Raw genomic sequence first — 72,089 nt, 5'->3', positions numbered from 1 at the left:
CCTCTCACTTCCTGTTATCTCCCTCCGTTTGTAACTAGAGGTCCGCCTGTACTGTATTTTACTATATAAGCTGAGTCTACTGGTAAAAATAAGTGTGAAATGCAAGACTTCGGTGGGTGTAAAAAGATGTCCGCTTGGCGACTTCAGACTGCAGGCTTACTGCGGACGAGTGCAGGTGTACGAAGATGGCCGTGATGGAACATCACTTAGGTTGCATTTTCTGATGGGTAGCGGCTTTCTGACAGGACACCTGCCTTCTGAATTACAGAGGTACTAAGAGGAGGAGTCAGTACAGGAGTCACTGCTTGCAAGCATCAAGGTACCATGGGATATGTAGTTCTTAGAAATGGAAACCAAAAGAGTGAACAGGGAATTCAGGAAGTTGTTGGAAGAGATTTTTTTAAGTAAGCTTATATTGTATTGTCAAAAAATAACTATTGTTTGTAGTATTATTACAACGCCAGTGTTCTAAAACTGAAAGTGTATGCTGTGACTTACGTGAGATATATGCTGAGATCTAGTTTAATTTCCCTTTAATTTAAACAATCCAGGACATTGCCAAGAACAAAGATTTTCCAAAGGCAAATCTCCAAACCCTGGGATAGTTCTGGGAAATCCAAGACATTACACAATGAAATGATAATTCCCAAACCAATTATCAAGATTTCTGAAGACAGTCCTTGCATTAATATTCTCTTAGGGCTCATTCAAACCAGCTGCATTGGGCAGCGTTGCCCACAGTACAGTCCCACTGCAATAACGAGGCAATGTGCTTTATGCTCTATAGCAGTGATGGCGAACCATGGCACCCCAGATGTTTTGGAACTACATTTCTCATGATGCTCATGCACTTTACAGTGTAGTTGAGCCTTATGGCAAATGTAGTTCCAAAAGATCTGGGGTGCCATGGTTCGCCATCACTGCCCTATGGCTTCAGTTTACACCGACATGCTGCATTTATGTGTGCTGAAAGAAGATGGGACATGTTGAATTTCTTGACAAAGCAGTACATTGCGCCTCACTGTAAAGAACTGCAACATGCTGCAGTGCATAGAATTACATTAAAGATTTAAAAAAAAAGGAAAAAATGCAAGCAATGCATTGGGTTTTAGCAAGGCATTGCAGCACAGGACAGTGCACATTTATACTGGCACATATGAGTTATGCACACAGCAATGCACTCTGTATGGCGAGGACAAGCTTTTACTGGATTACGTCATTATTATTTTTTAAATACAAATTTACAAGGCAAGGGAAAAAAGGAAAAGAAGACACTGTGGGATCCTCTGTTCAATTATCCCTTCTGAGGCCAGTTTATATGTTTTTGTCATGATCATTTCCTTTGAAATGTTTGTTCTTCCTGTTCTCTTCCTGCCCTGATTGGGCCGAGAGCGGTTATCTCACATCCAAACCGTTTCCACAGCGCTTTTTACTGACTCGTGATATTTGTTTAGCTGTTGCACATGAAAATGGGTGTAAAATTAGAAACAAAACAACACATTCATTTTTTGCTGTCAAGCAATAAAGACAGTTCTGTCTCTAAATAAAGGGGCTAAGGAGCTTTTGACTTCTAACTGGAAGTATCTGATAAAACAAAGGTGTTCCTCATGGCGAAAGCGGCCAGATCTGGTTCAGGTTTTGGTTGTATACATCATTGGAAAACCATCCTGGGTACTGTGACAAGGTGACAATGGAGAAGCACAAATTAGGAAACAGTTGTCCCCCCATAACAGGAAGCACCTAAACAATGCCCCTCATGGCAGGATCACCAGTGTTGTTTTAGACCCTTTTCACACTGGGGCGCTTTGCAGGCGCTACAGTGCTAAAAATAGCATCTAAAAAGCACCCTGAAAGCCATGAGGGCTTTCACACTGGAGTGGTGCGCTGGCAGGATGGTCAAAAAAGTCCTCTTTGGAGCGGTGAAGGAGCAGTGTGTATATCGCTTCTCCACCGCTCCTGCCCATTGAAATCAATGGGGCAGCGGCTATACCTCCGGCAAAGCGCTGCTGCAGCAGTGCTTTGCAGGTGGTTTTAACCCTTTTTTGGCCACTAGCGGGTGTTAAAAGTGCCCCGCTAGTGGCTGAATACCTCCATAAATATGACGATAAAGCGCCGCTCAAAATAGTGGCGCTTTAACTCTGACGCCGCCCTTGCCCCAGTGTGAAAGGGGCCTTAGAGAAAGCTAAAGATAAAAGAGCGGCAACAGTTGTGACCGAGCTACTACCTCCTGACAGAAATTATCCACTTCAAGTGCAGGACAATATGCCTCAAAAGGTCTCCACAACTTCCATATGCAATCAAAAAAGGGTAAAGCTGAGCGCCACTGAATCGGCTAAAAAGGCATGCAAATATACAGGTGAAAAATAGACAAGAAGTGCTGACGTATTGCAGCCGTTAGGCCTTAACACTTTCACGCCTAAGCCTATTTCTGACATTTGTTTCTTGCAAGTTAAAATCCGTATTTGTTTGCTAGCAAATGACTTAAAACCCACAAATTATATATATTTTTTTAGCATAGACCCAACAGAATAAAATGGCGATCGTTGCAATATTTTATGTCACACAGTATTTGCGCAGCGGCCTTTCAAATGCAATTTTTTGGGAAAAAATATACTTTCATGAATTTAAAAAAACTGAACAGTAAAGTTAGCCCATTTTTTGTTAATAAAAGGCTGTTATGGCCATTTAAATCTATTCTACAATGGTCGTGTCTTATTCGTATAAGGTGGGCAAGGTGGGAGTCAAGTGTGGTCAGGGCAGCCGGTAAGACAGCAATAGTCATGTAACTGTAATGTCTGCCTTCATTTTGTAAAGCGCTGCACAAACTGTCAGCACTATAGAAATCCTGTATAATAATAATAATATAACATAAATATAATAATCTCCCAGTGATCAGACTGTAACATTGTAACTTGTGAACACAGCCACGAACTGCACAGACACCCATATTTACATGATTGTGTCATCTCTGAGCCAGCATCTCAGTCCTGGAATTAGATAGTGATCCTAGATGACGCCTGGACAAAATGGTGCTGTTCTTCTGGGGAGAAGAGCAGTCAAAAGCACTGTCAGGGGGTAGTATTGTGATCTCTGTGTGAGGTAATAAATACGTGGAAATGTTACTTTTACACATTAGAAACAGACATGAACCCAACTAAACACTACAATTCATTATAATAATGTACAATAGATTTTCCTATGGTGAAGCCAAGTAGATATTTTTAAAAGGCAAATTCAAGGTAAACATAACTTCACCTTGCGTGACTTGTCAGCCAGGTTCAAACTCTGAATTCCTGTCAACTTCAGGAAATCGGCGTATTTACCGTTATTTCTATACAGCCTTTCCAGCTGGCCAATAGGAAGTCACCTTTCTGAACCTGGTGAAGTCACTGCGTTGGGGCAGTTATGTTTGCTTTTAATTAGCACGGAAAGTTTAGTAACACATGAAAATCTCCAGTTACGGGGAATCAGATGTGGTTCTGCTTTTCATTACGTAATATGCTTCCTTGTCGGAGGTGATTATTCAAAGAGGCAGGCATGTGGAAGGCTGCGAAAAGGGAGGAATGTAAAGTTTGTGCTCCCCTGACTACACATTAAAGAGACCCTGTCTAGTAACGAATCAGAATTCCAGAGAGAAGGAGTAATATACTGAACTGTACGGCGGCCTGCGACTCCTAACTCCCCATATTTTCAGCAACTTCCTTCATGGCTGGTTCACATTGCATGGCAATGTATAGCACATAACATATTTGCGCTGTCGTGCAGTGTGAAGGTGCTCTGCAATGCATTTTACCTCTGTGTTAATGCTATATGCTGCAGTGTGTTTATTTATTTCAGGTACTTATATTGTATATAGGGGCGTCAAAATGCACAACAGTTTACATATATTATGTCATCAGCCCCTGCCCTCAAGGAGCTTACAGTCTAAGGTCCCTAAATCACATTCATACATACAGTACACATACTTGGGTCAATTTAGACAGGAGCTAATTAACCTATGTCTTTGGAGTGTGGGAGGAAATCCACACAGGAAATACATGTAAACTCCAGGCAGATAGAGTCTTGGGTGGGATTTGAACCAGTGCCCCTTTTGCTGCTAGGTGAAGGCGCTAACCACTACATCACTGTGCTGCTGCATCATGCAATAATTATAAGGTGTGACAACCCTGGAATGTGAGAAAATCCTCTTGATTTTCTGTAATTAGTAGAAGAAGACGGTCCACAACTCCATACATGCTTTTAAAGTGGTTGTAATGGCTCAAGATTCTTTACCTTCATGCATTCTATGCATGAAGGTAAAAAAACCTTCTGCGTGCAGCAGCCCCCCCCCCCCTTCCCCAAAAAAAACAAAACCTACATAATACCCTTCGCAATCCAGCGATGTGCACAAGAGCCTCAGCACTCCTGGGTCTCTCCTCCCTCATTGGTTGAGACAACAGCGGTAACCATTAGCTCCCGCTACTGTTAATCACAGCCTGGTAGCCAATGGAAGAGAGCGGGGGTGAGGCTGAGGCATGCTTTGTATGTGAATGGACACACAAAGCAGCGGCTCGGGAGTGAGTCTGCTTGGGTGCCCCCATAGCAAGCTGCTTGCTATAGAGGCACTAGGCAGGAGGGAGAGGCCTGGAGTACAGGTGAGGGATTCGAGAAGAGGAGGATCGGGGTTGCTATGTGCAAAACCACTGCACAAAGCAGGTACCGTAAGTATAACATGCCTGTTATTAAAAAAAAAAAAAAAAAAAAAAAAACGGAACCTTTAATGTCACTTTAAGAGCATGTATGGAGTTGCATATCGTATTCTTCTACTAAGTGTGTTGCATCATGTCTGTATCATTTTATAGTAGTGCACCCCAATGCAGAGCGATGGTGTGATTGGGCCAATACAAAGAAAGGCTTTTTGCCTTGTCTTTGCACTGGAACTGCATTAGGTAACACTGCTCAATGCAATTCAACTGGGCTGGGGTGTGTCAGATTCCTGTGTCCCCAACCCCACACAATGACTCCTTCCTCCAACCTCTACATCACTGCTAATGTAGTAGTGACATAGGGGGTCGAAGAAAGAGATCATGACACACGTCGGACAGTGCAGGCATGTGACACTCCCGGAAGTCAAATAGACTAACAGAAGCTGCAGTGCTGGAGCCACTGAGTATAATACCTCTTTCCTTGCAGGCCTGACACATTATTTCTAACTTCCTCCATACCACTGTATTGTAGATGTAGCACCCTGATGTTTAGGCAGGGTTTCTCCTAAATTTACCTGCCAGGTGTAGTTACCTTGGCTCATGTTAAGGATCAATTGAGTTCACCCTAAGTCTGGAATTTCTGCACTTCTCTCTACTGCCCCTAGGTGGCTGGGTATCTGGTGACATTATATAAGATAAGGGCAAAGCAAGGACAGATTAGGTGTATATGGGGCATCTCAGCCAATGGGCAGAGGTCTTCTTAAAACCCTTGGCATGCTGGGAGAACCTATATATTTGGGTGGTGTCAGGTGATCAGTGTTCTATGCCACCTGGATGGCTGTCTGGGTGGATGTGTGTTGTATTGCCTGGGCTGCTAGGCCGGAGTTTTGGCCTATCCAGAAGCAAGAGAGCAGCATAGGGTTGGGATTGGGGCTTGCAGTCCAACCCGAAGCGACGGTTCTGCTGGCTGGAGAACCTGTCGTGGTCAGAGGTAGAGGGGAAGCTGTCACTACTAAGGGACCAACCACCTTATTACCAGAGACTACAGTGAGTAGCTGAAGCAAGTACCAGAGCAGTATTCTCACCAACCAGGGACAATGAAGAATTGGGAAACTTCAGCAGGTGTCAAGCCAGGGACCCAGCCAGTGGAGGTGATGCTTGCAGAGCAGCCTTGTATGTCAAGCCAGGGACCAAGTAGGCCAGTGGGGTGAAGCTTGAGAAGTATCTGGAGTGCCAAGCTAGGGACCCAGCAGAGAAGCGGGGGTGATGCTTGAGGAAGATACTAAAGTGAAGATTGGAAGAGCTCAAAGTATTCGGTGGCAGTGAATCAGTAAGTCTAGTGTAGCACTAACCCCCGAAGGAACTGCTGGTTAGATTGGGCTTACCATTACCTTCTTTCTCCTCACTTCACGTCTAGGGGTATCCCGTGGTAGATGGCCCAGTAACTTGAGAGACTGACGACAGATCCACTTAAATGGATTTTATTTGCAAAAACGTAGACCAAGAACAGTCTCTTAAAATGGGATCAGAGGGTTGGAAAGGAAGTTCAGGTACTCTTAGTGTCAAGGTCAATATTGAAGAACTTGCTTACTTTGACTGCATCCAGAGAATAGCCATTCGCAACTGGATGTTCACTCAAGTTGGACAGTCCCTCTTTCACAAGGCCTAGCAGCCAGCAAAGTGCTTACTCAGGAACAAGTCTCTGCCACAGACATTGTTGTAGAACATACAAGGATAAGTCTCTGCCACAGACGTTGTTGTAGAACACGTAGGAAAACTAAACTTGCAGAACACTCGTGTGATATCTGGATCTTTCAGCCAGCTTGGAGATATCCACGAGACCGGATTCTCTTGGGTACTTCAGCTCCTCCAGGCTCTTGCTAAGAAACCAACCCGTAGGTGGCTTTCTTCTGAAGAGTCCTCTTCTGGATAGCACAAAGTTACTGGGTCTCTCCCAAACCGGAGACGGCACCCAAACACCTCAGAATGCTCCTTTAGTTTCCTTGCCTCGGGCTAGCCAGCCCCAAGACAACAAGATCAGGTGGATCCGCACCCCAGGCCATAGCCTTCCTGGGGGCTGGTCAGGAGGACCAGGACCATGAAGTCAGTACATCCTTCTAGACCGGAACTCCAAACCACCTGACATCCGCATCTTAAATACCCTCTCCCAGAAAGCACAGCAAGAGCGCCACTCCCACTGGGCGGGCTCCGAGAGAGAGTAACTTAAGCACCCGACCAGACCATAGTTCCATGCCTGCCAGAAGAGACAGTGCCCCCTGTGGTCAGGCTGAACATCTCATAGCCGTCAGACTGATGCTGAAGTCCAAATTTAGACAATTGTACCTAAACCAAACTGCAGTTCAGGTGTAACCTTAAATTTGAAAAACACATAGCGCGTGCTCTTCAGGAGCCGGCGCTACACTTGTGAGAGAGACTGGGAGTTCAGTAGGTTGAGAACCTACAATAAGTGACTGTAAAGGAAGTAAAGGAGTTTGTTATAACTTGTGTTAGGAACTGTTGTAAGACTGTTGCCATAGGATATAACATTCCTGCACATGCATGGTGTCTTGCTGGATGTTTTTCCCTGCATGGCAGTCTACCTGTAGAAGTCTCGAAGTCTGCCAAATTAACATTGCAACTACCTTAAGGATGTCCTGGCCCTAAACCCTCTCTCCCAAAGTTCTGTTCAAGAGAAATAAAATATCTTTGCATTCAAGAAGTGTCTGACGCCCATTAATATACCTTGCCCTATACCCACTATGCCTTACAACCCACTCTATATGGAAATATGTCAGCAGCTCTTGGCTCTGGAGGTTCTCATTAGGCTAAAGGAGGCCTGGGACCTTGCTACATAAAAACACATGGTAGTGAGATAGATGTATACTTTTTGAGTGAAATTTATAAACGGTGCTTCGGAAAACACACTCAGCGACCAGTTTACCTGTGAATGGCTCAGTTCACAGTCACGATATACAGAGCCAACCAGAGTGGCTCTGTACCAGGTGTTTGCTATAAACCAATCATAGCCATCACAGGTGTAAACACTAGTAGTGTTTGCAAACATTTAGTCCATTTAAAATTTCCCCTTCACCCACTGATGCTGGGTGCAATGCTTTCCAGGCTCCTGTTTAAAAACTAATACATTCACATTTTTGTTTTAAAATTAATATGTGTACATTTACTATTTTTTTTTCCCACAAAAGGTGGACTTTCCAAAAAAAAATCAGAAAGGAGAATCTCCTGACTAATGACATAAGATGCTGATGTCAAAAGATTACAACCACTTTGTCACATGTGGCAAGATAGCCAAGTGACAAAATGTAACAAGACAACTAACAATACTACAAAACAGTTCTGTTGAAGTGAGGAACACTTCCTGTACATTGTTTTCCTCTCGTCAATAACAGGAAGTCAGGCGTGTGCAGGAAAAAGACATCCCCCTGGTAAAAGAGACAACCAGTCTATTTTCAAAGCAGAGCATTATTTTGAAACAAGCAATATTCTTATTAAATGACTACCATGATATATGATATACCAATGGATATATCATACTTGTTCACAGAAAGGCTCTAAGCTAGCCTAGGCTTGACCACTTTGCAGAGTTCTGCCAGGCTAATACTACGTAAAAGTTTACAAAACTGGAAAAAGTCATCAATGTGCTATTGCTACTGTGTTGTCCAATCAGCGGGTTGGGGGTGGATCCTTGACCAGGCAGTACTGCTTAACTGTGCTGGAGGTCAGGGACCTGGCTATGCTGGCTGGTAGGGGAGCCTGGTTCACAAAACTAGTTGGACAGAATTACAAACCTTCTGGGAGGCAAAAGATTGTTCACACATACAGTATATATTTCATTATGTATTTAGCTGTTTGCCTGAAGTGCAACTTTAAAGCTGAACTCCTGCCAAAGCAAATATTAAATATATGAAATATTATATTATAATATATTAAATATTAAGTAAATATTATCTGAGTACCAGAGCAATGGGCGTACTTGAATATATTGGTGTGCTTTGTGTATTTCTTCTAGATCTGACCAGTAATTCAGCAAATAACTTTTCCTCTGTGCCAAAGTTTCCTGTAAAGAAGACCAGTCACTGCTGCTCTCTTTTCTTGTGCAGAGTGACTGGTCTTGTCTCCGCCCCTCCTGTAGTTTTCTGTAGGCATCCTGTAGTGGGTGGAGCCTGCTGGACCTATCCCACAGCTGTGTTCTCTGCACAGGCTATATACAGCATGGTGATGAAGTCAATGCTACTTTTACAAGGTACGTTTGCAAAGGCACACAACGTAGATATATGTTCTTTGTGGCTGTTAAAGAGGAAGTAAACCCTGATGGGTTTACTTTTTCTTTGTCTCCCTGCAAAGGTAAAGCATAATGGGCTACTATGCATCGCATAGTAGCCCATTATGTGTCACTTACCTGACACAGGAGCCAGCGATGTCACCGCTATAACCTGTAGCACGGAGCGTCTATCTTCTTACGGGTATCGCTGTTCCGGCCGGAGCAGCGATGACGTCACTCCCGTGCGCGCGCACGGGAGCCGCCACTAACGACATGCTGCTACTGGCGATAGTGTGCCTACGTGCCGCTGTCTATGGTGCATGCGCCGTAGACAGCGGTGCCTGTCTTTTTGTACATATCTCCTAAACGTGTAGGTTTAGGAAATATTTCTTGGACCTACAGGTAAGCCTTAATCTAGGCTTACCAGTAGGTCAAAGTGGTTTGTAAGGGTTTACAGCCACTATATATATATTTAAAAAATAATGTTGTGCCTGGAGTTCAGCTTTAAAGTGGTTGTAAACCCTTACAAACCACTTTGACCTACAGGTAAGCCTAGATTAAGGCTTACCTGTAGGTCCAAGAAATATCTCCTAAACCTATACGGTTTAGGAGATATTTGCCCGAAGACGGGCACCGCTGTCCACGGGCGCATGCGCCGTAGACAGCGGCACGCAGGCGCACTGAGCGTGGCATCCTCGATAACGAAGATGCCGCGCAATGCCGCGTGTCTCGGCTCCCGTGCGCATGCGCGGGAGTGACGTCATAGCGGCTTCGCTGCGAGACCCACCGAGAAGATGGATGCGGTGGACTACAGGGGACAGCGGTGACTTCGCTGGCTCCTGGGTCAGGTAAATGACACATAATGGGCTACTATGCGATGCATAGTAGTCCATTATGCTTTGTCTTTGCAGGGAATGAAAGAGGAAGTAAACTCATCAGGGTTTACTTCCTCTTTAAGATGTTAACAGAATTGGGATTGGTTATTTGAAGTGTGTCTGTAGCCAAAGCAGTAGAAGTCTTGCCAGGTTTTCATTTACTGCCTGTGTTTTGTTGGGGAGGCTTTCCTTCACTTCTGGTCCTGGAAGAACAACAGGAAGTGAGAGAAAATCTCAAAAAAAATGTGATGACAAATCCCCTCCTAAATTGTTTTCACCAAAACAGGCGTCCATGTTTGAAGACACTCCAAAGACATGCTGGTAGGTTAATTGGATCTTGTCTAAATTGGCCCTAGTCTGTATGTATAAATGCGAGTTAGTGACCTTAGATTGTAAGCTCCTTGAGGGTAGGGATTGATGTGAACGTACAATGTATATGTAAAGCGCTGCATAAATTGACAGCGCTATATAAGTATCTGAAATAAATAAATAATAAGATTTCCCTTCTATTTCTGAAAACTGTAAAATTTTGGATTTCCCATAATTTTCTGCCCTTCTAATGGGCACACATTGAGCAGCAATTTTACTTTGGCCCATTCTGCCATTGTTCTGACATTTACCACTGTTACACATCTTTTTGTCTATTTAGATACACTTCATCTGCATCTACCCCTGATGAGCGAGCAATGATCTCGCGAAACGCGTGTCGGGTTTTCTGATGCGTGCATTGGTATATACCGTATATACTCGAGTATAAGCCGAGATTTTCAGCCTCTTTTTTGAGGCTGAAAGTGCCCCCCTCGGCTTATACTCGAGTCATCGCTGTCTGCCCGCTCAATCAGCGTGTCGAGCAGACAGACAGCGGCCATTCTATTCAAAAGCCGCGCCTCCGGCTCCGCCTTCGCCTGTGATAGGCGGAACACTGAATTTCCCAGCAGCCTGTGTTCCGCCTATCACGGACATCGTATCATCCTCGTACTACGGACGAGGATGATACGACGTCTGTGATAGGCGGAACACAGGCTGCTGGGAAATTCAGTGTTCCGCCTATCACAGGCGAAGGCGGCGGCGCAGCTTTTGAACTTTACAATGGCCGCCGACGAAGAGGGCACGGGACGGCACGGCACGGGACGGGACGGGACGGGGGCAAGGCAAGGCACGACACGGGACGGATGCAAGGAGGCAAGGCACGGCACGGGACGGAGGCAAGGAGGCAAGGCACGGGACGGAGGCTCGGGACAAAGGTAGGCTGGACACACACACACACACACACACACACACACACACACACACACACACACACACACACACACACACACACACACACACACATGGATGGAGACACACACAGGGATGGATGGATGGATGGATGGAGACACACACACACAGGGATGGATGGATGGATGGATGGAGACACACACACACAGGGATGGATGGATGGATGGATGGAGACACACACACACAGGGATGGATGGACGGACACACAGGGATGGACGGACACACAGGGATGGACGGACACACAGGGATGGACGGACACACAGGGATGGACGGACACACACACAGGGATGGACAGGCATGTCTCACCCTCGGCTTATACACGAGTCAATAAGTTTGCCAGTTTTTTTGGGGGTAAATTGGGGGCCTCGGCTTATATTCGGGTCGGCCTATACTCGAGTATATACGGTACTGCATTGTATAATGTTTGTATCAACTTGATTTATTCTTTTTACTATGTGCAAATCCATTGGCTGAGCTAGTATGCTATATTATCTATGTATGTACAATCATTTTAATAAACATTTATACTACTATTACTCATGTTACTCAGTGGCTAACTGTGACCACCTCATTTAAAGTCCCAGGGCGACTCTCCTTTTTTTGTATATGTATATAGGGATGGAAGTGTATCACTGGAGACTGCAGACTTTTCATTTTGTTTACATTGAGCAATAAAAACCTGTCAGGGGTTCCAATGTTTGCCTATGTAAAACTAGACTAAAAAAGTCACTTTAACATCCAGTCTTTAGTGCTCCTAGTTCTGGCCAGCTCTGGTACTTGTATTTTCATTTGTATAAGGGACTTTTTAAGCTCATATAAATGTGAGGACAAGAGGTGACAGAGACAGAAGCTTAAAGAACATCAAGTCTAAGTAAGGCGAAGGTTACAATGCGAGCCAAGCATCATATTCATTTGTAATACAGAGCAGGAAGTATCACAGCGCAGACCACAAAACAACAAACATGGCAACACACTGAGTCTGTCTGCCTGTGGATTATAAACCAACCCACTGAAACACAATACTCTGAATGCTCCCACAACACCAACATCACTGAATTCACTGTACATGCTCAGCACCAACGGCTCTTTGGCATGGTCGTCCACTGCCAAGATCAGCGTATTTCTGTGGAGGGTACAATCAGGTGTTTGCGGTCAGCTATGGACAGGAAGCACGTGCTGTACAAATCAATGACATGCTGATGTTGCCTGCGACTGTTGCCCCTTGAATGCCTATTCCAGTAATGGCCAACTTTCTTTATATGGGTGGGGGTGGAACTCAAGTGCAGCCCCTGACATTAACAAACGGAAGCACAAAAAATTTATTGAATATTCAGTGTCAGAAGCACACAACAGGATACAGAAAAAGACTAAGGCCGCGTACACGCGCGCGGACTGTTCGCCCAACTTTGTCCGTCCAACAGTTTCGGCAAACAGTCCGCTCAAACTTAGCATGGACGGACATGGCCACACACGACGGACGAACAGTTTGCTGAAACCGTGCGCGATGACGTGAACGGCACGTACGACGGGATGAAAAATACGACGTCCTATACACTGCATTATAGCTTTCGGCGTGAAAATCCTTTCTGAGCATGCGCGCAACTTTGTTTGACGAACAAGCCTACACACGGGCGGACTGTTCGCTCAAACAAGGTTTCAGCGGACAGTTTTTCGGAATTTCCGAAAAACCTTGTCCGTCCAACTGTCCGCTGAAACTGTCCGCTGAAAGCCCACACACGAGCGGACTGTCCGCCCAAACACTGTTCAGCGGACAAAGTTGGGCGAACAGTCCGCCCGTGTGTACGCGGCCTAATGGTATGACATAAGAGATGGTCAGAGACTGTAGACATAATACAGGAGATGGTCAGAGACTATTAACATAATACTGGAGATGGTCAGAGACTGTGAACATTAATACAGGAGATGGTCAGAGACTGTGGACAAAGTACAGGAGATGGTCAGAGACTGTGGACATAATACAAGATATGGTCAGAGACTGTGGACATAATACAAGAGATGGTCAGACACTATTAACATAACAGTGGAGATGGTCAGAAACTGTGAACATAATACAGAAGATGGTCAGAGACTGTGGACAAAGTACAGGAGATGGTCAGAGACTGTGGACATAGTACAGGAGATGGTCAGAGACTGTGGACATAATATAAGATATGGTCAGAGACTGTGGATATAATACAGCTGATGGTGGGAGACTGTGGACATAATACAGCAGATAGTCAGAGACTGTGAACAAAATACACGAGATGGTCAGAGACTGTGAACATAATACAGCTGATGGTGGGAGACTGTGGACATAATACAGCAGATAGTCAGAGACTGTCGATATTATAAAAGAGTTGGTCAGAGACTGTGGAGATATTACAAGAGATGGTCAGATACTGTGGACATGATAGAGCAGATGGTCAGAGGCTGCAGACATGATAAAGGAGATATAAAACAGGGCAAAAATGCTAGCACAAAGGATAAATATTAACAACATGTAACTAAAAAGCAATAGTCAAATATTTAAAAAATCTAAAAAAAAGTCCATCAGGGAGTCCATGGAATGAGAGAAACACCTGTCAATAAACAGGCATGGATTAAAAATCAGTCACTAAGGGCAAAGCTCTTCTCAGGAGTGAAGCCCACTCTGGAAAATGACATTAAAGGAGACAGAAGAGGCGCCTCTAAGTGTAATATTAATTTAGTACATGAGACAATCAGTCAAATAAACACTCACATGGAAGTAAAAGGTAAAAGGCTGAAGGGAAAACCCTGGTGACATCACACGCCGACAAGCATTGTGCTCCAAGCCGCCTTCCATCCAGCTATCTCCCTGTCATACCCCGGTTTTTCCACCATCTCGGATTGGAGGCGCTGAGGACTCATTTCACTGGATTGTCACCTACAGAGGAGCCTTTTATCTTTTACCTCCATGTGAGTGTTCATTTGTCTCATGTACTAAATAAATATTACACTTAGAGGCGCTCTTCTGTCTCCTTTAATGATAAAGGAGATGGTCAGAGACTGCTATCATGGTAGAAGAGATGGACAGAGACTGCAGACATGTTCAGGAGATTTTCAGAGATTGTGAACATGCTGTAGGAGTTGTGGGAGACTGGGGAAATGCTTCAGGAGACAGACCTAGACTAGTGACATTACATGAGACTGTAACAGGGCATTAGGGAAACAAAGGGGCCCCAAGGGCCAAACAAAAAGTAGAAAAGGGTGCAACCCCCAGGGTGCATTTTGAGAACAGAAGGTGAACTTAGCCTTTCCTGTTGCATTTCTAAGACAAGATGTGACGGAAAAACTCACAAGAAAAACAAAGAAGTTAAAAATACCCTGATAGGGGTTTTAACCCTTCCCTACTGTAGCCAAAAACAAGGGAAATATATTGGCTTCACATAAATTTTGAAAAGACAAGGGACATAGAGAAATGTGGTTGTATTTTTATTAAAACAGATAAATTATGGGTGTAAGTTATATGAATCTTGGGTAAATACATTGGTAATAGATCCCATAAAGTCTGATTTCTGACATTAGGGCAATGCAGAAAGTTATTTAATAAAATAAGTACCAGAAAAGCCCATCATACCTTCAAACAGCACCAGTCAGTTCCATTTTGTCGTTGGAGTGGTAATAATAAACCATAATTGGCATTATTTCAGCCACCTCCAGTATGGCAAAGTGCCCAAGCTCATATGTAGTCGTAACATCAGAGATAGGACCACATTGCAGTGTAGGGCAAATAAAAGCAGCATTTGGCATGCTGGCTATTAGAAAGCCAGATGATGGTGCCATGCTTGCCTGATGGATTCTCTATAAAGGAGAAATCAAAAACAATTTGGAGATTCAGTGTCCAGTGACATTTTCTTTATGGCATGGTTGGAGGGGGAGGAGTAAAAAACAAACAAAAAAAAAAACTCCTGGGGGGGAATCTCTGCATCGAAGTCTCAGGGAGACACGAAAAGCACATTATTCGACCCATTGGCTCTCACCAAAAAAAAAGTCTTTGTTAAATTTAGTTGGGGTTGGCCTTTAAACTGGCCCTGACTCTGGAACAGCCTTTCTCAACCTTTTCAACACAGAGGAACCCTTGAAATAGTTCTCCTGTTTTGGGGAACCCCTGCTAAAAATTAGAAGTCTACAACTCATGGTATAATAGTGTGATGGTCTTACACTTGTGGTCATTGGGAAGAATTATCTCCTTACAGATATCTAAAAAGATGAATGGTGTCAGTGGGAACTTATCTGAGAGGCAGAAATTGCCCAATGCTGAAGGAACCCCTAGCAACCTCTGGAGGAACCCTAGTTGAGAATCACTGCTATAGAAAAACAAAACCCAAACCAAGCCAACTATTAACAGGTAAACAGGACACTAAAGTGATGTAGTGGCTGGTGAGAGGAACCATGGCACTTACCAGGGGGGCATGCTATTCCCCTCATGCAGAAATGTTGGTTATCAAAGGCCCCCTTGTCTGGAGAAGACTGGACTCACCGCCCCCTGGACATGTAAGTATTCAACATGTTCTCTTATGGGTTGACTCAGTTTAGAGTTTGTTGTACTAGCGACCATATTAAAACCCATCTCTGGGAAAAAACAGACAAATGTTTCCTTTTCAACTGAGAAAAAATAAAAACGCCATACATGCTCTACATTGCTCATTTCACAAAGAGGAACTTCATCCAAAACTGATCTTTCATTGTAGTGCACTTTTTGGAAAGCTGAATCATAAGATTATAACAGACTCCAACGCGGAGGTCTGTCCACCAGAATTCCCAGTGTTGCCCAACTGTCACAGGTGATGGTGTTTTTCTCCCCGGATGGATTCTCCATTATGTAGAAAGAATGATCACTTCCTATCAAAAGACTTAGTGGAAAATCTCTTTACAAACAATAGACAATTGTTCTCTTTTGAATGGAGAACAACGAAAAAGAAAAATATTCACCAAGCACGATCTTCTCTTACTCATTAGCTGAAAAGGGGAGATATTTCACGGTGGGTTTGGGAAGAATGTGATTTGTTTAAGGGCAGACAGATATTTGCAGAATCACACTCTGTAAACCTTATTGGATAATCATGATTCACAAAGTATCTTATGTTTTTAAGGGGACTATTCACCCAGAACTGATATTTTAGTAGTTTTGTAGAACACCTGACAGATATTTCTCAGAATATCTCTTTGGGGTTCCATTGGTGAGATCTCTATGCCGAGTTCCTGGATCTGCACACATGCTTTTCCTATTATGGGGGGCTTCCACTACTACTGCTGCATATATTAAATGTTTTATAATATGGAGAATATAGCAGGTGGAGCTGGAACTCTCACGGGTGGGAGGAAGCATTCAAAACTGGGTAGAGGAATGGATTTGGGAATTTTGGAGAGGTATATAAGGAGCTATGGGCTGACTCTGCCCTCCATGCTAAACCTATAATTAAAATATCACTTTTGGGTGGACTGCTCCTTTAACCATCTCCCGAGCAGCCATTGTAGCTAAACAGCCATTAGGGCCAGCGGTTATTCTGAGAGGAAGCTTTTTAAACATCCTACTATATACAATGTAGATCACAGGCAAAAGTGGCTCTGTGCCTTGTGATCATTGTGAACCAATCACAGCCATCAAAAGTGTAAACACTGTCTGTGTTTACAAACATTAAACCCTCCCCTTCCCCACTACCTCCACATAAAACCAACCCCCCACCCCAAAAAAAAAAAGTCCTCCCCTTCCTCTCACAATGGACGTAGGAGAGAAAGGAGGATTGCAGCAGATTGTCCATAATAAGGAAGGAGAATAAGAGAAAGGGAGCAGCAGAACATGGCTTGTGATTAAAGGGAAGGCACCAGTGATTGTGGGATACATTTTTTATAAAGTCAGGTGGGTAAAAGTGCCACAATAATAAGTAGTATTAACCACTGCTACTAGGTAGTATTGCTACTAATCAGTAGGCAGGTTTCATACTTTTGTAGTGCGTTAACACAAAATGCATTAATGTGTTTTACTTTGCACACTAACATGTGTTAGGACAGCCCATTAATTTTAATTGGCTCCTTAATGCACTAAAACACAGCAGAAAGTGCATGTACTTTTTTCTTAAAAAGGAGCTCACCACAGTGTTTGGTAGTGCCTTACGGTGTGTTGTGCTAAAATGCATGTGCATTGGCAAGGTCCACTAGGATTCCATTAGGAATGCGTGGCATTGCAGCACCCTAATGCGCAACATGTGTTTCCGCATGGCCAAGGTGCAAACACATCCTAATGCTTTTGGGTGGATTCAGCACGATGTAGCCCATTATTTGCCTGAACACCTCTAATACAATGCCACCTTTTAATACAATGCCAACCTAATATTTTATCTGAGGAAGCAGCTCTAATCAATCATTATCTATTAAAAATGTAAATATACTGTAGAGGGAAATAATAGACTATATTATTTAGAAATATAACATATACACAGTATATATATTATATTTATAATAATAAAATATAATATATTAGAAATAAAAAGGTAAATGTACAGTATATCCCCCATTTTTTCCCTAATAGTATAAAAAGTAAAAAAAAAAAAAAAAAAAAAACAGTGGTTAATAAATACTAGCAAAAGTAAAATCTTTCTCAAAACAAGTATAACAAATGTACTTGTGTGCAGTTGCTTGCCTGAGTAATTGTTAGTCAAACTATCACAGAACTGAAAAATGGCCTGGAAAGGAAAGGGGTGTAACATGTTGGTACTGAGGTGGTTAAGAATGTCTGCAACTCAGTCATCCACCACAAATATTTTCAGCATAAAGAAGTCACCCTTTACCATACATGTGATAAAACTATATATGATCTGAGTTGCCAACTGTCCATGATTTTCAGGGAAAGTTCCAGGTTTTGAAATTCCTAATGTGAAAATGTATGCCCTAAAAATTTTCCTTTTCCATACTGACCAAAATGTTCCATCAATCCTCTTTCTCTACATGTACAGTTTCTACTCACTTGCTCATATATAGTACATTTATTAAAATGAAGCTTTAAAATTCTGAAAATGTATATTCCACTTAAATAACCATCATCTGATCTGTACAGTTGTGTGGTCCTCCGAGACAATTCTGAGGGCAACAGCTGCAGATACTGGGGCTCACCACATAAAAGTACCAAGCTGCAGGCTATCAAAACCCAAAGTATCAGGAAAACCAATAGAACCAACTAATGAACACAGTAACAGCCAAATTAGTAAATTAATTAGTAAATTAGTAAAATAAGATTTTTCTTCATTGAGTGGATCTTTCATGAGAAGAACCTTAGAGTTATCAGTCAGAAACATAGCTTCACTTACAGTATATCAATAACAATATATTCTGTATGCTTATATTATACAATGATGTGTCCTACTTCCGCCAACTAAATAAAACTACCACATCTATCTATCTATCTATCTATCTATCTATCTATCTATCTATCTATCTATCTATCTATCCTTTTATTATCTATATATCTATCTATCTATCTATTCATTCATCTGTCCATGTATATAGCTATCCATTCATCCATCCATGGTCTATCTATATATCAATTCATCCATCCATGGTCTATCTATCTATCCATTCATCCATCCATGGTCTATCTATCTATCTATCCATCCATTCGTTCTGGTAGCTAGCTAATCATTCATACATTCTTGGTCTATCTATATGTGTGTTTATATACTCTTCATTTCCATCTTCTTCTCTTCTATCCAACCATCTATCCATTCATTAGTCTACTCTGTCTGTCTGTCTATATGTCTATCCATTGATCTACCCATCTGCCCATGGATCCATTCACCTATTTATGGTCTATCTATCTATCTATCTATCTATCTATCTATCTATCTATCTATCTATCTATCTATCTATCTATCTATCTATCTATTTATCTGTAGATCTTCCATCTATCCATCCATCAACCTATGCATCTATGCATTTATCTTTTGGTATCTCTATATAATTATTTCATTAATATATATATATATATATATAGAAAAATAGATTGACCTTCTTTACTAAAGAGTATTATCTCCTATGTTCAGTAGCCCGTAGCATCCAATTAGAACCCACCTTTTATTAATCTGACGTGCAGCAGGAGACTTCTAATTGGTTGCTATAAGTTACCGCACACAAGTTTATGAATCTTTTCTTGATTTAAGCCAAAAACCAGAACGAATTCCATGCAACCCTTACTTCCATGTAATCCCATCTCTTTCCCGTCTCTTGAATAATGATTACTTTCCCAAACCTCCAAAACTTTTTTTTTTTCCCCCCACAGTCCATCATCAAATCCTTTTAATCCTAATTCCACCAACTTCCACATTCTATTCTTCCATCCACTCCAGCACACATTGATACATATATTAATGGACAAATAAATATATAGAAATCTACCTCTTGTAAAACCCAGGGAGCAGCTCCTTTCTCTTCTTCCCTCATCTTGTGTAACTTGAGAAGAGCGCAGGGAGAGGAATAAGCAGCATCTGGATCCATGCCCCCCTCCCTCCTCCCCTCTTTTGTTAAACTTCCAAATCCTCTTTGAAAAAAAAAAAAAAAAAAAACACACAGAAAAAGTATCTAATGCCTTCTTCTTGCAGCAAGCTCTTCTTCCTAAACTTCAATGGAAGATGTTGGCAGAGCCTGTCCTTGCAGTGGCTCCCCTCCTCCATACATCCTGTACACTTTATTTCTCTGTTGATAATGGGTATTTTTTTTTTTCAGAGTGATTGCTGGAAATGATTCCGCTCTCTCTCTGTGTCTCTCTTTGGAGTTGTGCTGCTTCCTCCTCGCTCTCTCTCCTCCTCCTCCTCCCTATTCCCACCAGTGGAGGCCTGACCCATTCTGACTTCTTCATCTGCAGCTGGCTGGGCTAAGGTTCTATCTCCATGGCAACCTGTAGCCCTGAATACAGGATGGGCCTTACAGTGGGGGATAGGGGTTAGGACAAACTTCTATTAACTCTTCTGGCTCCAGAGGCAGGGGGCCCCGGATACGACGCATTCTGGCCCCAATCTGATCCTCAAAGAGCTAATTGCAATGATTTTAACCTTTGCGGAAGAGGGAAAAGGATGCAATGGTATTTTGCAAACCCCCACGGAGTAGTTCCATGGGCAAAGCCACTGCGGATAAAATTTTTGGAGTAGCTTTTTGAACTTTGTTTTACTTTTTTCTTTTTTTCTTTTTCTTTTTTTTTTTTTAGTTGTTGTTCCTGTTTTTTGCTTGTTTTTGTTTGTTTTGGGTTTTCTGGGGCTTACCATTTTTTTGGAATACAAAAGAAAAAAAGTTTTGGGCTACATTTTTTTTTCCATGTTTTAATTGTTACAATCACCTTTTTGAACCTCTATTATAAAACGTAAACTTTTAAAACCAAATGCCTTGCCTAAATGCAGGATGCCCAATATTACCCAGAAAAGCCTCCTCTGTGCCTCCCTCTGATTTAGTTTCACTGTGTATTTCCTGAGCTCATGGGTAAGCCTTGCCAACTAATATCCCTTCTGTCCAATGAGGGTGTCCTTGTGGGCCACTGAGACAATCTTATTGGACAGTGAAATGGCATTTGCAGACTGAATAAAAAACTGAACTACACTATGCAGATGAACAAATATGCGACTGCAGCAATTATATCTTGGCAGACAAAATATGAATTTGTTTTATTTATATCAGGTACTTATCCACTTCAATACAGGGCACTTATACACCTTCCTGCCCACACCAATTTTCAGCGCTCTCACATTTTGAATGACAATTGCGTTATACCCAAGCACATTTTTTAATAATTTTCTTCCCTACAAATAGAGATTTCTTTTGGTGGTATTTGATCACCTCTAGGGTTTTTATTTTTTGCGCTACAAATAAAAAAGAACGGAAATATTGAAAAAAAAAAAATAAGTACGATTTTTTCCTTCACTGATGGGCACTGGTGAGGCTGCATGGACGGTCCTTGAAAAGGCAGTACTGATTGGTACTTATATGCAGCACTGATGTGCACTCATAGGTGGCACTGGAGGGCATGTATAGGTGGCATGGATCAGAGGCGCTGGCAGGCATCACTGATGGGCACAGAGACCCATCCCTAATGGGCAATGATTGCCATCTCTGGTGTGCTCCCTTGGTGGTCATGGGTTGGCATCCCTGGTGGCCATCCCTGGTGGTCCTGCACTGATAATCAATCAGTGCAGACTCCCCCCTCCGTCAGGAGAGCAGCCGGTCGGCTCTCCTCTACTCGCGTCTGTCAGCACGAGTAGAGGAAAAGCTGATACATGGCTTTTCCCTGTTTACACTGTGATCAGCTGTGATTGGACACAGCTGATCATGTGGTAAAGAGCCCCTGTCAGTGCTTAAATACAGTATGTATTGTACATTCCCATCAGTCCCTACCCTCATGGAGCTTACAATCTAAGGTCCCCTAATTCATTCATACATACACATACTAGGGCCAATATAGACAGGAGCCAGTTAACCTATCAGCATGTCTTTGGAGTGTGGGAGGAAACTGGAGTACGTACCTGAAGGAAACCCATGCAGGCACAGGGAGAACATGCAAACTCCAGGCAGGTAGTGCCGTGAGTTAGGATTCAAACCGATGACCCCAGTGCAGCTAGGCAAAAGTGCTAACCACTTAGCCACTGTGCTGCAAATTACCCAAACAGCAACTGCATCTGATTGGATGCAGTTGCTGTTTCAATAGAAGGGGTCCAGTGCATCCTGGTTCACCATTTCGGGCTGAATTCAGACCCTAAATGGACATTCTTGTGCAAATTGGACTGGACCCGCTGGGAAGTTACGTGAACCAGCTCCATAGAGAGCCAGTCAAAATCTCCTGCTATTGCGCATTGGATGCAGAGAACCCGCATCCAATTCGCAATAATGTGAACCCAGCCTTATATAGCACCATCAGTTTTATTAAGCATTTTACATATCACATTCATATTAGTCCCTGCCCTCAAGGAGCTTGCAATCTAAGGTCCCTACCTCATGCAAACACACACTAGGGCCAATTTAGACAGGAGCCAATTAACCTACCAGCATTTCTTTGTAGTTTGGGAGGAAACCCATGCAGGCACAGGGAGAACATACAAACTCCATGCAGACAGTATTTTTGCCAGTATTGTAACCAAAGACCCCAGTGCTGAACCTAAAGTGTCTGTGAATAGATTGCAGTTTTCTTCCATGCTCATGGGAAGACTCAACACTGTGGGTGCTCTATTAACTTGAGGAAGGAAAGTCAAAAGCTTGTCAGTAGTCCCCCCCCCCCCCCCCCCCCTCACGCTCCACTTCCATGACCTGAATATTGGACACTAATGCCGCGTACACACGGTCAGACTTGCCAACGGGATAACCTCCATCTGCATTTCTGACAGAAAAATTTAGAACATGTTCTCTATCCAAGTCCGTTGGAAATGCCGACATGAAAAAGTCCAATGGGGCATACACACGGTCGGAATATCCGTCCAAAAGCTCCCATCTGACTTTTTCTGTCGGAATGTCCGACCGTGTGTACGTGGCATAAGGGTTTGGGTCGACAGGCTGTGTTCTCTTTTATAAAAAACAGCAGTCTCTACCACCCCTCTAAAATGAGATCTGTACTGGATCATTTTTTAGATGGCGGTAAATACCTCCACCACTTAAATGCCTGCTTTCTTTTTCATCTGAAAGAGGATTTTTATAGGGAATACCATGCAGCGACTGCAAGACATGCAGTTAAATGAGACATTTGAATGGGTCATTTTTGGTGATGGTAGTATGTTTTTTTTTTTGCCACGCCGCTGCAACTACAGCAAAGTGTACTAACATGGCTATGTTGACCACTTGCCGCTTGGCAATTGAGCGTCAGATGCAGGCTCAACAAAGTACTATATATAAATGTTGCAAGCTTGCTTTTGGGTCTGGGGCACGCATCCTGGTTGAACACAGTGCAATTTGTCAGGAGGTCACGGCCAATGATTTATAGCTGAGACCTGCTGATCGGCTGTGTCCAATCACAGCACAGAGCCCTGTGTTTACAAACAAGCGATCTGTCTGGGAGAAAAAACAGCCAGATCTATTAGTAAAAGCAGAACATATTACACACATTACACTTCTTAGGGCCGGTTCACACAGCGATGCGCGGCGAGGCGTCTCCGACTTGCCTCGCCGCGACCTGCACGGACCTCAGCGGCGACTTGCAGAGGACTTCTGTATAGAAGTCAATGCAAGTCGCCCCCGAAGTCGCCCCAAAGTAGTACAGGAACCTTTTTTCTGAGTCGGAGCGACTCGAGTCGCTCCTCTCAGAACGGTTCCATTGTACAGAATGGGGGCGACTTGCAGGAGCGAGGCGAGCCGTGTCGCCTCGCCTCGCTGTGTGAACCGGCCCTTAGGCACACATTTAACCCTTTGATTACCCCTAGATGTTAACCCCTTCCCAGCCAGTGTCATTAATACAGTATTATCACTGATCACTGTATTAGTGTCACTATTGTATCAGCTAGTGTACCTCCAAGCCAGCATCAGCTAGCGCCAGATTGTCCGCCACACTATCACAGTCCCACTATAAGTCCCTGATGACCGCCATTACCAGCATAACGTCATAGGTGTGTAAATTCTAGTATATATATAATATAGTTTGTAGAAGCTATAACTTTCACGTAAACCAATCAATGAACGCTTACTGGATTTTTTTTTTAACCAAGGACATTTATGAAGAAATTACTTTTTTTTAATTCTTTATTGGATTTGTTTTGTAACAGAAAGTAGAAAATCTTTGTTTTTGGGCTAGTTCACACCACATGCAGTCTAGTGTGTTTTTTTCTACATCAAATGCATAGAAAGTAGGTTATATGGTTTTCAATGGCATAGTTCACACCAGTGCTTGCAGTTCCAGGGCGTTCCAGTTCCAGACAAAAAAGTAGAACATGCTGCATTTTTCCTGCACTGGACTGTACTGGAACGCTGTAAAAAGCATCAAAAACTAATGGGTACGCACCAAAAACACACTGGAACACCCATGTTCTTATTTAAGGTTAAGAAAAAAAAAGGGGAGGAATATGCACTGGACTGCATCAAAAATGCATTAAAAGCGCACTGCAACGCATCAAAAACATGCAAAAAAAGCATCTGGAGCGCATCTGGATTGCGTTTCTATGGTGGGAACTGACCCTTTAAAAGAAAAAAAAAAGACTTTTTTTGTTTATATAATAAAAAAAAACCCAGTGGTGATCAAATACCAACAAAAGGAAGCTCTATTTATGTAAAAAAAAATTATATAAATATAATTTGCATACAGTATTGCATGACTGTGCAATTGCCAGTTAAAGTATTATTATTATTATACAGGATTTATATAGCGCCAACAGTTTACGCAGCGCTTTACAACATTACATTACAACAAGTAGCGCAGTGCTCAATAGCAAAAAATGGAGGTCAAGTGGTTCATTTGCAGCTTGGTGGTCAGGGGGTTAAAACCACTGCTTAACCGCCAATTTTTATGTCTCGCATTTGCCCCTGTAAATGAGCCAACAGTTTGAGCTACTTATGAGATCATTAACAATTCACTGACAGGAGCAATTGATCTGAAGGCGACTTGTACGGTATGGGAATGCAAACACCGTCTGATGCGAATAATAGCCGATGGACGCAGGCCCTAAGACTGCCCGACCGATAGTGAGCTCAATATTAACCTTTTAAAGGACTTTTGAAGCTGCTCTTTTAAGGACTGAAAGGTAAAGGTGGGAATCTGGACAGTTTGGGGAAAGACTTTGGATCTGTTGTTTTCATCTAACGAGCTGCTATGGTTAAAATGTTTAAGATTGTTCTGTATTTATATGTAATATAAACATTTATGGTTGTTTTTTTAAGAGCCGGTTCACACAGCGGGCGATGCGAGGCGACACGACTCGCCTCGCCTCGCTCTCGCAAGTCGCCCCCGTTCTGTACAATGGAACCGTTCTGAGAGGAGCGACTCGAGTCGCTCCGACTCAGAAAAAAGGTTCCTGTACTACTTTTGGGCGACCTCGGGGCGACTTGCATTGACTTCTATACAGAAGTCATTTGCAAGTCGCCGCCGAGGCCGCTGCAGGTCGCGGCGAGGCAAGTCGGAGTCGCCTCGCCTCGCCTGCAGTGTGAACCGGCCCTTAAGGATCATCATCATAACATATTTTTAATTTAAACACATTTACTGGAAACAGACATTTGTTTTGAACCTGATTGAGCAATTAAAGTATATTTAAACCCTCACTTTGTAAAACAAACTATTACATTTAAAGTAAAAAGGCAAAATGTTTGTGTATAGATATAAAAACATCATAAATACCTTTTTTCCCCTTTTAAATAAATGATCACATAATCTCTGTAGTCAGCTGCATAAGGAGCTCTGGGAGGAGAAACAGCAGCACACTGGTCTTTCCAGTGAATGGCTCTGCAAAAGAGGGGGGGGGGGGTGTCAGCACAAGTCTGATCATTGGATTAGCTCCCAGCACAGCCATTATTTGTGTATAGATATAAAAACATTATAAATACCCTTATCCTTTTTTTATAAGTGCTCATATTCCCTCTGTTCTCAACGGTATAAGAGCTGGGGTAGGAGAAACAGCAGCACACTGATCTTCCTAGTGAATGGCTGTGCAGGGTGTGTGTCAGGACAAGTCTGATCATTGGAGGAGAGCATGCCGAGTTCTCAGCATAGCTAGAGACCTGACCACACTGTGCTCTCATGCCTAGTGTGGACAGTTTTAATAGGAAAGCAGAAGTGTGTGGCAAGTGGCAAGATCACCAGGGATTTCACACAAAGGAAGCAATACAAAGAGAACAGGATACTTTCTCATACAAGTACATGGTACAGCAGGCACATATCAGGAATATGAAATGTTGGGTTTACAGATTTTAAAGTAGCAATAGACTAAGTTGATAAAATACATCCTCTGTATACAATCCTGTAGTTGTGCAATTAGTGTATACAAAAATTCTAGCAGAGTGAGGTAGGGGCAGCAACAAATATAGGATGTGTATTATGATGTATTGTACTATTGTGTTTTCTCCTTTTGTTTTCCTTCCATTGCACATAGCAAAAATAGAAAGAAAAAAAAAAAGCGTGATATTTTAATGTGCTCTTTTTGAGCCCCCGTGATGTGCTGGTAATTATACTAAGATTGTGATAGATTTAGGTGAGATTGAAAAATCATCAATTGAAGGTCATCAGTTCAAATCCCAACCACGACACTATCTGCATGGAGTTTGCAGTTTGCATCTTCTCTCTGTGCCTGAATGGGTTTCCTCCAAAGACATGCTGGTATGTTAATTAGCTCCTAGTATATGTATGTATGAATGTGAGTTAGGAACCTTAGATTGTAAGCTCCTTGAGGGCAGGGACTGATGTAAATGTATAATAAATATGTAAATCGATGCGTAAATTGATGTTGCTATATAACAGGGATATGCAATTAGCAGACCTCCAGCTGTTGCAGAACTACAAGTCCCATGAGGCATAGCAAGACTCTGACAGCCACAAGCATGACTCCCAGATGCAGAGGCATGATGGGATTTGTAGTTTTGCAACAGATGGAGGTCCGCTAATTGCCTATCCCTGCTATATAAGAACCTGTAATAATAATAAATATTGCACTACGCATCACGCATGATACTGACCCATACTTTGCCATTGACTGTAAATATTGAATAAATATATCTACTACTTTATTATTGTTAATGATCTATCAAAGTGATCATTTAGGCTATTTAAATTACGATCGACTCTCCAACACACTGATTTTTGTTCGATTCATTGGAAACAATTGGCAAAATTCTGCTCGGATCCCATGTCTGTAGTTGGGAATTGAAAAGGTTAAAAGCTTGTTATAGCTAGTGGGTGTCAGAATAAGAAGTAATAGTTGCCTTGTTCCATGGTCCAGTAGGGAGTGGTGTGACCCCCCCCCACAGTTTCCTCTCTAAAATGGCTCATGGCAATGGATGCATGCTTGCCTCCACTATGTAAAATGGAGGGATAATCATCCAGTATTGCATATAAGTGATGACACAGAGTGACCCTCCATAGACCGGAGCTTTGTGGAGAAGAGAGCAGTGCTGAAGCTGAGGATAGTGTAAAAGGAATCCTGCCTGTTCCTTTTGCCCTAGATATCATCAGCATTTGGCCCTTGTAGTGGGGGGGAGCCCCATTGCAAAGTTAGATTTTTTTTCGAAATCTTGGAGTTGGGCTTTAAATGCTCATTAAGTCTAGGGGTAGAGGAGTAAGCTGTAATACTTACCTTAGTTCCTACTGTGGCAGGTTTCAGGGCCACAACTCTTCTCCAAAGCTCCAGTTTATGAGCGGCTCTTGCTATCCTCTTATACATTACAGGACTTTTGGCCCTAAATTGTGATGACATCAGAGTGCAACGGCTGGCCAGTGTGCCTAAAAGAAGAGGCTTCAAGGGACTGGTCACACAGCATGGAGGAAACCTGTGGGTGCAAGAATTGAGGTCAGTATTACAGCTTACTCCTCTACCACTGGTTTAAGAATTGAGGTAAGTATTACAGCTTATTCCTCCACCACTGGTGTAAGAGTTAAGGTAAGTATTACAGCTTATTCCTCTACCATTGGTATAAGAATTGGGGTAAGTATTACAGCTTATTCCTCTACCATTGGTGTAAAAATTGGGGTAAATATGACAGCGAATTCCTTTACCACTGGTGTAAGAATAGGGGTAAGTATTACAGCTTATTCCTCTACCATTGGTGTAAGAATTGGGGTAAGTATTACAGCTTATTCCTCTACCATTGGTGTAAGAATTGGGGTAAATATTACAGCGTATTCTTCTACCACTTGTGTAAGAATTGAGGTAAGTATTACAGCGTATTCCTCTACCACTTGTGTAAGAATTGGGGTAAGTATTACAGCTTATTCCTCTACCATTGGTGTAAGAATTGGGGTAAGTATTACAGCCTATTCCTCTACCACGGGTGTAAGACTTGGGGTAGATATTGTTGGAAGGACAACAGCATGTAATGTAAAGTTCTGTGAACTATATACTGTATGCATTATACTTATCTATGCAGCAGGTGGTGCTGTAGTATTATCGTGTTATAGTATGTATTCTATGATATAACAGGATGTATTATCTATCTATGCTCAATGCACTTGTTTGTGTTCTCTTCCTGTTATATGATATAAGACATGTAATATATTTCTCCATAAAAGTAAAGCTGTTTGCTGTATCCAAGAAGTTTCCAGCACATAATTCCAATACTCTGACAACAAGTATTACAGTTTGTTCCTCCTTTAACCCCTGCAGTGCTGGAGGCTCCACTACAAAAGTATTTTTTCTGGTGCCCATTGTGGAGCTTTAAGTTGTTATGGCAAACCACAAGAATTCTATTGAAGTAAGTCTTTGGGCCTCATTTACTAATGCAAACAAACAAGAGAGCAGAGATAAATCATTGGAGGAAACATTGCGGAATGTGATCAGCCAGTCTAGCAGATGATATACTCATGTTCAATGTGTTTGGTGCCATCTTAGTTTTTGTGTAAATTGAGCATCCAAAAATGCTGCTTATGTTCCTATTTTTCTATAAGGTACACTACAGTATTCAATATTTTCTCTAAAACATACTATATATTAAAATGCAAAAATATAACAAAAATAATGTAATCCACTCATTAATCAGTAAAATATGATGCAGCAAGCTAAACAACATGTCAAAATATCCTGTACACTATGCGATCATATAAAAGGCAGTGTATGTACAAATATATATCACTAAAATGTCTGTTCCAGTGGGCTAAGTCCCTGAGACTGTTTATGTCTATGGTTGTGTATTTACTTTTATATGTTTGCACATTCACACAAAGATACAGAAGCATTACAATACTTCTTGGGGATATGGTTCACTGAGGCTATCTACCAATAGCTGAACTCTGGGAATAGCACATTTAAATATAATAACAGCTGTTAGACAGACCCAAAAGCAAATGATTAGGTTGTTTGTGCACGATCAACACATATCCTTAACGCGGTACTAAACTCAAAAGTAAACATTTATTATGGTACAGTTTACCAGTTCTCAAATGTGACGACTGCATTTGTTTTCTTTTTTAGCCTTTTTTTTCTTCGATTTTCATTTGGTGATCTGGCCAAAAACTGTTGTTTTTCAACAGAACAAACTCTCCTGCAAATGTTGGGTTGAGACAAACCATTAACCACTGACAGGGATGATTACAATGATCAGCTTTTATTTATTTATGTAAAACCCTTATCCCAAAAGAAAAAAAAAATCTTGCTGTAACTGCTTGTGTAACTTTGTGAGCTGGAGTTTGGCTCCAATGTGTTAGTTTATTTACAACTCAGTTTATAAATCTGCTAGTACATCTAACACTCACCTCCTACCAAGACTGACAATGCTGCTGTCTAAAGGTGTCTCCATTGCTCCTTCATACAGAGTGGCAGCATTCTCATACAGGAGGTGTGTTACTGGCCAAATCACCAGGTGAAAACATAGAAGGTAAAAAAAAGAAATGCATCTAATGATCAATAATCTGCAATACATTTACAATTACAAATACATTTTTGTTTTGGGGTTTAATACTGCTTTAAATAAAGCAAGCACATTATTTCTTGGATATTTGGAGTAGGAGCTGTGTTCTTTTTTTTATTTTTTTTTTATAATAATATATCTTTATTGAAATTTTATTTACAGAAATTATAGGAATTTACAAAGAAAAAGAGGAAAAAGAATCATCTTGTACTAAACACAAACCACACAACATTCAAAATGTGTTGTGAAAACAGAATTTAGTTCAGCACACATTAAAAGCACAGTAGGTTCTTTAACACATGAATCTTTTGCATGGGACCACTCCATATCCAATGTTTGTGTTTTCCATAACGTTTTACAAAGACGATAGGAAAATATTTGGGAATTTTGTGAAGTAGACCAATCTGGCAGCCAAACCATCATTCCTTATACCTGCATGCCTTCAACACTGGCCAAGAAAAATTTTAAATACTCTACTGAACTCTAGTGGCCATTCTTGGTACTGTCACAATTCTGCTGCCCAGACATTACGATTGGAAGAGTTGTTATTTTCTATGTTCCCGATGCTTGTGAAGCCATATCCATCAACCCCATCAATGGAATTTTAATATCGGATCCATACACACTGGACCTTAAAATAATGTTATAAGAACGCCAGTAGCGTTGCAGTGAGTCTTTCAAAGTTTTTTAATGTTTTTGCAATAGCGTTTCTTAGCGATTTTTTGTGTTTTTCCACATTACCATTTTTTAACGTTTTTTTGGTGGCTGGTGAGCCAAGTTTTTGAGAGTATATTGACATGTATCTGCGTTTATGAGCATTTGACATTGTTTGTGGTCAGAAAAACGACTGCTGAACCCGATTTTATGGCTTTCAGAAAACAGCCCACTGCTGATAAAAGTTCAAAGACGTCCATGTGTGCATGGGCACATAGAATAACATAGAGTGGAGTTTATGAGCTGTTAAAAAAAAAAACACCAAAACTCAAGAAAAAACAACCGTTTATGAGCTCCAGTGTGCATGGAGCCTAAGGAAAGATAACTAAAGGTACTGCAGTTTAACAAACTGTTGAATTTCAGATGGTCTGCAAATTTATAGAATTGGTCTGGTTGATTGCTAAAATCTACACATTAAGGCTCCATACACACTGGATCCAATTCGCATCAATGTGATAATTATGAAACCACTCCCATTAGACTCACTGGCCACATGGACACAGACAAACACACACGGATTTCCTCAGAATAACAAAAGGTAAGAATCTGCAACATTTGTTAACCACTTGCTTACTGGACACTTAAACCCCCCTCCTGCCCAGACCAATTTTCAGCTTTCAGCGCTGATGCACTTTGAATGACAATTGCGCGGCCATACAACACTGTACCCAAATTAAATTTTTATCATTTTTTTCCCACAAATAGAGCTTTCTTTTGGTGGTATTTAATTACAGCTGGGAGTTTTATTTTTTGCTAAACAAACAAAAAAAGATGCAAAAAAATAAAAAATTTAGCAAACAGATCATTTTTCTCCTTCATTGAAATGCGCTGATGAGGCGGCACTGGTGGGCACTGATAGGCTGCACTGATGGGCACTGATAGGCTGCACTGGTGGGCACTGATAGGCACAGTTAAGGCGGCACTAACAGGCACAGATAAGGTGGCACCAATAGGCACAGATAAGGCAGTACTGATGGGCACTGATGGGCAAAGATGGGCACAGATAAGATGGCACTGATGGGTGGCATGGATGTGTGGCACTAAGGGGCACTGATAGGTACCACTGATAGATGGGACTGATGGGCACTGATAGGTGGCTCTGATAGGTGGCACTGCTGGGCACTGATGGGTGGCACTGATGGGCACTGGTAGATGACACTGATGGGCACGGATATGTGGCACTGGGGTGCAGCACTGTTGTTGAGGCAGATTTTGGGCACTGATAGGTGGCACTGTGGGCACTGATGGGTGGCACTGTGGGCACTGATGGGTGGCACTGATGGGGGCAATTTTTTATTAGGTGGCACTGGCAGGGGGCAGGTGGGCACTGATAAGCTGGCAGTGATCGGTACTGATGTTCCGATCACGGCCGCCGGTGATCTGCTTTTTTTTTTCTCCTTGCGCTGTCAGTGCGAGGAGGAAAAATAGCCAATTACCGGCTCTGTTGTGTCACATGATCAGCTGTCATTGGTTGACAGCTGATCACGTGGTAAGGGGTCGGGACCGACCCCTTGCTCCGATCCGTGATCAGGCGAGTCTCATAGACTCGCTGATCACAGAGCGCGCCGTAGTCCCGGCAAAGCAGGTCCGTGCTGTAGCCGCCATTCGGGTATAGCGCGGATCCCTAGTGGTTAAAATCCTGCCTGTCCATAGATCACCCAGATGGGAATGTTTTTATCTCAACAAAAGTGGAGTTTTTCTTTAACGATTTACCGACTTCCCACTGCAGTTGTACTGCGGCAAGTTGGATCCCCTGCGTGAATTGCCATCATTGTATGTTGGGCAGATACACGGAAATTTTTGCCCGCGCACGTGCCATTTACGAGCGGGGAGCCAACCAGCAGGTCCGCCGGCCACCCGCGATCGCTCCAGAGACAGGCAGAATAAGGATCTGTAATTTTAAACAAACAGATCCCTGTTCTGTCGGGGGAGGAGAGACAGATCGTCTGTTCCTAGTGATTAGGAACAATGATCTCTCTCCTCCTCCAGTCAGCCCAGCTAGCAACACTTCCCAGAGAACACACTTAACCCCTTGATCGCCCCCTAGTGTTAACCCCTTCTCTGCCAGTGACATTTATATTGTAATCAGTGGCTATTTTGAGCTCTGATCGCTGTATAAATGTCAATGGTCCCCAAAAAAGTGCCAAAAATGTCGCAATCCCACTAAAAATCGCAGATCCCCACCAAAAAAATAAATAATAAAAATGTCATAAATATATCCTCTATTTTGTAGACGCTATAACTTTTGCGCAAAAACCAATCAATATACGCTTATTGCGATTTTTTTTATCTGCCAAAAATATGTAGAAGAATACATATTGGCCTAAAATGATGACGATTTTTTTTTTTTTTTTAAGCTTGGTGATATTTATTATAGAAAAAAGTAAAAATTATTGTTTTGTTTTCAAAATTGTTGGCCTTTTTTTGTTTATAGCGCAAAAAATAAAAACCTCAGATACTTCAATACCACCAAAAGAAATCTCTATTTGTGGGGAAAAAAAGGACGTAAATTTTGTTTTGGTACAATGTCACACGCCTGCGCAATTCTCAGTTAAAACGATGCAGTGCCGTATTGCAAAAAATAGCCTGGTCATTAAGGGGGCAAATTTTCCAGTCCTTAAGTTGTTAAAGCTGAATTCCAGGTATGATCTTTATTGCATAGATACATGGGTCCAGCTTGGCACAATATAATTATGTTTACTGTATCTCATATGTGAGGGGTTGATGGGAACGCTGGTAATCACTGGAGTGAATACAAGGAATTTTACGAGGTGGAGATTGTGAGGTCAATCAGAAAATTCATTCAAAAATACAAGGTGTTCTATACTTGGTGGCAGTGCCAAGAAAGCAACCTCTGGTGGTCAGTGTGCAGAGGGCAGCCTCTTGGCACAAGACACAGAAGATTAATTACATCAATCAACGTAGCAGCGCTGACTACTACAGTAATTGTCAGCATCCTCAGCGGCCCCTCAGTTATAACATACAGTATGCATACTTTGGTTTAAGCTGAACCAATATAAGTATGCAACAAAGATCATACCTGGAGTTCAGCTTTAATTTCTTCCTGTGTCCCCATTGGGTAGAATCGCTGCTCTATTTGTACAGGTGACCATTGTCACAGAGAAAGAAAGTGAATGGAAATTCACATTTTTAGAATTGTCCCCAGAACTCTTCCAATGGAAGCTTTTCTCTAACTTCCTATTGTATCCTTTAGACAGGAAGTGAAGGGAAATTTCCTCAATGTTACATTGAGAACAAGGTTTTATCCCTTCCCTACTATAGTAAAAACTGTATTTAAAGCTCCCATAGACAAAAATTTGCAAAAATGAGCGTTCTCCTGCGCTCAGCTTTAAATATTCCACATACAGATAAATGATGCTACAGTATATCTATAAAAAAATGCATTATATTTCAGTCTATCAGTTCTTACAGGAGATTGGTGTATTCATTTTCTATTTTTTTCGGGGGTTTATTTTCACCTCGCGAGCCTGTAAATAACACACTTCCCGTCCTAGGGTGAAACACACACTCCTCTGCTGTGTCTTTGGAGGAAGCCATGGTGATCACCCAGACTGGACTTCAAACATGTCTTCCTCTCTTCATCTCTATAATAAAACATAAGTTGCGCTAAATATGTAATTATATAAAATCACAATTTAACCACTTTCAGACTGGACCATTTTGCTGGCTTAAGATCCGACCCCTTTTTGCGATTCGGCACTGCGTCGCTTTAACTGGCAATTGCGTGGTCATACGACATGGCTCCCAAACAAAATTGAAGTTCTTTTTTTCCCACAAATAGAGCTTTCTTTTGGTAGTATTTGATCACCCCTGCGGTTTTTATTTTTTGCGCTATAAACAAAAATAGAGTGACAATTTTGAAAAACACACATTTTTTTAACTTCTTGTTATAATAAATATCCCCCAAAAATATATAAAAAAAATGTTTTTCCTCAGTTTAGGCCGATACGTATTCTTCTACATATTTTTGGTAAAAAAAAAAATCACAATAAGCGATTATTAATTGGTTTGCGCAAAATGTATAGCGTTTACAAAATAGGGGATAGTTTTATGGCATTTTTATTAATAATTTTTTTTTACTAGTAATGGCGGCGATCAGCGATTTTTTTTGTGACTGCGACATTATGGCGGACACATTGGACATTTTTGACACATTTTTGGGACCATTGTCATTTATACAGCAATTAGTGCTATACAAATGCACTGATTCCTGTGTAAATGACACTGGCAGTGAAGGGGTTAACCAGGGGGTGGCAGTGTAGGGATTAAGTGTTCCTAGGGGCGTGTTACTAACTGTGGGGGGCTGGGCTTTGTGTTAGTGAACACTGAACTCTGCTCTAATCACATGGAGCAGAGATCAGCGTCACTTGTTGCTAGGCAGAACGGGGAAATGCTGTTTACAACGTCATCTCCCCGTTCAGCCTCCCCATGAGACGATCGCGGGTATCCCCGCGGCGATCGAGTCCACAGGACCCGCAACCGGACTCACGGGGTTCCCGCACACGATGGCAGGGCGGCATATAGAAATGGACGTACCTGTACGCCAATATGCCTACCCGTGCCAATCTGCTGACGTACATCGGTGTGCGCTGGTCAGGAACTGGTTAAGTGCCATATAGTGCTGATAAATTAAATGAATAGTGAACATTAAAAAAAGTCCATAAACACAAATAAATATAAAAAAATTAATAAATAAAGCGTTTAGGTCATTCCAAGCAAAAAATTCACACATTTTGTGCCTGCAAGAGACAAATTTTACAGTAAAATCAACGCCTACATTTTGTAGTTCATACTATCCACAAATATTCACTGCCTCGGCCAACACCAAACAACGTGGAACTCTTGTGGCTTTCCACCGGTCCACTCTATTCACAATTCATTCGGAAATTAAGGATCCGGAAGGAAGATATCTAATCCTTACGGGACACATTTTGGACACAGAAGTAACTGTGGTTTCTTATTATGCACCTAACAAACAGCCAATTCCATTCTAAAAAGTAGAAGTAAACCGATCGATTTAAACAGTTAAAAAAAAAAAGGCATGCCGGAAATGCTAACTGCACATTGGCTGTGCTCTCAGCCAAACTATCAAACCATCCAATGGCTGGTGTCATAACAAATCACATGTGCAGCACCATAGTAGTTGAAGATTAAACAGAGGCAAAGATGGCAGCTTCCTTGGCTGAAAATGATTGGGGAGTTTACTTCCACTTTAACACATCTATTACAAGTAGTTAATGCACATAGACTGGGAACAATCATTGTATGTGGCGATTCCAACCAGGTTCTCCTACCATTTCTGGACAAAACACCATATACTCCACCCCGTAACCACTCTAAAATATCTCTCTCTCAACTCCTTTCCAAACACAATTTAATTTATTCATGGAGAGAGAATAATCCAACAAAAAGAAATTACACCTACTTTTCACATCCTCACCAAACATTCAGTCGTATTGACCACATTTTCCTAACCACAGGAATGATACCTGAGATTCTCTCATCAAATATATTCCCCATCCCATGGTCTGACCATAATGCAGTCCTAACAACTATTGCATCAACCATACCTAAAGCACAAGATAAAACATGGTATTTACCAGAGATATTACTTAAAAAACCCTTTATATTGTCACAAAATTGAACATGCTCTGAAAGAATATTTATCATTCAACAAAAGCCCAGAAATTTCCCCAATAACATTGTAGGAAGCACATAAACCGGTCATGAGGGGAACACTTCAGCAGCAGTATGGAATACTCAACAGAGAACGCAGAAATCTTGCGCGTAAATTAGAAACACAATTTAACTCCTTTTTCTTAGCTTTCCAAAGCAATCCTAATCCAACTACTAAAAATAATTTAGAGAAGGCACGCCTGGAATATGATCTTTTTCTTACAGAATCATCTGATAAATTACTGCGTCGTTCCGGACATGCATTCTTTATGAAATCTAACAAACCAGGCACATATCTGGCGAGGGCACTCAGATCAACAAATAACTCATTTAAACCAATTAGATTAAAACTATCTAAAAACATATATACAAGCAACCCCCTTAAAATCATTCACAAATTTCATTCTCACTTAAATACACTATACACGGAATCAAATACATTCAATTCAAACTAAGCAGATTCCTTCTTCTCACAAATTAACCTACCTGAACTAACTGTTTCACAAAAAACACAACTCGAGACACCTATCATGGCAGAGGAAGTAGAAAAATTAATAAAAGACCAGGACCAGATGGTTACTCTGCATTATACTACCACACCTTTTCAGACTCTATTTCCCCTATTTTCGCAGAGGCATTCAATGATATACTCGAAAATAAATCATCAGATAAATCTTAGACAAGAATCCTTATTGGCGATCATATGTATGATTCCCAAACCCCATTCCGATGATACTTCTTGTACTGTCTACCGACCTATATCAATGCTAAATCTTGATATCAAAATTCTTGCAAAGATCTTAGCATCCCGTCTAAGTAGATTCATTGGCACACTTATAAATCGTGATCAAGTGCTTTATTCCAAAACGACAAGCAGACGATAATGTACGCCGAGCTATTTTTTTAGCACAAATTGCCAAAACACGTCGCATTCCCTCCTGCTTTCTCTCACTTGATATTCAAAAGGCTTTTGATTCTATATCCTGGTCCTACCTGCATTACACATTACAGAAGTGGGGTTTTGGCCCAAATTTTACTAACTGGATCAGAGCACTAAATAATAAACCTAAAGCATATGTTAAATATGCAGGTTATAAATCTGATACCTTTAATATTGAAAGGGGCATTAGGCAGGGTCCGCTTTCACCCCTGTTATTTGCACTTCTTAAAGAACCACTTGCCCAACGGATCAGATCAGATCCCACCATAACGGGTATTGAAGTAGGGGGATTTCAACACAAAATTTGTCTAATTGCGGATGATATCCTCCTATTTCTTTCATCGCCACAAGTATCAGACCCTAACCTAATGCCAATACTTGATGACTTTGCTACCTTCTCTGGCATTTTCATTAATCCCAAGAAATGTGTAGCACTGAATGTATCTCTTTCAAATTTAGAAGGAAGTTCAACTAAGGTAGGTCTCCCCTTTATCTGGGCAGATAAATTCATTCCATATCTAGGAATACACCTCACTGCATCAGTCTTGGATCTTTTTTCAGCTAATTACCCTCCAATGTTAAAAAAGATAACAAATATGTTGAAATCTTGGAACCACTTTCCTTTAGCCTTTATCATGGTTCGGAAGAATCAACACAATAAAAATGACAGTCTTACCCAAATTATTGTACCTTTTAAGAGTCTTACCAATTCCTGCCTATTACCTGAGAATTATACAGAAAAAGGCAAATGCATTTATATGGGGTTCTTCTACACCACGTACACAGTAACACGCACTTTACCTCCCTGAATTAAATGGAGGTCTAGGTTGTCCTAATTTCACATCTTATTATAGAGCAGCACATATAGCATCATTAACTAAATATCATGCACTACAAGAATCTCCTCTATGGGTATCGATCGAAGCTGCTGAATGTGATCCCTTGTCAATGGCAAACCTGATTTGGCTCTCACCGAGAGATCGTAGAGGGTTGCGTAATCCAATTACAAAACATTTTGTTTCCCTATGGGACAGATAGAAATTCAGAAATCAGTTGCAATCATTACATAATCCTCTACTATATTTTTACAAAATCCCTGCATTTTACCCAGCATGGGTATCTCCTCGATCTTTCAGAGCATGGGCTAGAAATGATATGCTGCAGATGCACAAATTTGTGAATTATCATCCTTTATCCCTTTCCCAACCCTGTGTGATAATAATGGAATACCGCAATCAGAACTATTTAGGTACCTCCAGATCAAAAATTTCTTTATGCCTCTTTTAACCACAGACAGTTCACTAACTAATTTAACTAACTTTGAAAAATATTGTAAAAACGACCCTCATGCTAGGGGCATAATCTCAACCTTATATGTTCAATTGATAGCTAAACCTGAAACAGTAAAACCAGCTTACAGTGATTTGCGAAAGTATTCGGCCCCCTTGAACTGTTCAAACTTTTGCCACATTTCAGGCTTCAAACACAAAGATATAAAATTTTAATTTTTTGTGAAGAATCACCAACAAGTGGGACACAATTGTGAAGTTGAACGAAATCTATTGGATATTTTAAACTTTTTTAGCAAATAAAAAACTGAAAAGTGGTGCGTGCAAAATTATTCGGCCCCTTTACTTTCAGTGCAGCAAACTCACCCCAGAAGTTCAGCGAGGATCTCTGAATGATCCAATGTTGTCCTAAATGACTGATGGTTATAAATAGAATCCACCTGTGTGTAATCAAGTCTCTGTATAAATGCACCTGCTCTGTGATAGTCTCAGGGTTCTGTTGAAAGCGCAGAGAGCATCATGAAGACTAGGGATGAGCCGAACACCCCCCGGTTCGGTTCGCACCAGAACTTGCGAACGACCCCCGCGTTCGGTACGAACGTTAGAACCCCATTGAAGTCTATGGGACTCGAACGTTCGAATTGGAAAGTGCTAATTTTAACGGCTAATATGCAAGATAGTGTGCTAAAAAGGGTTTGGCGACCTGCCTCCTGCCTCAGGGGACATGGGTCACTGCAAAAAAAAGTTTTAAAAACTACCGTTTTGGCGGGAGCAGTGATTTTAATGACAATTAAAGTGAAAAAAAAAAGTGAAATATTCCTTTAAATATGGTGCCTGGGGGGTGTCTATAGTATGCCTGTGAAGTGCCACGTGTTTCCCGTGTTTAGAACAGTCCCTGCACAAAATTACATTAAACGGAAATAACACCATTTAAAACTGCTTGCGGTTTTAATGTTATATCTGGTTCCTGCAATATGGTTGAAAATCATTGAGAAACATGGCATGGGTAGCCCTCCCTGCCCATTACCAGCCTATTTGGGTCTTGTACACATATTAAGGGGAACCCCGTACCCATATTAAAAAAAGGAAATGCGTGTGGCCCCCAGGCCCTATATACTCAGAACAGCAGTATACAGGCGGTGCAAACAAGACAGGGACTGTGTAGGTTTGTTGTGTTAAGTTGAATCTGTCATTTTCAACCGGTACATTTTTAAAGTGTAGCTCCAGTCAAAAAAACTATCTTTAAGCTTTTTGGAAAACATAGGGAAGGGTTATCACCCCTGTATAATTTGTTTTGTCGTCCATCTTTTTTCATCTCACTTGCTGCTGTCTCCTTGCGTTTGCAAGTAGGAGATGTTTGTAAGTTGGATGTTTGAAAGTAGGGACCTGCCCTATATTATAGCGGTATGTACTGGGTACAGAGCACGCAGACAGCACGCCTAACACTACTGGCTGCAAGCTCTATTATTAACCACTTGTTAGCCCAATGTTTGCATAAAGTGAAAGATGAAGTTATGCTGAGTAAATAGATATCAAACATGTCACTCTTCAAAATTGCACATGCCCGTGGAATGGCGCCAAACGTCGCTACTTAAAAAATCCCCATAGGCGACGCTTTAAATATTTTTTTACTGGTTACATGTTTTGAGTTGCAGAGGAGGTCTAGGACTAGAATTATTGCTCTCGCTCTAACATTCTCGGCGATACCTCACATGTGTGGCACATGCGAGCACATGGGGACATGGGCGCTTTAATTTTTATTTTATTTTTTTATTGTTCATTTTACTTTATTTTAGTTTGACATTTTTTTTCCCAAAAATATATTTTTGATCACTTTTATTCCTATTACAAGAAATGTAAACATCCCTTGTAATAGGAATATGGGATGACAGGTCCTCTTTACAGTGAAATCTGGGGGGTCAATATGACCCCACATCTCACCTCTAGGCTGGGAAGCCTGAAATAAAAAATAAAAAAAAAGATTCTGGCTTTGATCGTACTGGCGAGTTGGTAGAAGCACCAGAGGGCGGTGAGGGGTGGGGGGCGTCTATGGCTGGGTACTTCAGGGTATCACCGAGTATGGCTGGGTATCTCTGAGTATGGCTGGGTATGGCAATTTATGGCAGGGTATTACAGAGTATTGGCGGGGTATTGGCGGGGTACTACAGAGTAATAGCAGGGTACTGCAGAGTATTGGGGGTACTGCAGAGTAATGACGGGTACTGCAGAGTAGTGGGGGGTACTGCAGAGTAATGGGGGTTACTGCAGAGTAATGGGGGGTACTGCAGAGTAATGGCGGGGTACTGCAGAGTAATGGCAGGGTACTGCAGAGTATTGGGGGGTACTGCAGAGTAATGGGGGTTACTGCAGAGTAATGGGGGGTACTGAAGAGTAATGGCAGGGTACTGCAGAGTAATGGCAGGGTACTGCACTGCAGAGTAATGGCAGGGTACTGCACTGCAGAGTAATGGCAGGGTACTGCACTGCAGAGTAATGGCGGGGTACTGCACTGCAGAGTAATGGCGGGGTACTGCACTGCAGAGTAATGGCGGGGTACTGCACTGCAGAGTAATGGCAGGGTACTGCACTGCAGAGTAATGGCGGGGTACTGCAGAGTAATGGCGGGGTACTGCAGAGTAATGGCAGGGTACTGCAGAGTATGCACTGGTATTGCAGAGTATTGGCAGGGAATTGAGGGGTTAAATTCGGTGAGCAGCGATGTGGGCACTGCAGATGCAGCCCACACCGCTGCTGACACCGATCTCTTTCCCCTCCGCTGTACCGATCGGTACAGAAAGGGGAGGGAGGAACAGGCGTCATAACATGACGCCGGTTTGTTTCCAAGTGATCACTCCGTCATTTGACGGAGCAATCACGTGGTAAACGGCCGCTATGAGCGGCCGTTTACCGTGATGCGCCGGGTCCTATGGACCCGGCGGTCACGGATGCTCTCGAGTGCGCACACCTCAGGGCACGCGAGAGCAGAATTCTGGGAGGCCGTTAATTAACGGCCTCTCTGAGTTAAACAACCGCCCTGAAGCCGTTAATCGGCAATGGGCAGTTGTTAAGTGGTTAAAGCTAGATCACTAGCTATATAGGTGAGGTGAATATAGTGGTGTATACTGCAGTCAGGGCACAGACAACAACCACTACACAGCAGCAAGATAGGAAATCAGCCAAAAACGATTGGTGTGTACTGTGTTGAAGGTACACAGAACACCCACTGCTTCAGATGCAAAGTAACACACTACAGGAGGCCGCCTTAAAGGCGGCCTTTTATAGTGTGGGGCGTGCACTACACAGTCTGAGCTATGATTGGCCACAGGCAGGATGCCTGTGGCCAATCATGGCTCTCCTCGCTGCCGGCGCTGCGATTGGCCAAGCATGCGGGGTCACAGTGCATGCTTGGCCAATCATCGGACAGCAATGCACTGCGCCAACGCAGTGCATTGTGGTCCGCGCGCGCGTCACTCGAATTTTGACGCGAACGGCCAAAACGTTCGGAATTCGCCGAACGCACGAACAGCCAATGTTCGAGTCGAACGTACGTTCGACTCAAACACGAAGCTCATCCCTAATGAAGACCAAGGAACACACCAGGCAGGTCCGTAATACTGTTGTGGAGAAATTTAAAGCCGGATTTGGATACAAAAAGATTTCTCAAGCTTTAAACATCCCAAGGAGCACTGTGCAAGCGATCATTTTGAAATGGAAGGAGTATCAGACCACTGCAAATCTACCAAGACCTGGCCGTCCCTCTAAACTTTCAGCTCAGACAAGGAGAAGACTGATCAGAGGTGCAGCCAAGGGGCCCATGATCACTCTGGATGAACTGCAGAGAACTACAGCTGAGGTGGGAGAGTCTGTCCATAGGACAACAATCAGTCGTACACTGCACAAATCTGGCCTTTATGGAAGAGTGGCAAGAAGAAAAAGTAAAAAGTCTTGTCTAAAGTTTGTCACAAGCCACCTGGGAGACACGCCAAACATGTGGAAGAAGGTGCTCTGGTCAGATGAAACCAAAATCGAACTTTTTGCCCACAATGCAAAACGATATGTTTGGCGTAAAAGCAACACAGCTCATCACCCTCAACACACCATCCCCACTGTCAAACATGGTGGTGGCAGCATCATGGTTTGTGCCTGCTTTTCTTCAGCAGGGACAGGGAAGATGGTTAAAATTGAGGGGAAGATGAATGCAGCCAAATACAGGACCATTCTGGATGAAAACCTGTTGGAGTTTGCAAAAGACCTGAAACTGGGACGGAGATTTATCTTCCAACAAGACAATGATCCCAAACATACAGCAAAATCTACAAAGGAATGGTTCACAAATAAACATATCCAGGTGTTAGAATGGCCAAGTCAAAGTCCAGACCTGAATCCAATCGAGAATCTGTGGAAAACTGCTGTTCACAAATGCTCTCCATCCAACCTCACTGAGCTCAAGCTGTTTTGCAAGGAAGAATGGGCAAGAATTTCAGTCTCTCGATGTGCAAAACTGATAGAGACATACCCCAAGCGACTTGCAGCTGTAATCGCAGCAAAAGGTGGCTCTACAAAGTATTAACGCAAGGGGGGCCGAATAATTTTGCACGCCCCACTTTTAATTTTTTTTATTAGTTAAAAAAGTTTCAAAAATCCAATAGATTTCGCTCCACTTCACAATTGTGTCCCACTTGTTGGTGATTCTTCACAAAAAATAAAAATGTTATATCTTTATGTTTGATGCCTGAAATGTGGCAAAAGGTTGAAAAGTTCAAGGGGGCCGAATACTTTCGCAAGGCACTGTATATAACTCTGAGCTTCATTACTTCTGTATATTATGTACTTAACCTATTGTCAAATACTCTATTGTATGTTCAATAAAATCTTTTTGACAAGAAAAAATGAATAAAAAGAAAAAAAAAATTGATAGAAGGAACAAATGATGAATGGATAAGAAAATTAAGGAAAAAATTAGTCCATTGAGGTAATGAGTTCCAGAGGATATCCACCTTCACCAGACGGGGGAAAAACAAGGAAATGAACAAAGGATTCCAGTCTGAAGAGAGAATCCCACTCTGTGAGTGGGAACCCTTACCCGTAATGATGAACCCCCTCCAGAGCGAGGTCGTAAGCGCCGGCAGATTAAGACTGATAAATCTCCAACGTCTCCAGGCTCTTCGTATTGCGGATGGGACCCGCTCAGCAGCACTTGATAGAACCAAGCAGGCAGGCACTCAAACTGGGGATATATATACTCGGACCCGAAGCCACACGTGTAAAGAAGGAAAGAGGGACTCCAATCGTGAAATAACATTTAAAAGGAGCCTTCAATGCTTATTAGACAGGGGGAACACAAGCGGTAAAAAACGCAATGTTACAAGTACAGATTTAAAACAGCCGGCAAGCTAAAAACGAGCGAACACCCATGTACAGGGGTTACATGTGGCATGATGGCGTCAGCGCATAGCACCACCCTACATGTTTCGTAATACCTTTACGTCTTCCTGATGCGTAATATCTCTATTACATAAGAAGGGGGAGGATTAGAAATGTAACAAGGGAAAATAACATTGTATGTACCATCAGTTCGCAGGAAGTGACAAGAACACTGCAGTTCTGGCAGGATAAACAGGTATTTCTTGTACTTGCTGAAAATGTTCTTGGCCTGAAAAAAGGAACATTAATGCACTCATTAATGACGCCCACAGACGAAGACGTAATGACGAAACGCGTATGGGCGTGATCAAGCAGCTATTCGTAACTACAGAGCGGTCGATTTGTACATTCTCCCGGGACCCGCCGTGGAAGCCGAGCCTGTATTTGATCTAAGACGCCCGGAGCCGCGGTGAGACAAATCCGGTCGTTCTAGTAGTGACATCTCTGTGAATGAATTTTAAATGATTATGTACGTATGGTGTATATGCGCACAAATATTTTAATGAATAAAACAGTTTGCACTATGGAACCTCTCTTTTTGTTGTTTCCTATATGCGAACCTTCTGCTGGGAGTGAAGTATAAAAAATCCTGGAATATCTGTTATTGATGCGATATTAAAGAATTTGAGGTTGAGAACCTTCTTTGATCGTTGATGACACAGGAATTTGTTACAGAGGAACACCAGAGAAAGATTACTCATAACGAAGTGCCTGTTAACCCTTTGGGTTCTGGTGAGTGTGTTACCATAAGGGGTGTCACCGGCTGTCAAGCTCTTTTTGCACTGGTTATCTTATCTTGGCGATGGACTTTTTTTTCTGTTTCTCATCATTTGATTGTTTCAACTGAAATCCCATCCTTAGATGCGTGGGACTTTTTAAGGACACTACTGTGGTGCTTTTTATAACCATGGGACTATCACCCTCTTAAGATTGATTGTTTTGTTGTTTTAGCGCTGTCAATATGGTATATATTGGACAATAGATTTACGAGAGCTATATACTATATAATTTTTATAATGCACTCATTATATACAGTATCTCACAAAAGTTAGTACACCCCTCATATTGTTGTAAATATTTGACTATATCTTTTCATGTGACAACACTGAAGAAATGACACTTTGCTACAATGTAAAGTGGTGTGTGTACATCTTGTATAACAGTGTAAATTTGCTGTCCCTCAAAATAACTCAACACACAGCCATTAATGTCTAAACTGCTAGCAACAAAAGTAAGTACACCCCTAAGTGAAAATGTCCAAATTGGGCCAAAAGGGTCAATAATTTGTGTGGCCACCATTATTTTCCAGCACTGCCTTAACCCTCTTGGGCATGGAGTTCCCCAAAACTTCACAGTTTGCCACTGGAGTCCTCTTCCACTCCTCCATGATGACATCACGGAGCTCAGGGGCGGCTGCCCTGGGCACTGTGGTATCATGTGAGGTGAAGGGGGCACCATAAGGAGACTGGGGGGAGGGGATTTTTGTTGTAAGGGGAAAGTTGGAGGGTGGCAGAGGGTAAGTATTGTTCTAGGAGGGGAAATTAATGGGGGGTATGCTAATTTAGGGGGCTTTGTGTGGGGAATTGGAATGAGAGAAGAAGATTTGTGCTCAGAGTGGGGGAATGAAGATGTGTACCGGGAGGGGAAATTTGGAATGTCTAGGGGTAGAGAATTTGTGCTAGGAGGGGTGATTTTTTGGGATGGGGGGGATTTTTGCTGGGGGGATTTGGGGGATGGGGGGCAAAGATTTGTGCTGTAAAGAGGGAAAATTATGTTTAGGGAGAGTGAAAAGGATTAGTGCTCAGTTTTTTTGTTGAGGAGGATCTTTGTTGCCACATAATACTCATACATCTTGAGGGGGGGGGGCGCAGTTTGGCATGTTCGCCCTGGGCTCTAGAAGACCTTGTCCCAACACTGACGGAGCTGGTGGATGTTAGAGACCTTGTGCTCCTCCACCTTTTGTTTGAGGATGCCCCACAGATGCTCAATAGGGTTTAGGTCTGGAGACATGCTTGGCCAGTCCATCACCTTTACCCTCAGCTTCTTTAGCAAGGCAGTGGTAGTCCTGGAGGTGTGTTTGGGGTCATTATGTTGGAATACTGCCCTGCGGCTCAGTCTCCGAAGGGAGGGGACCATGCTCTACTTCAGTAGGTCACAGTACATGTTGGCATTCATGGTTCACTCAATGAACTGTATCTCCCCAGTGCCACCAGCACTCATGCAGCCCCAGACCATGACACTCCCACCACCATGCTTGACTGTAGGCAAGACACACTTGTCTTTGTATGGTTCCAGTAATCCATGTCCTTAGTCTGCTTGTCTTCAGCAAACTGTTTGTGGGCTTTTTTGTGCATCATCTTTAGAAGAGGCTTCCTTCTGGGACGACAGCTATGCAGACCAATTTGATGCTGTGTCCGGCGTATGGTCCGACAGGCTTCCCCCCAACCCTTCAACCTCTGCAGCATTGCTGGCAGCACTCATACTTCTATTTCCCAAAGACAACCTCTGGTTATGATGCTGAGCATGTGCACTCAACTTCTTTGGTCGACCATGGTGAGGTCTGTTCTGAGTGGAACCTGTCCTGTTAAACTGCTGTATGGTCTTGGCCACCGTGCTGCAGCTCAGTTTCAGGGTCTTGGCAATCTCATTATAGCCTAGGTCATCTTTATGTAGAGCAACAATTCTTTTTTTCAGATCCTCAGAGAGTTCTTTGCCATGAGATGTCATGTTGAACTTCCAGTGACCAGTATGAGCGAGTGAGAGCGATAACACCAAATTTAACACACCTGCTCCCCATTCATACCTGAGACCTTGTAACACTAATGAGTCACATGACACCGGGGAGGGAAAATGGCTAATTGGGCCCAATTGGGACATTTTCACTTAGGGGTGTACTCACTTTTGTTGCCAGCAGTTTAGACATTATTGACTGTGTTGAGTTATTTTGAGGGGACAGCAAATTGCTGATATGCAAGCTGTACACTCACTACTTTACATTGTAGCAAATATCATTTCTTCAGTGTTGTCACATGAAAAGATATAATAATATATTTAAAAATGTGAGGGGCGTACTCACTTTTGTGAGATACTGTATGTGTCAAAGCAGCGCTATAGATCAAACTAATAATGTGCAAATAATTGCAATAGGAAACAGCAAATAAAGTGCAAAAAGTGCAATATGGAACAGCAAACTATAAGGGCAATATGAGACAGCAAATATTTAAGCATGCATGTTCCATAAGAAACAGTAGATAAAGTGCCAGAGAGTGCAACAGCATTCCATAAATTGCAGATATATATCCAACATTTAACCGTGCATAAAAATAACAACAAATGTGCAAACAAACACATTGCATATATAAATGTCCTTATGTCATAATAAAAATGAAATTGTGAAGTCCATAGTGAGAACAAAGAACATTAGTATGTGTTCTTCCAACTGTAAAGAGATCCACCACCGGCTAGGAATAATCATAATGCCTCTTACCAGAAAATATGGACCACAGGTTATAATGGCCAAATGCGCATAAGATGTTAACACAGGCTGGGCAGTCAGCAAGGAAAGCGATGGTCATCACTCCACAGTCAATCCCAAGGGCAGGGCCAGATTAAGAACATCATAGGCCTGGCGCTGAGGATTTTGGTGGGGCCTTTTATAAACAATAAATAAATAAAAATGCTAACTATTTTTTGTTATAACAAATTAAATTAAAGAGAGAGAGGGATGATGAGAGAGAGAGAGAGAGATGATGAGAGAGAGAGAGAGAGAGAGAAAGGGGATGCAAGAGGTGTGAGGGGTAAGGGAGGGAGGATGAGAGAAAGAGGATGCTCATGAGCATGTGTGGGAATGACATCAACACAGCCTGGCCAAGGCAAGTGACCGAAGGCACAGAACCCAGAAGGAAGACCGGGTGAAGATGGAAGTGCCCGGGCCTCGCCGGATTGATCACAGCACGGCACTGGAGGGCTCAGTCTGACAATTTAAGTGTACCCTTATGTGCATTATGGCATAATCTACCCCAGGGCCTCTAAAAAGTAGTAATGTTAGAAAAGTTTACTACCTCTTTAATATCACAGGAGCCTCTCATGGGGCCCCCTACTGACTCTGTGTCCCTTGGGCAGTGCCTAAGTGCATAGTTGTCAACATTTCAAAAATATTTTCAGGGACGCTTTTTTTTACAAGTGCTATATTTAGAGTAGCTGACATCCCCCGTGTTCCTCTATACATCACAATAGTAATCACAAAATTAAATAAGTACTAATAATGGAGCAGAACAAATATGAGGACTGTGAGATTTCCTTTAGTTGAACTGACAAAAGTGCCCATTCTAGAGCTGGTAACATTGAGGATATTCAGTATAATTTTAAAGAACAGTTTTTGTGGGTAAGAGGCATAGGGGGGGAGTATGGATGGTATAAAAGTGGGAAGTATGTGCAGGTGAGGGAGAGGAATGGGGAGGGTCTAACAGTGGGCACTATGTACATGAGAGGAGTGCAGAGGGTATGGCAGAAGGCATTATGTACAGGAGAGGAGTGTGGAGGGTATGACAGTGGGCAGTATGCACAGCAGAGGAGTGTAGAGCGTATGACATTGGGCACTATGTATACGAGAAGAGTGTGGAGGGTATGACAGTGAGCAATATGTGCAGGAGTGTGCAGGGTATGACAGTGAGCACTATGTACAGGAGAGAAGTGTGGAAAGTAGGACAGTAAGCAGTAATTACAGGAGAGGAGTGTGGAGGGAGGGTATGACGGTGGGCACTATGTACAGGAGAGGAGTGTGGAGGGTATCACAGTGGGCACTATGTATAGGCGAGAAGTGTGGAGAGTATAACAGTGGGCACTATGTATAGGAGAGAAGTGTGGAGGGTATGATAGTGGGAACTATGTATAGGAGAGGAGTATGGAGGGTATGACAGTGAGTAGTATGTACAGGAAAGGAGTGTATGACAGTGAGCACTATGTATAGGAGAGAAGTGTTGGAGGTATGACAGTGGGCACTATGTATAGGAGAGGAGTATGGAGGGTATGACAGTGAGTAGTATGTACAGGAGAGGAGTGTGGAGGGTATGACAGTGGGCACTATGTATAGGAGAGAAGTGTTGGAGGTATGACAGTGGGCACTATGTATAGGAGAGGAGTGTGGAGGGTATGACAGTGAGTGGTATGTACAGGAGAGGAGTGTGGAGGGTATGACGGGGGGCACTATGTATAGGAGAGGAGTGTGGAGGGTACGACAGTGGGCACTATGTACAGGAGAGAAGTGTATGACAGCGGGCACTATGTACAAGAGAGGAGTGTGTAGGATATGACAGCGGGCGTTATGTATAGGAGAGAAGTGTGGAGGGTATGACAGTGAGCAGTATGTACAGGAGAGAAGTGTGGAGAGTATGACAGTGGGCACTATGTATAGGAGAGGAGGATGAAGTAATCTGGGAAGGAAAAATGTAAAGGTTTGTGGAAGGATGTTTAGGGACTGCGTAGTGGTTAAGCGGGCCAGACATGGATTAAAATACACCAATTAAGCAGAGACCAGCCATAGTTGATCTATGTATGGGCTAGCTGGTTTTACACAAGTCAACCTATTAACCGACTTGAGTAGAACCAGCCTGTCAGGTTTTCCCCAAAACAATCAGTGCTGCCAGCTATAGTTAGCAACACTAATCATTGTATTCACTGGCAGAACACAATAACACTGTGGAAGTGATCGCCCCATTCACAGGTCAGCAGGTGAGAGTGTGTGTGGGGACAGGCTGGGGAGAGATACTAGTCAGTCCATGGGTAGGCACTGGTTAGTATCAGAGCCAGATACACACAGGTTACATACGCCACGATCGTTAGAGTGAGAGCAATAATTCTAGCACTAGACCTTCTCTGTAACTCTAAACATGTAACCTGTAAAAAAATGTAAAGCATCGCTTAGTACACAACAAAAAATCGTGCTAACTTTAGTGTTTTTTTAACCTCTTGAGATCCGCGCTATAGCCGAATGACGGCTACAGCGCGGACCTCCTTTGCCGGGACTACGTTTATTGACGTCGTCCCATGCACGAGCGGCCTGCGCGCCCCCTGAGGGGCGCGCTCTGTGATCGGCGAGTCAATGAGACTCGCCTGATCACCGATCCGAGCAAGGGGTCGATCCCGACCCTTTACCACGTGATCAGCTGTCAGCCAATGACAGCTGATCAAGTGACAAAACAGAGCCGGTAATCGGCTATTTTTCCTCCTCACGCTGATAGCGCGAGGAGAGAAAAAAAAGCCGATCACCGGCGGCCGTGATCGGGGCCAGTGTATCAGTGCCCACCTGCCCCCTGCCAGTAACCCCCAGAGAATTAAAAAAGTGCCACCCAGCAGTGCCCATAATGCCACCCAGCAGTGCCATACATCAGTGCCCACAGTGCCATACATCAGTACCCACAGTGCCACCCATCAGTGCCCAAAGTGCCACCTTTCAGTGCCCACAATCTGCCTCAACAACATTGCTGCACCTCAGTGCCACATATCCGTGCCCATCCGTGTCATCTACCAGTGCCCATCAGTGCCGCCCATCAGTGCCCAGCAGTGCCACCTATCAGAGCCACCTATCAGTGCCACCTATCAGTGCCCATCAGTCCCATCTATCAGTGGTACCTATCAGTGCCCCTTAGTGCCACCCATCCGTGCCACCTATCAGTGCCCATCAGTGCCCATCAGTGCCGCCTTATCTGTGCCCATCAGTACTGCCTTATCTGTGCCTATCGGTGCCACCTTATCTGTGCCTATTAGTGTCGCCTTAACTGTGCCTATCAGTGCCCACCAGTGCCGCCCACCAGTGCCGCCTATCAGTGCCCACCAGTGCCGCCCATCAGTGCCCACCAGTGCCGCCTCATCAGCGCATTTCAATGAAGGAGAAAAATGACCTGTTTGCAAAATTTTATAACAAACTATTAAACATGATTTTTTTTATTTTTTTATTTTGCATCTTTTTTTGTTTGTTTAGCAAAAAATAAAACTCCCAGCTGGAATTAAATACCACCAAAAGAAAGCTCTATTTGTGGGAAAAAAATTATAAAAATTTCATTTGGGTACAGTGTTGTATGACCGCGCAATTGTCATTCAAAGTGCATCAGCGCTGAAAGCTGAAAATTGGTCTGGGCAGGAGGGGGGTTTAAGTGCCCAGTAAGCAAATGGTTAATGAATGAAACAGTTTCTTTCAAAAAAAAAGTTTGAAGAATTGCTGCGCAAATATTGTGTAACATAAAAAGTTGCAAAGACCACCATTTTATTCCATAGGGTCTCTGCTAAAACAATATATAATGCTTGAGGGTTCTGAGTAATTTTCTAACATAAAAAAATGATGATTTTTACATGTAGGAGAGAAGTCTCAGAATGGCCGGGTGGCAAGGGGTTAATTATCATAAGTAATATACAAATAATTATTATAAGCTCTGTGAGTTCATCCTCTCAGTCTGCTGCAGAGTGTTCCAGCTTGTATTTATACTGGCCGCTTTGTATGTAGCTTCTGACAGGCTGTGCAAGGAGCCCCGTATCTCCGGAAACCATAGATGACAGCAGCCCCATATTTTAACCAGTGCTGGAGTGGGTCTTTGGGTACCTACCGCCCAAATGTGGGGTCTCTGTGACTCCTGATCGCCGAGCTACAATCCTCGAAGTCGATCTTTTTTTTTTTTTTTTTTGGGCAAATGGGCCTATCTTGAGAAAGGGGCCTGGAGCTGCAGCTCCAATAGCCCCTATGTTAATCCGGCCCTGCCCAAGGGAATGCCAGGAAAGAAATACAAATCTCCATCTTGAAGTCTATAGGAAACCTCAAAGTTTACTGAATGCTTACAGGGTTCACTGACAACAAGCTTCACAGCAGGGTGTATCAGCAGGCTGATAGTGTAGAGCAGGGATCACTAGATGGTGCCCGATGGCTACTGCAGATGGACACCCAGAGCAGCCAAACTCCACTCATTATGTAATGCGTTGATTACATCTAAGGACTAGTAAGCTGCAATATGTTATATTTTGGTTCTTGGGTTTATATATCTATTAACCGCTTCAGCCCCGGACCATTTGGCTGGCCAAAGACCAGAGCCTTTTTTGCGATTCGGCACTGCATCGCTTTAACTGAAAATTGCGTTGTTGTGCGACGTGGCTCCCAAACAAAATCAATCTCCTTTTTTCCCCACAAATAGAGCTTTCTTTTGGTGGTATTTGATCACCTCTGCGGTTTTTATTTTTTGCGCTATAAACAAAAAATGACAATTTAAAAAAAAAAACATTCTTTTTTACTTTTTGCTATATTAAATATCCCCCAAAAAATATATAAAAAAAATTTTTTTCCTCAGTTTAGGCCGATACATATTCTTTTACATATTTTTGGTTAAAAAAAAAGCGCAATAAGCGTATATTGATTTGTTTGCACAAAAGTTATAGCATCTACAAAATAGGAGATCGTTTTATGGCATTTTTATTAATATTTTTTTTTTTTTTACTAGTAATGGGGGCGATCAGCGATTTTTATCATGGCTGCAACATAATGGCGGACACGTTGGACAATTTTGACACATTTTTGGAACCATTGGCATTAATACAACGATCAGTGCAATTAAAAAATGCATCGATTACTGTAAAAATGTCACTGCCAGTGAAGGGGTTAAGACTAGGAGGCAGTGAATGGGTTAATGTGTGCCCTAGGAAGTGTTCTAACTGAAGGGGTGATGTGGACTGTGCAGGGAAACTAACAGATCGCCTTGTTCATACTCGGTGGAAGACAGGTATCCCGAAAGGTGACAATTGTGACAGCGAAGGGAAAGTGGTGACAAATGAGCAGAAGTTCCACTTTTCGGTGGAACTCCGATTTAAATATACAAAATGGGTATTATATAGTGTTTGTGTGCACTAAAATGAATTCAACAGTATTTTTCCTGAAGATTTATGTTTGATCAATGCCTGCTCAAATATTGTTTGACATAAAAAATGCAACAGCCACCATTTTATTCTCCAGGGCCTCTGCTTTCATGACATATATAAAAATTGGGGTTCCAAGTAATTTTCTAACAAAAAAAAAAAGGGCTGATTATAACATGCATAGGAAAATGTCCAGGTATGCAAACAGTTAAAGATTGCTCATCAATATAAAAGTGAATGATATCTGTATAAATCGTGAATAATAATAATAATATCTGATGACTGTCACTGGCTCCTCCCCACTGTCCTGCTTGTTTATTTAAATCAGACAGAAGCTCCTCCCAGTGTGAAGTGTTGTGGTCAGGTGAGTGTTAATACAGTGCGTGTCGTCACTGTGGGCGGGGCCTCCTGCTGTCATTGGACAGGGATGTTCTGTACGTTGCATTTTTAGACGGCTGTGTATTGATCGGGGAGCACGAGTCACGTGACGGGCAGGCTCATGAAATAAGAGACAAGGGAAGCGGCGATCGGTCTGTGTATTCCTCAGTCGAGGCTGCCTAGGAAGGAAGGAAGCCGATCTCCTAGTGCCCGTCTATGACCCGGCTCATGCGATGGCACAGGCTGTGCACGTGAGAAGTGTCTTGTTGTGTTGCAGCCGTATCTGCTGTCTCAGGAGCTCCAGGAATGTATCTAGGTGGAAGGAAATGGCAGCTCATTATCAGGGAAACATAATCAAGCACAGCAGGATAAAAAGCTTACGGAGGATCTCATTGATGTGCCTGGGCATGAAATATGTGCCAACAGAATGTGAGAGACTATACCAAAGAGAAATGCCAGCAGAGGTGTCCATGGCCTCCCCGAGTCATCAGAAGTCTGAAGATAGCCTCCTAAAAAAGACCACATTCGTTGTGCGCTTGGTTGTGCGGTCTTGCGTCCTCTTCCTGAAATTTGGACCGCTCTTACTAGCCTATCCATTGACATTCTTTTCAGACAGACTTTATACCCTGTGGCTTCATCTACTGCTGAAGGCCACCGAGTCATCGGGGCCAGCTTGCATTAAACTTGGCCAGTGGGCTAGCACTCGAAGAGATCTTTTCTCTGAAACGTTCTGTGCCAAATTTTCCAGACTTCACGTTAAGGTGGCACCGCACTCTTGGGGTTACACTGAGTTTTGCCTGAAAAGAGACTTTGGAGATAACTATGGACAAGTGTTTACATTTCCAAGTAAGGAACCCGTAGGTTCTGGCTGCGTTGCTCAGGTGTACAAAGCCTACGCTGACCTGTCTGTTATTGACGCTATGGAATCGCAATCCCTGATAGGGAGCGCAGGGGGTGACTATGGCTTTGAGGCATGGGAAGTGGCGGGGCTTGGTGGAATTTTCAGGCGTCTAGGGAAAAGGGGGCCATCTAATCACGACGCATTAGAAGATCAAGGAGATACTGATGGAACCTGTGATATCCAAAAAGAAGACCCATATCCTTCATCCATAAAGCCATCAGTGGATGATGCTCATCGCTTGATTCCTGTCGCTGTAAAAGTAAGGCCAAAATCACCAAAAAGTGACCAAAAGTACCAAACCTTTTCCATGGCAGAATTGATGAAACTCAGTTTCATGGCTGCTTTTACGCTGTTAAAGGCCAAAAAAATGTAAATTTTTTATTAGTTTACGCTAGGCGTATTCAAACTCTCTAAATAAAGGGCCAGTTTACTATCCTTCAGACTTTAGGGGGGCCAGAGTGTGGCCAGTGGGAGTACAAATGTCCAGGCATCCATGGGGTGTAGACTATGCCCCATCATTGGTGTCAGTGGGTGGAATAGTGCCCCATTACTGGTGTCAGTGGGTGGAATAGTGCCCCGTCAGTGGGAGGAATAGTGCCCCATCATTGGGGTCAGTGGGAAGAATAGTGCCCTATCATTGGTGTCAGTGGGAGGAATAGTGCCCCATTACTGATGTCAGTGGGAAGAATAGTGCCCCATCATTGGTGTCAGTGGGAGTAATAGTGCCCCATCATTGGTGTCAGTGGGAGTAATAGTGCCCCATTACTGATGTCAGCGGGATGAATAGTGCCCCATCGTTGATGTCAGTAGGATGAATAGTGCCCCATCGTTGATGTCAGTAGGATGAATAGTGCCCCATCATTGGTGTCAGTGGAAGGAATAGTGCCCTAAGGGGTTGATAAAGCCAAGTAAAGGGCTGTAATTTTTAAGACCCCTGATCTATGCCCTTGGTGGAGAGAGTCGGCCCACTTCACTTATCTCTTTTGGGCACGCATACACAACGTGGTAAAAGCAAGCGGTTGAGCCAAGGTTTTACCACCTCTACCTCTGTCCACCTAAAGAAAGGCATGCAGCTGCTCAGGGCTGTACACATGCATCGGCCACAATGCTGTGCTTCACGGCCAAGGCAAAATGAAACAGTGGGGGTTATTTACTAAAGGAAAATCCACTTTGCACTGCCAGTGCACTTGGAAGTGCAGTTGCTGTAGATCTGAGGGGGATATGCAAGGAAAATAAAAAACAGCATTTTAGCTTGCACATGATTGGATGATAAAATCAGCAGAGCTTCCACTCATTTTAGATCTACCCCTTAGATTTAGAGTGACTGCACTTCCAAGTGTACTGCAAGTGGATTTGCCTTTCGTAAATAACCGCCAGTGTGTTGCATTCAGCAGGCGGTACCACCACCGAACACGACCCATTTAAGTGTATGGGGCTGCACCACAACCTCCCTGTAATCGTGTGCAATGTACACAGTTGCATTGCAGTGCTGTGGCATTTACAGGGTTAAAACAGGTGGTGAGAAGGCAACATAATCGCCTCCTCGCCACCCGTCAAACACCTCTGAGGTGCGATCCACCATGGAAGGGTTTTCAAAGGGGCGACAGGAGCTACTGCATGTAAGAACAAGCCCTTAAATATCCTAAAAACAATGTAGTGCATGTGCCTGTCTGATAGGGTAGGTAGGTATGTATGTGATATGTAGGTAGGTGCTCAGATTATATAGTTTTGGTAAATATAAAGTTGATTGTGAAAAGATTGTTTGGTCAGATTGTAACCTGTATGGGTACCCTTGGTCTACAGTAAAAGGTATTCCTCAATGGAGCATTGAGCATGTCAGTACGATGCTAACTACATTTAAAGTAAACCCGTTACAAATCTAGACATTTCAAACTGAGCATATGGTTAAAGTGGACCTTCCATGAAAATGGAAAGTCTTCTATACTGACAGCTCCAAATACTATTGGTTTAAAAATCCATTGAGAAGTAAAGTAACCAATGGTTTGACCTCATCATTGGGATAAAACGCATTCTCAAAGGATTTCAAACATCCAGCTCCCCCGGAAGGCTCCCTGCCTCGTAGAAGCGTTGGAAGCTTGGCCTAAGTAAGTCTTTTTTTTTTTACTTTATATTTTCCAATGGCATTTTATAACCATTTGTATTTAGGAGGTGGGTCCTATCAGTAAAGCAGACCTTCCAATTGTGTGTGACAGGAATCAAAGACTGAACTGGTCAGTGGAACACTACTTGACTACTCCACTACTTTTTCCTTGCTACCCCATGTAGGTCCTGCATCCAGGTCTTAGACAACAGGTTAAAATGGACCTCCTCCTAATGAAGACCTGGAGCCGACTGCTTGGACTCATCCCTCGATTCAGGTGGCTGAGTGTGACCGAGATTGTGGAAGAGTTTGAGGAACTTATGACCCGGCAAGTGAGTTAAACTGTTAGCAGGGCTGTATTAAGACATCTTGTAGCTCTAAGCATACATGAAGGATGACATTCCCATGTAAATCCTTGCCTCTTGTGCAAGCAGGTTAACTTTTTTTACTTTTTAACTGTACAGACGGACACAAAAAAGCAGAGAGAGAGCTCAACTCAGCTCAACTGTAAAGAGTCTTGTGACTCCTCTGTACCCCCTCTCCCCTATAATTCTCTGGCTAAATATAACAAAATAAAGAAGGTGATCACGGTATGTATTATTAAGGCCTGGTGCAGCATCCATTCACCCATTGGCCCCCAAGTGCCTTATGGTCAATACCACCCAGACTATGGGTGGTGATTTGTAGTTGGCTGTAGAACTTCTACCGTATCTAGCTACAATACACATCTGTGCTGCCACTACAAATCTCTTGTGTGATACAGTTACCAGCACCCGCATTGGATGACATTATCAGCCAACGAAGCGGGCAATTTTGTAAACAGCACAATTTTATTTATGACAGATACTTATATAGTGCTGAAAATGTACACAGTTCTGTTCATATTGTTCATTAAATTCCATTGATTGCCCTAAAGGAGCTTACAATCTAAGGTCCCTATCTCACATACATACACTGGCCAATTAAGACAGGATCCAGTGAACCTACCAGCATTTTATTTTTGAGGAAACCCATGTAAGCACAAGGAGAACATGCAAACTCCATGCAGATACTGTTTTGACCAGGATTCAGACCAGGGACCTCAGTGCCGCAAAGCAAGTGCTAACCTCTAAACCACGGTGCTGACCCTCTTTCCAATAATCGGAGTATTTACTGTACTCAACTTATAGAATCCTACACTTTAAGTGGTTATAAAGATTCAAGTTTTTTTTACCTTCATGCATTCTAAACCTTCTGTGTGCGGCTGGGGCCCCCCCTAAGCCCTTGTACACACGGTCGGAGATTCCGACAGAATGTGTCCTATCGGACTGTTTTGTCGGATAATCCGACTGTGTGTGGTCTCCATCAGACTGTTTCCGTCGGAATATCCGACGGACCAAGTTTTCCAACTTGTCTATAAAATTTTCCGACAAAATGCTCCGATCGGACATACTCCGATCATGTGTAGCCTACTCCGACAGACAAAGTGCCACGCATGCTCAGATCAAATTCCTATTGGCTACTAGCCTGAACGTAGTCCCGTCGTAACGAAATAACGTCATCACGTTATGTACAATCGGATTTTCCGACAACTTTGTCTGACCGTGTGTATGCAACAGTTTCGTACAGTGTGTACAAGGGCTGATACTTACCTGAGCTCCATCTTGATACAGCGATGTGCACAGCAGTCTCAGCTGTCCAGGGACTTCTCATTGGCTGAGGCTGGAGCCATTGAGGAGAGAGAGGGGGCAGGGACGAATCCTGGCTCTGTGTGTGAATGAGGAGAGTGGGAGAGCACCTGCTCAGATGCCCCCACAGCAAGCTTCTTGCTGTGGGAGCACTCGGCAGGAGGGAGGGGCCTGAAGCACCACCAGAGGACCTGAGAGGAGGAGGATCCAGGCTCTGTACAAAACCATTTTATTTGAACCTTTAATATCACTTAAAAGCCCATTTCCGAGTAAAAGCTTATCCTCCTCCTTCCCCTCTCCCACTCCCCATTCACCATTTGTTCTCAAAAAAATATCTAAATAGCTTTTTTTTTTTTACTCATCTAAGTCTGCTATTTGTGTCCCTCGATGATGTTGCTTTTTGAAGTCATGACTAGTCGATCCAGCATGGCATGTAGACTGGTCACCCTATTCTGATACCAACAGTCGCTTCAGCCCCCGTTCACACCTATGCGAATTAGATGCGGCTTACAGCGCATCCAATTCGCAGGACATTATTAAATACATTCAAATGAATGTATCTTGTTCACATATGTGCATTGCATTCGCACTGCGCATTGCACAAAAAACGCGTGCGTTTTCTGGGCATTGCGATGCGAATTACAAGCACATTATTCTCTATGGGAACGCATCTGATTCGCAGATGCATTGCGTTCTGAACAAGAAATCTTTCCTTCTTCTCACTACACCTCCCCCTCCTCTCCCCCCTCTCCCTGCTCAGCTGATGCGCAGAGAGAACGGAGCAACACCGCTGAACATCTGCCTTTTCTCTTCTGGAATTCGCACGGCACTGGTGTGAACCCAGGCTCAGTCTTCAGAGGACCCCCACCCCTGTATAGCCAGTAGAAGCAGTGATGTGGACACCTAAAAAAAGGACTCACCTCCACTGCAAGGAAAAAGATAGAAGACTCAGGACCCAATTGGGAAGATTTACTAAGACTGGTGCACTCAGAAACTGATGCAACTGTACATAGTAACCAAGCAGCTTCTAACTCCAGTTTGTTCAGTTAAAGTGATTGTAAAGTCTTGTTTTTTTACCTATAAAAATAATAAACATGTTACACTTACCTCCTCTGTTGCAGTGGATTTGCACAGAGCAGCCCGGATCCTCCTCTTCTTGGTCCCTCTTCTGTGATCTTAGCCCCTCCCTCCTGTTCAGTGCCCCCACAGCAAACAGCTTGCTATGGGGGCACTGGAGCTGAGTGACAGCTCCCTGTGTCCATTCAGACACAGAGCCCCAACCCGGCTCCACCCCCTCTCTCCCCTGATTGGCTAGCTGACTTTGATTGAAAGCAGTAGAAGCCAATGGCTCTGCTGCTGTGTTTCAGCCTATCAGGAGGGAGAATTTTGGACAGCTGTGACACTCGTGGACAGAGAGGGACCTCAGGTAAGTGTTAGGTGGGCTGCTGCACACAGACAGGCTTTTTATCTTAATGCATAAATTGCATTAAAGATAATAAAAAACCCCTCTGCCTTTACAACCCCATTTAAGATTTGACAGTGAAAGCTGGAAGATAATTGGTTTACTTTGCACAGCTGTACCAGATTCAGTGTTCAGCATTTTGGTAAATCATCCCCAAACGCTGCATGGGTTTAGAAAGTGTTTTTGTAATTTAGAATAGTTCTTTTTCACTCCAGTCTAGTAACTAGTTGAGAAGGGGTGTCAGAGATTTAAGAGCCGGTTCACAAATTCCCAGGGATTTTTTTTTGGAGTTTTGGAAAGCATGTGATATCAGATTCACCAGGTCAGGAAGGCACTGACAGTAATAATAAAACCATAAAGTATATGTAAGCCTTCACTTTTTAAAACCACCCATTGAAAATAGAAATGAAAGGCAAAACAGTTGTGTGTGTATATATATAAAAACCTTCTATATATCTATTTTTCCCCTTTTAACCACTTCAGACCCGGAAGATTTGGCTGCTGAATGACCAGGCGATTGGGCACTGCGTCGATTTAACTGACAATTGCGTGGTTGTGTGGCGCTGCACCTAAACAAAACTGACGTCCTTTTTTTTCCCCCACAGATAGAGCATTCTTTTGGTGGTATTTCATCGCCTCTGCGGTTTTTATTTTTTGTGCTATATCCACAAAAATAGGGGGGGACAATTTTGAAAAGAACACAATATTTTGCATTTTTTGCTATATTAAATATTCCCATTGAAAAAAAAAAAACTTTTCCTCAGTTTAGGCCGATATGTATTCTTCTACATATTTTTGGTAAAAGAAAATTGCAATGGTTTGCGCAAAAGTTGTAGCTACAAAATAGGGGATATATTTATAGCATTTTTAGTATATATATTTTTTTTACTAGCAATGGCGGCGATCTGCGATTTTTATCGGGACTGCAACATTATGGCAGACACATCAGACACTTTTGACACATTTTTGGGACCATTGGCATTTATACAGCGATCGGTGCTATAAAAATGCACTGATTACTGTAAAAATGTCACTGGCAGGGAAGGGGTTAACACTAGGGGGCGATCAAGCGGTTAACTGTGTGTGTTTCTAACTAAAGGGGGAGGGGACTGACTAGAGGAAGTGACGGGTTGTGGTTCCTAGCTAATAGGAACACACGATCTGCCACTCCTCCCAGAACAGAACAGGGATTTGTGTGTTTGCACACACTCGTCCCTGTTCTGTCTCTCTCGTGCTCATGATCGCTTGTGGCCAGCGGTTATCGCGACCATCAGCCACGAGCATCGGCACCCCTGCCTCCGGTGGCGCTCACGTGCATGCTATCCCAATCCCGCGAGCTGACATATAGCTACGATGGTTCACAGGATCATACCGTCCTGCCGCAGTAAAACGATGGTGGTTGGTCGGCAAGCGGTTAATAAGCATTCCCATTTTCTTTGTTCTCAGCTGCAGAAGATAGAGGAGGAGAAACAGCAGTACACTGAACTTCCCAGTGAAAGGCTGTGCAGGAGGGAGCAGGACAAGTCTGATCATTGGAGGCGAGCACACTGAGTTCCCAGCACAGTTAGATAACTGACCGTTGTGTGTTCTTCTGTCTAGAGTGGTCAGTTTTTAATAGGAAAGTAGAGGGACTGGCAGGAACACCAGGGATTTCACACAAAGGAAGCAATACAAAGAGAACAGGATACCTTTTCCTACAAGTACATGGTACAGCAGGCACATATCAGATTGTGCTGTAAAGTTTTTGTCTTTATCCCTGTTGGGGAGTTTTCCCATTGTTTCCTATCCTAAGAAATGAGGGGAAATCAAAGTGAAAATACAAATCTGACAGAGGCTACAATCCTTGCTCTTTCCAAAATTAAATAAACATTTTTGGCTGTAAGTTGTAAATGTACAGTATAGGAACCATATAAAAATGCATAGAATAAGTTATCCTCTTCTTCCTGCAGATAAATCTCAAATATGAAGCCAGAAATTTGGAAATATTTCAGCAAAAGTTTGAAAAAATTGACTTTATAAAATTTCCCATCCCACTGCGACCCTTTGTCACAAGGAACATCCTGGTGGAGACTTTTGAGGTGAGTATTAAGACAAAGTCTGTGTTTAAACCTGACACTCAGAAATAGTGGGGTTGATTTACTAAAACTGGAGAGTGCAAAATCTGGTGCAGCTGTTCATGGTAGCCAATCGGCTTCTAACTTTAGCTTGTGCAATAAAGCTTTGACAATAAAACCTGGAAGCTGATTGGTTTCTATGCAGAGCTGCACCAGATTTTGCACTCTCTAGTTTTAGTAAATCACCCCTACAGAGACTACTATTGCTGCCAGATAACTAGCATTTTCAGGAGAGGTAAGCAATAGCAGCCTTCATCTATCTCTCATTCAAGTAAGCTGTGACATATCCCTCCTTTGTTACAGGAAGGCGAACCTTTGTCTGTCTATCTCCAAGGGTCAGAGTCTGCTCAGATCAAACAAAGAATAGCGGCAATAGGTGTTGACATGCTGCTGAAGATGGTAAGTGTATACACACATAAAAGTGTGTTTGTTGTCTGACTTGCTAAATAAAAGTGCAAGATAAACCTGCTTAAGCCTTGAACACACAGGCCAAAAAGTGACCGAAATAGACCTGTTCAGCAGGAACCATCCGACCTTCGGCCTGTGTGTGCAGCTGTCTGTTCTACAGAATGTGTAAACCTAGCCCTAAAGTTTGTTTTCTTTAGAAAGCAGCCACAACCTTAGTAGAAAAGCCTGACTCTGCCAGCATGCTACAGAGAAGGACCCTTGCTCTCTGTGTGGAGGCTGTGGTCTTTCTGCAAAGGTCTGACACACCCATGGCCAAGTAATAGCTAGAATTTTTCAATCGGCAGGAACAATGAGATTTACTGATTACAGTGCTAACTTGGCAGGGGGCTTATTGGACCTTTTAAGTGAGACCACTGCTTTTCTCTACAACATGCTGGCAGGAGACAAGCTTTTCTACTTAGGCTGTGGCTACTATATATTTATACATATATAAATATAATAAAATAATGTTTATAACACACTCCTAAAGATAAAATATTATCACAAATGCCATAATAGTTGAATTTAGTCTTTTTGTGTTGACTAGCTGGATTGTGTGCTGGGGAATTTTCGTATCATACATTGACCATAGACAAAGAGAAAATATTGTAGAATTATTTTGCCCAAAGTGAATAGTCATGTTGAGTTTTTGCCTTGCAGGTGTTTGTGGATAATTTTGTCCACGCTGATCTGCACCCCGGTAATATTCTGGTACAGGGGGCTCAGGAGTTTATTTCAAGACAGGCTAAGCGGACCACGTTAGTAGATATGTGCGACACGCTGATTGTGAATGTCCGCCCCAGCCGCTGCCCTCTACGCCTGGTGTTGCTGGATGCGGGAATGGTGGCAGAACTGCAGGAGAGAGATCTTGAGAATTTCCGATCTGTGTTTACTGCGGTGGTCCTGGGGCAGGTGAGTGGTGGGCTGGAAGGTCTGATTATTTTGTTAGCAGCAATGTACAGTGATTTTTTTTTTTCTGTTCGTGAAATCCAGAAAAAAATATATAAATGTGTTTTTTTTTCTTCTGAAATTAAGTATGTGTAAATCTTGTCCAATTTCACCCAGGTAGATCAAATTCTTGATTCATATATCTCACCTACAATGATGACATTTTCTCCACGGTGCTTTGTGCCTCTGCCTCTCCCACAGGGCCACAATGAAGGTGTCACTCTCAGTCCCAGCTAGACGCACCAATTATTGCTTTATTCAACTTAATACCCTATCAGATAAGGGGGACACCATCATATAGCTCTGTGATGGCCCTGTCAGATGGGGCAAACTGCACAATACATGTCCAATGTAGCCCATATATATCTCTACCATTCCTAGGAGATAAAAGAATTTACAATGTGTAAAACACTGAAATATCACTTAAGAATGGAGCTTAACATTAAAATTTGTTATGCAGCCAAGAAAAAGAGGAGACTGACTGTTTGTGTCCTTCAATGGGATTAATGGGCAGAAAGTCCTAGCAGAAGTAGAAATACTATATACAGAATCAAATGTTATAATTATAACGTTTTATTATATTATCTAATAATATTAATACTATTAATATAATAAGTTATATTAGAACTTCAGATTAGATTAGATTAGAACTTCAAATAGTGAAATATATATATATATATATATATATATATATATATATATATATATATATATATATATATATATATATGAATGGTTCACCTGCCAAGCTGTGTTTAACCAACTTTTCATTCACCCCTGCCAGACAGAGTAGTAAGGTTGGTGACCACGGTGTTCCTCACCACAGCTAAGTAATGCAGCTTGGTCACCAACCTGCCTCCAGCTCATGATTGGACAGTGAAGGAGGCAAAGCATACTGATAAGGTTGTCTCTCTGCTGTCTCCTCCTGTAAACATGTTCAGACTATTGCATGACCGCAGCATGCAAAGCCATTAAGCTCTGATTGGCGCCAAGGTTGCCTACGGTCTGGTGCATGTGTATATATACTAGTGCTATGTAAAGATACATTTAATTGTTTTTTAATGACCCCATAACTGGATTAAATGTTTTTGATATATATGCTTGGAGTTCATGTTTTGAAGATGAAGCTTCATTGCGAAAATATATTAGTGACCTGTGTTGGCTTCTGTAGGGGGAGACTGTAGCCGAACTGATCCTTCACCATGCCAGAGCTAACCAATGTACGGATGTGGAAGCTTTTAAGTCTCAGATGGCTGAGCTGGTGAATGAAGCCCGGAAGAGTACAGTGTCTCTGGGGAAGGTGAGATCGACACAAATGAGAAGAGGACTTTTCTTTGTTATTAGATTGGAGAACGCTGCAACCTCAATGATTTATTGTTGTCTTTGTCCCTGCAAGATTAAAGTAGAATTCCAAGTTAGCCCTAACTCATTTTAAAAACACTCCCTCCCACCTTATAAAACCTATGTTTGCTAACCTATGTAAGAAAGATCTGTATACTTGAAGATTGAGGCAACTATGGAGTCTTCATGGTACAGCAAAGACTCACATATGTATTTATAAAAAAAGTATACATTTATTTAATACTGTAAAAAGGGGGAAAACACAGCGCTACCTAACAAATATAAGTGAAATGAAAGAGCATAAATAAAATACCTGTGAATGAACACCACCAAGCTGCTGGCACACAAACCAAGTTTTAAAATACAGTAAATCAAAAAAGTGCAGCGCTAAAATACACGTATATGTGAGAATTGGTGTGTATGAAAAACCAAAATTGAATATAAATAAAAGCAGCCCACCAGTAATTAAAGTCCCAGAAAAAATGTCCACTATAATGGAACTCCTAAGATTTCAATTTTCAAACAGCACTCCTGGGATTAGAATTTTCAAACATCACAGGCCACAGAAATTCTTGAAACCGACTACTGGATAATCATTAAAGATGGATACTCTTACCGGATAGGTTGGACACATCCACCGTATAGTAGTGTGTCATCAAGGCTTAAAAGGGATCTGATAGCCCAAACGGAGGGATAGCCGACCAAATGGTGCGTCGTCTCAGGGTTCCTCGTCCCGAATCTTGGTCCTTCCAGAAGAGGAGGGTAGGTGAACTTCCCAGACCTCAAACACTTGTAGAGCTTGGCACGGGATAGCTCATAGGAACTCACTGAAATCAGAGGTTTTCTTTTGGAAATTGCTCTCAACAGAACTCTTCTCCCACTGGGTTACTCTCTGTTGGGCCATCAAGAATTTGATGGGTTTCAAGAATTTCTGTGGCCTGTGATGTTTGAAAATTCTAATCTCAGGAGTGATAAAAAAATTGAAGTCTTAGGAATTCCATTATAGTGGACATTTTTTCTGGGACTTTAATTACTGGTGGACTGCTTTTATTTATATTCAATTTTGTTTTTTCTTACACACCAATTCTCACATATAAGGCCGCGTACACACGCGCGGACTGTTCGCCCAACTTTGTCCGTCCAACAGTTTCGGCAAACAGTCCGCTCAAACTTAGCATGGACGGACATGGCCACACACGACGGACGAACAGTTTGCTGAAACCGTGCGCGATAACGTGAACGGCACGTACGACGGGACGAAAAATACGACGTCCTATACACTGCATTATACCTTTCGGCGTGAAAATCCTTTCTGAGCATGCGCGCAACTTTGTTTGACGAACAAGCCTACACACGAGCGGACTGTTCGCTGAAACAAGGTTTCAGCGGACAGTTTTACGGAATTTCCGAAAAACCTTGTCCGTCAAACTGTCCGCTGAAAGCCCACACACGAGCGGACTGTCCGCCCAAACACTGTTCAGCGGACAAAGTTGGGCGAACAGTCCGCGTGTGTACGCGGCCTAGGTGTATTTTAGCGCTGCACTTTTTCGATTTAATATACATTTATTTAAGACAAAAAAACATCATTAAAAAGGTACTATGAGGTCAAATATATAATACACAATATTAGATCTCTGAAGAGGCACTCGACACTTGGATGCATGTCCACCCAGATAGGAGGACCATGGATCCCGTCCTATGTCAGTTCAACCTCGACATGTTTTGCGGTGTGACTGCTTCTTCTGGAGTATACTTCAGAGGATAATGTGTGTAGATATCTTTACAAAGAACAAATAATAAGTGATCAAGTTAAAGAACAAACAACATATAAATAGCAGAGACAGCATGGAGTAGAACATGTACACAGCCCAGATCAATTCTGCCATAGAAATGGGCCAGTTCAAAATCCAGCAATCAAATCAAGTAATGTAAAACAGGTGATCCTCAGAACATAGGTATTCCCGTATAAGATGGATTATAGACTGGACCAGATCAAACCAACACGGCATCTGCTGGCCCCAAAGAGGCAATATCTCGGGCGAGTGTGGAAGCCAGGTCAGGTTTGTATACTTACCTATTTTCATGCCATTCCAGGCTGGTCATGTGATCTCCCAGCAAGTGCCAGCAATAGGAGAGAGGAGGGAGCGCCGACAATGGCTAGTAAAGACTGGAGTGGTGATGTCACCCATATGTTTCAAAGGCGAATCTGTTGGAGGTGATCCCTCCGCTTCCCAACAACTGGGGAGCTGATTAGGTGACCAGGCCAGAGTGGCATGAAAATAGGTAAGTATATACATCAGACTATATGTATATGCATTGAGCAAGTATATGCACGTACACGCATCATACAACACAGGTTAGTAAGTACAGTTGTTAGGAGGGGGGAGGAAGTATTTTTAAAATTAGTTAGGGTTAACCCAGAATTATACTTTGCACTCATTTCTAGGGACAATATTGTCATCAGGACAGAATTTAAGAGGCAATCTCCCAATAGCACCACAGGCAGGAATAAAAACAAAATCAGAGACTCTAAGGCTAGGTTCACACAGGTGTGTGTCTGTACACTGGTTCAGGTGCGATTCAGGTACGAATTTTCACCTGAATTTGCACCTGAACCAGACCCAAACACGCATAGGACCCCTTTTCGATCAATCCCTGCCATGCCTTTCTCGTCCTTCCAGTTTTTTTCGTGGAGTTGGGCTTTGACCTTTACTCGTATACACAATGACTAAATATAACTGTGCAGTCCAATAGGCACCAGGGATATACCCAGTGCCCACGGTAATCAGCATTCAGTATCAGGGTGGTCTGACACGCCCCCTCTCTTTCCTTGCAATACAAGACTGTAATGAAGGGTGTGGCTGTTACTCTGCCAGCACAGAGCACTGGAGTGAAAGGGCAGGATGCAGGATTTTTTTTTACTGAGAGAATAGAATATTGTTAACATAATATGCATGGGTAAGGGACTATACTCAGATAAAAAGGTTTACAATTTCAATTCGGCTGGCAGAATTGCATGCTCAGAACTCCACTACATCCTGATTATCACAAACAGTACTTAAATGATTTGTAAAAATCTGATGGCCTACTTATACTATTAATGCAACAAAAAAATATATCAACTGATTACTGTTTAGAAACACCAGATTTCTTATTATTTCCTTATTGATTTCCAGCTCCAGGTTGCAATGCTGCTGTCTCAGGTGTTCCGACTTTTGATGACACATGAGGTATTATCTATAAATCCCTTTCATTTTTGCCAGACAGTTTCCTAATGATTATCATATAGTTGGTATCAGGAGGGAAGGTGGTGGTAGTGGGTGGGGTAGGGGGCACAGTTTATGGTGATAAAGGAAATGTCTGCATTATCCATTCTAGGCCCACAGGACTGGTATATATGACCCACTAGTGGGAGGTACAGAAAAAAAGAAGCTTCCTAATCTACTATTGAAAATGCTAGTTGGCAGGTTGTCTTAATGATTCTCAGTTTTTTTTGTTTTTTTTTACTTTTTAAAAGTAGAACATGTGGCATAAAAGGTTTAATCTATATACTGTATATTCCTCAATAACAACAGAGGATATACAATAAATCCACTTTTTGAGCACCAAATGCCTTTGCAAACCCAGATGTTATCTTGTAAAAGTAATAGTGAAAGCATTACTGAGATATACATAGCCTGTACAGAGAGCAGAGCAGTAAGAGAGACTTAGCAAGTCCCAACTACTATAGGCTGCCTGCAGAAAATTACAGGAAAATGTGGAGACAAGACCAGTCACTATGCAAAGTCAGAAAGCAGCAGAGACTGGTTGTTATTACTGGATTACTGCACAGAACATTAAAGGAGTGTTAAGGCAAAAGGTTTTTTATCTTAATGCATTCTATGCATTAAGATAAAAAACCTTGTGTGTAGCAGGCCCCCCAACTTCCCCAACACTTACCCTGATCCCCTTCTCTGTCCATTGTTGTCCACGATTCCCTCGGCTGTCCGGGACTCTCCTCCTGATTGGCTGGGGCACAGCCACGGCACCATTGGCTCCCGAGGTTATCAATCAAAGTCAGTTAACCAATCAGGGGAGAGAGGGGGTAGGGCCACTTGGCAGCTGCATGTCTGAATAGACACACAGGGCTGTAACTCGGCTTGGGTGCCCCCATAGCAAACTGCTGGTCTATGGAGGCACTAGACACTAGGGAGGGGCCAGGAGCAGCAAAGCGGGACCAGAGAAGATGAGGATCTGGGCAAATCCACTGCACAGGGGAGGCAAGTATAACATTTTAGTTATTTGTTTTGAAAAAAAAAAAGCGAGACTTTACAATCACTGTGGCGTACAAACCGGACACATAACTGCCACTTTTTTGGGAACCAGTGACATTATTACAGTGATCAATGCTAAAAATATGCACTGTTCCTGTACTAATGACACTGGCAGGGAAGAGGATAACATCAGGAGTGATCAAAGGGTTAAGTGTGCTCCTAGCTGGTGGTTGCAAACTGTGCGGGGGGGTTGCTCTGACTGGATGAAGACAGAGATTGATGTTCCTGCTTAGCAGGATCACAAAATTTCCATCTTCTTCCCTGTCAGAATGGTGATCTGCCTATGTAAACAAGGCAGATCGCCATTCTGCCTCTCTGGGGAACGATCGCGGGTGTCCAAAAAGCACGCAGTCGCACCTCCGGCGGTGCATGCACACCACCCAGTGTCTGTTGCACGAAATGATGTACAGATACGTGATTTCACGCAATGGAGCCGACCTGCTACAGTAAATATGCGGTAGGCGGTCGGCAAGTGGTTAAGAATGGTGAGACTGCATTATTACAGATATCCAAGAGTGGAGATTCAAAATATTACAAATGCCTGTTGGTGACCGGTTCTCTTTAAAGATCTATCATCAAATAATATCCCCCACTCCCCTTGTATGAAGTTGTTGGCACATTTAGGGCCTGTGTCAATGGGCTTTGGTCTCATGTCAGTGGAATCAGTTGGATGTTTGTGAAGCTTCTGAGATTTATAATTTATTGACAGGAGCATTTGACCTGCAGGCGACCTCCTTCTGACCTGAATCTGAACAAACGTTCATCACAGACCATAGACAGTCATATAATCCCTGCTGAAGGTCAGAAATACAGTAGATTGGCTGATCATCCCATTTGGCAGATGTTGGGTGACCAAAAGTCAGGAAATCCCTGAGCAGTGGTTTATGCAGCAATGTCAGGAATATCATGCCTCCTACTGTCTATACCTTGAAGGCTACAGGGTTGGTAAGGTAGTCAGAGATCTTAGGCCCCTTTCACACTGACGTCCCGTTCAGGCCCGCCTGTCAGTTTTTCAGGCGGACCTGAACGGGTGCTCCATAGAGCTCTATGGAGCGTCGGATGTCAGCGGTGACATGTCCGCTGACATCCGACCCGCTCCGATCCGAAAAAGTGTGACGGAGGAAAAAGCTATTTTTCCATCCGTCTGCGGATCGGATCGGATGACGACGGGGACTGCGGTCCGTCGTCATCCGATCTCCCATAGGGGAGAGCGGCGCTGTGACAGGTCCGTCCCTGCACAGTGTGCGGAGACAGACCTGTCATCTCCCTGCTCAGCGGGGATCGGCGGAGTGATCCCCGCTGAGCAAACGGACATCCACGGGGCGGATCAGAACTGATCCGCCCCGTGTGAAAGGACCCTTATTCGAAACGCTGTTTTAACAGTAGAAAAATACAGCAGTGCAGTTTCTTTGTACGTTCTACTAAAAAATTGTCAGTCACTGAAATTCTGTTCATTCTAGGTGAAGCTGGAGAGCAACTTTGCTTCTATAGTGTTTGCTATTTTAGTCTTGGAAGGACTTGGCCGGTCGCTGGACCCCAAGATTGATATCCTGGAGGCTGCCAGGCCTCTGCTGGTGAAGAGTGCGGCATCCCTTATTTAGCCAACCAACCTTCAGAAGACCAAAGCAACATTCCGTTTACAAACCTCACACATTTGATTTTGGAATTCTGGTGATTTACAACCAGCGATGCAAACATTTTTTCTTCATTTGATTCCCAGTTAAGCTGGGGTTCAGAACCCCAGGTTAAGCCTTGAGAAACCCAATTAAGGTTCAGAACCCCAGGTTAAGCTGTGAGAACCCCAATTAAGGTTCAGAACCCCAGGTTAAGCTGTGAGAACCCCAGTTAAGCTTTCTCTGATGTGTCCTTGCTGGGGAGGTTTAGCCCTCACTGCCTGTCCAGATGTTTGGTGTCAGGCACAACAGTAAGTTAGGGGAAATATCCTATAAAAGAGGCTGTCAACCTTTAAAACCTGATTGGAACGCCCATCCTTTCCACATTTTATTCAAACCTAGAACTGTTGGCTGGACTTTAGTGTACTACAGGAGAGAGGAAGCTTGGAGCTCCTGATCCCTAATATAATAAATGTCTTGTCTGGACCTGTCCTTTTTTTTAAATATATTTCCCTATCATTTTGATGCAGTTATGAAAAGCAGAAGGGATGTCCCCAAATGGACACTGTAGGCTGGACGCTCAGCCAAGAGATAGGAGGCTATTTTTAGGGAAAGGTTCTGTTAATAGTCATATTGGTAAATAAAGTATATTAAAAGACTTTACTGTTTGACTCCAACATCTCCCATCCACTGAACTCCGAATAGACCGGGAGGACCTTTAGAGCACAAACTATGGAAACTGAGCTATTTGTGTGCCATAATGTCATAAGATATGGAGGATTGCATCACATGGGATCATCGGGACAAAGGAATTTCCTTGACAACCAAAGACATTAAGGATCTCCGATTAACTTCTACTCAGAGGTGGTATGGCTTTTAGTGGTTGTTCTACAAAGAAATTGTAGAAATTGTTAGTATTTATATTAAATCGGCATCAATGAACATTATAAAAGGAACCCCATCTTTGGCACTGACCCTCAGGCTTTGCATTTTGATTTACAATACTGTCCAAACCTTATTCCAAAACTGATACAAATATTTTATGACTGCAATACAATGAGTTAAGGCAATGTAACTGTTTGTTCCAGTATGGGACAAACAATGCAGAACATACAACGAACAATGTGAAAGCAAGAATTATTATTATGTCATGTCATGTCTACACATTGACTGTGCCTGTTTGGTTGGATATGAAATTGTCTATGCTCAATGTATGAGGTCTAACTAGTGAATCTTATATGGGAATTAATAATGTAACCCTGGTATTACAAATATATATTTGCAAACCAAACCTTAAAGGAGTTGTAAACCTTCAAGTTTTTTCACCTTAATACAGTGATTCTCAACCAGGGTTCCTCCAAAATTTGCTAGGGGTTCCTTTAGCATTGGGAAATTTATCTCAGATAAGTTCCCACTGACACCAGTGATCTTTTTAAAGCGGGGTTTCCCCCTAAAGTGGAACTTCCGCTGATCGGAACCCTCCCCCCTCCGGTGTCACAATTGGCATCTTTCAGGGGGGAGGGGGGGTGCAGATACCTGTCAAAGACAGGTATTTACACCCACTTCCGGGAATAGACTCCCACGGGAGTCTATGTCTCTTCCTGTCCCTGCGCGCTGTCTGCTGGGACACACATGGGTCCCAGAGACAGCTCGGACAATTCCTATTGCGCTGCGCGACTCGCGCATGCGCAGTAGGGAACCGGAAAGTGAAGCCGCAGCGCTTCACTTCCTGATTCCCTCACCTAGAATGGTGGCGGCAGCAGCCGAGAGCCGAGCGATCGATCGGCCTCAGCATCACTGGACCCCGGGACAGGTGAGTGTCCATTTATTAAAAGTCAGCAGCTGCAATATTTGTAGCTGCTGGCTTTTAATATTTTTTTCCACAGTGCAATCCCGCTTTAACTATCTGTAAGGAGATAATTCTTCCCAAGTACCACAAGTATAAGGACCATTCTTCTCACTGACCATCACACTGATGTATCATGAGTTGTAGATATCCAATTTTTACCAGGGGTTCCCTGAGACTGGAGAACCATTTCAAGGGTTCCTCGTGTTGAAAAGGTTGAGAAAGGCTGCCTTAATATATTCTATGCATTAAGGTGAAAAACATTCTGTAGTGCAACAGTCCCCCAGAGCACCCCTTTTAGTCACCTGAACACAATCCTTCCATCAACCGGGACGAACACAGCAGCTACAGCCGCTGTCTCAAAGCCTC

The 72,089-nt window shown here is 42.8% G+C and overlaps 2 protein-coding genes across 2 annotated transcripts in view; one reads left to right on the top strand and one right to left on the bottom strand.

Moving 5' to 3' along the window:
* DENND2A (DENN domain containing 2A) overlaps positions 1 to 19,679 on the bottom strand; it is a gene marked incomplete in the record, with an annotated part of 181,615 nt that extends 161,936 nt beyond the window's left edge. Inside the window, 1 exon segment of the mRNA XM_077469274.1 lies at positions 19,527 to 19,679.
* Positions 19,680 to 52,995: 33,316 nt separating this feature from the next.
* Positions 52,996 to 71,165, top strand: ADCK2 (aarF domain containing kinase 2). The gene is made up of 8 exons (XM_077469273.1): positions 52,996 to 54,127; positions 56,155 to 56,301; positions 61,048 to 61,176; positions 61,516 to 61,611; positions 62,320 to 62,571; positions 63,779 to 63,907; positions 67,125 to 67,178; positions 69,722 to 71,165. The coding sequence occupies exons 1-8, from the start codon at positions 53,201 to 53,203 to the stop codon at positions 69,860 to 69,862; spliced, it is 1,875 nt and encodes a 624-aa protein (XP_077325399.1). The 5' UTR covers positions 52,996 to 53,200; the 3' UTR covers positions 69,863 to 71,165.
* The last annotated feature ends 924 nt before the right edge of the window (positions 71,166 to 72,089 follow it).

This window comes from Lithobates pipiens, unplaced genomic scaffold (genome assembly GCF_037356315.1).
Source record: "Lithobates pipiens isolate NorthernLeopardFrog02 unplaced genomic scaffold, aLitPip1_a1.2 Scaffold_8, whole genome shotgun sequence".
In the NCBI taxonomy this organism is placed as follows: domain Eukaryota; kingdom Metazoa; phylum Chordata; class Amphibia; order Anura; family Ranidae; genus Lithobates; species Lithobates pipiens.
The sequence above is the reverse complement of the archived record's forward strand: the minus strand, read 5'-3'. Positions and strand labels throughout refer to the sequence as shown.

Excerpts from the sequence above, each read along its gene's own strand:
- ADCK2 (XM_077469273.1), top strand. The coding sequence starts at position 53,201 with ATGGCACAGGCTGTGCACGTGAGAAGTGTCTTGTTGTGTTGCAGCCGT. Across the intron at positions 54,128-56,154 it reads TGATTCCTGTCGCTGTAAAA|GTCCTGCATCCAGGTCTTAG; the intron begins GTAAGGCCAAAA and ends TACCCCATGTAG. Across the intron at positions 63,908-67,124 it reads GTACAGTGTCTCTGGGGAAG|CTCCAGGTTGCAATGCTGCT; the intron begins GTGAGATCGACA and ends ATTGATTTCCAG.